At 39.1% G+C, this 72089-nt stretch overlaps 4 protein-coding genes across 6 annotated transcripts; 2 read left to right on the top strand and 2 right to left on the bottom strand.

The window, feature by feature from the left end:
* The first annotated feature begins 11914 nt into the window (after nt 1–11914).
* On the top strand, nt 11915–17202 carry LOC116253417 (uncharacterized acetyltransferase At3g50280-like). Its single transcript, XM_031628219.2, has 2 exons — nt 11915–12369; nt 16178–17202. The coding sequence occupies exons 1-2, from the start codon at nt 11941–11943 to the stop codon at nt 17042–17044; spliced, it is 1296 nt and encodes a 431-aa protein (XP_031484079.1). The 5' UTR covers nt 11915–11940; the 3' UTR covers nt 17045–17202.
* A 10149-nt stretch (nt 17203–27351) lies between these two features.
* On the bottom strand, nt 27352–30115 carry LOC116253717 (putative glucuronosyltransferase PGSIP7). The gene is made up of 4 exons (XM_031628693.2): nt 29504–30115; nt 29157–29415; nt 28831–29032; nt 27352–28420 (listed from the first exon to the last, which is right to left on the bottom strand). The coding sequence occupies exons 1-4, from the start codon at nt 29755–29757 to the stop codon at nt 27720–27722; spliced, it is 1416 nt and encodes a 471-aa protein (XP_031484553.1). The 5' UTR covers nt 29758–30115; the 3' UTR covers nt 27352–27719.
* Nucleotides 30116–34660: 4545 nt separating this feature from the next.
* Nucleotides 34661–44088, bottom strand: LOC116252245 (OVARIAN TUMOR DOMAIN-containing deubiquitinating enzyme 7). Of its 3 annotated transcripts, XR_007573026.1 has the most exons (13): nt 43701–44088; nt 43151–43257; nt 42966–43041; nt 40613–40762; nt 39915–39976; nt 38527–38611; nt 37356–37505; nt 37062–37164; nt 36599–36729; nt 36402–36499; nt 35848–36029; nt 35494–35660; nt 34661–34755 (listed from the first exon to the last, which is right to left on the bottom strand). XR_007573026.1 is itself a non-coding variant. In XM_031626383.2 (11 exons), exons 1-11 carry the CDS (start codon nt 43761–43763, stop codon nt 35900–35902), a joined length of 1155 nt encoding a protein of 384 aa, XP_031482243.1. In that variant the 5' UTR covers nt 43764–44088; the 3' UTR covers nt 35728–35899. The 3 variants fall into 3 exon arrangements, 1 of the variants encoding a protein (XP_031482243.1); XR_004172101.2 differs by having other exon boundaries at nt 34671–35660; XM_031626383.2 differs by lacking the exons at nt 34661–34755; nt 35494–35660 and having other exon boundaries at nt 35728–36029.
* A 14439-nt stretch (nt 44089–58527) lies between these two features.
* Nucleotides 58528–68040, top strand: LOC116252336 (filament-like plant protein 7). Its single transcript, XM_031626513.2, has 6 exons — nt 58528–58752; nt 62945–63057; nt 63646–63787; nt 63971–66488; nt 66611–66668; nt 67168–68040. The coding sequence occupies exons 2-6, from the start codon at nt 62959–62961 to the stop codon at nt 67738–67740; spliced, it is 3390 nt and encodes a 1129-aa protein (XP_031482373.1). The 5' UTR covers nt 58528–58752; nt 62945–62958; the 3' UTR covers nt 67741–68040.
* The last annotated feature ends 4049 nt before the right edge of the window (nt 68041–72089 follow it).

Raw genomic sequence — 72089 nt, 5'->3', positions numbered from 1 at the left:
TTTTATGGCAAATAAAAAGGGCCATTGTCGGCTGCTAGCCACATTTACTTCAGATGTTAGTGTCGACAGTATATGGCAATTATAATTATTATAAAAAAAAGTTTACAGCATGAAAAGTGACAATTTTCCCTGGCACTAGAGAATTTTTTCTCATCAAATGTAAGGGATGGCACCTTTACAGAGCCAAGGTCCGCAGGCAAACAGCCGTTAGAATCTTTTAGATTCAATCTCATTACATTGAAATTTGAAGCACGTCTAGGCCCATTCAATGGATAGACGGTTCTAGATTATAGTTGGGAATTTCATGCAAGAGCTTCTCATACAAGTCTGCAATAGGCAACTTGTTAATAAGATGAACAATAGTTTTAAAAGCATCAAACCAAAACTTTTGTGGCATATTGGCATGAATAATCATGGTGAGTCACACTTTTACCAGATGTCTATGCTTCCTTTTTACTATCTCGTTCTGCTGGAATGTGTAAGGGCATGTTATCCATCAATGAATACCTTGATTTTCAAGAATTGTGCTAAATTTTTTGCCAATGAATTCTCCTTCTTCATCTGAATGGAAAATTTTCTTTTTTTGTTTCAAGTTGACGCTCTACTATGCTTAAAAAGGTTTTAAAACATGGAAGCATATCATTTTTCTTTGACAAGAAAAAGATCCATGAGAAGCAAGAGTAGTCGTCAACCATTAAGAAATAATACATGTACCCTTTTCGTGAAACACATGGTGTTGGCCCCCAAAGATCAACATGTAACACTTCAAGAGGTTTGGTTGTATGAAACTCAGCTTTAGGGAAAGGAATTTTATGCATTTTTCCAAGCACACATGAAGAACAAAAATCTAATTTATGTCTTTCATCAGCAGAAATTAAACCAGCAACTTTCAACGAGTTTAACAACTGAAAGTGAGCATGTCCTAGACGCGAATGCCATAACTAAAAATCTGAGTAAGAATTTTGAGAAACCAAAGAAGTATTAGCATCCTTTAATTGATCGTCATCTCTAATACTGATAGGGTTGGTAGTAGAGTCCTTCATTTCTCTCGTCCATCTGTAGAGTCCTCCTTTCTCAAGCGGCCCTGTGTGAAGAATCTTGCACATCTGCATATTCTTAACAATAAAACCATTAGAGGAAAATTTAATAGAGCATTGATTGTCTTTGGTAAACCTTGCTACTGACATAAGATGCTTTAGGAGCATGCAACACATTTTTCAAAACAAAGGATGTCGTTTTGCTAGGTAGGTACACGTTTCCTATATTTTTAGTTTGCATCTTACTACCATTGCCAACTATAATAGAATTAGAACCATGATAGGGAACTCTACCTTGCATATCTTGTTCTGAATTTGTCACATGGTGGGAGGCACCTGTGTCTAGATACCAAGCTGAGTCTTGAGTATTGCTGACATTTTCTCAGCTACTAGATGCATTATGGGATTTTCCCATGTTGAGTGTCATGGGCATAAATGCTTTTGGAATATCATAACATTGTGAGGTGTATGATTTTTTCTGCCACAATATTGACAAGTTACTCCTTGACTAGACTTGTTAGTATTATTATTTTATCCATAGTTACCTCTTCCTCCATTACGGCCTCTATCCCTACCACCATTGTAGATGCCATGCCCACGCGTTCCATAGATCTTATCAGTTTTCTCTTGCGAGATTACAGTTTTGCTCCCCCACCACTATTTATCTATATAAAGGACAAATTATTAAGACGGCCACTGCTACATTTTTTTTTCACAATATTATGTTTTGCAAGTAACATTCTACTTTCCTCTTATCTAAGCTTTTACATGTCTTAAAACGTTGAATTGTCTTCTCTACGCACTTCTCTTTAGAAACTGAACGCTAGTTGACGATGAAATACTGCAATGTTCCTTTTACAGTGGCATTTTAAGTGTCTCATATTTGCTTCTATTATTTGAGGTATACTCATCCTGAGTGTGCTGAATCTGATGGAGCTGCTTATAATTGCCGGTGTGGACATGGGCCTTCAATACATGTTGGTAATTTTTTATTAAATGGATCCAGATAAAACTGGAGTGCTCATATTCTGTGATCTGTAACTCATTGCCTGAAGTCTTTTTTCATGAGACGTCAAGGAGGCAATTGTACAGGTTCTTGAATGTTCGTTGCTGATGTTGTTTGCATTTGTTGCTTAGTAAGTGGACAAAGTTGGTTGCAACTAACTCGTTTCTTGTGAAGTCAGCCTTTTGTTCTGTCTTTTTCCAGCAATTTCATCCCAGTTCAAATTCAGATGCCTTTCTGATCATGCTCTTCTGACTCCTGGGGTCTTCCTTTTCATATCTGCTACAGGTCGTGAGAAGATGTAAAAACTCTCGTTTGTGTTCTGTATCAAGTGAACTAGTTTGCACAGTTCCACAGCTAGAAATTCCAAGAACAATGTGATTCTGACGTTTCCTGGAGCAGGTAGTTTCAAGTTTCTGATTGGCACGGGAAGGAATTTATCTAGTTTGTTTCAAATGGCAACTTCTTTTGGCAATATTGTGCGCTTGACATGCGATGCAACTAAATGGCATCATTCTGAAGCATAATAAGCAAGCATCCAAGCCATCAGCAGATTAATGTTTCTGTGGCTGCTGCCTTGGCGTTTGCAGCTATACTTTAATACTTGGAGGAGCAAGTCCCAATTTCAGCGATCTGTACGTTGAGCTTTCTCATGGCGTGGTCCTTGCAGGGTCACTGTCAGATCTTGCAGTTTAGACCATTCAGTAAAAGGAAAAAAATGGAAAAGAGCAGAGAATGGCTTACATGATGGGGATCGTGGATGCGGCAATGCTTCTCATAAATAGTTCGTAATATGTAATCTTGAAATGTTGCATTTAGTGAACCCTGAGTAATGGAATTAGGGTTGGGCATCGGGCCGGCCGGGCCCGGCCCGACCTGATAAAAATATAAAATCGAAGTCTGGTATTGGAAATGGGCCAGGCCGGGCCCATGCATTATCGGGCCTCGGGCTTTGATTTATGCCCAAGGCCCAGCCCGGCCCAATTATTAACGGGTCGGGCCACACCTGTTCCCTCTCTCCCCCAACTTTCTAGCTTTACCCTGCTGCCGTGAAGGGCCTCTGAGCAAGCGGGTGCCCCTTTCTGTGGATCATGTGCGAGCAGAATTAGCTGGCGAAGGAGGATTTCGGTGGCAAGGGGCTGGTGGTGCCCTGGTGCGGGCAGATGAATGAACTCTCTCATCCCTCCGTTGGCGGCTTCTTCACCCACTGGGGCTAAAACTTCACCACCGAGGGCATATCTGCTGACGTGCCCTTCCTTTCCCCATTGCGGTAGACCAAAGTTGCAACAGCAAGATGATATGAAGATGGTGGGGAGGGAGAAAATAGCGGCGATGGTGAGGAAGGTGATGGATTTGGAAAGGAAGAACAACAAGGAAATGAGGAGGAGAGGCAGAGAGTTCAAAGGCAGCGGGAAGTAGTCGTGAATGAAGAACAACGAAAAAGCTTAACATAAGTTTATTTTTGAAAAAAAAAATTGTCGGGCTTCCCGGGCCCCCAACGATCACAGTCATGGGTTTGAGCCCGACCTGTTAGTTATCGGGCCGGGCCAGGCCCGATAATGTAAGCCTGATAAGCAAATTTTCAAGGACCGAACCCGAGTCATGCTGGGTACCGGGTACCCGGCGGTGGCCAGCCCGGTGCCTAGGCTTAAATGAAACTGTCAGTGTCATCAACAATGGTCTAGGCTTTGTTGATTCAACTAATATGGGGAATGGTAATAGGTTTAAGATAGACCGAGTAGTGAGATTAAAAATTTAACAGACTTAGAGTCTCTACAAGAGGTTGGAGGTGCACAGCAGGCAGCATCCGTAGACATGTAGTTGGGTGCTTTTGAGGATTGTCAAACTCTGCTGCTGCTTTCTAAAGATAGTATTCGAAGCCAGATGAGAGTTGTCTTTTTGTCCTGGACGCTTGAAGAAAAAGAGATTGAATTTCTTGATTGCTAATATCAGAAAGGACATTTTCGAGGGGAGATGGCAAATGCCAAATGGCATTACATTTTGCCATCAAACCTTGAGTAATGCAAGCAGGGAGGAACAAACGCAGACTAGGTGTAATTTTTTCGGCAGGATTTTTTGCATCTGTATGATAGTTGGCATGCAGTTGCTAGCTGTTGGCTCCCATTCTGTCACCAATGCTGTTTGGATTTGTAAACTCTGGCTGCGGCTCTGTTCAATGCCATACAAAGCAATAAAAAAAGTGGGGAATTTGATTAGATGATTAGATGAACAAGGGTGTCATCCATTGGAGTTGGAGGATATGACGGGTTTATCAACAGCATTTACCTCCCAAAAGCATTATACAATAATTTGGATTCAATAAATTAACTGCAGCCATGTTGGGAGAAGCGTTTCAGTTTCAGGCAGTTCCGTTGGAACCGATGAATAACTTGATGCCTTGGTATAGCCCTGCATTGGTATAGCCCAAAATGTCATGCTTTCTAGTACGTTATGAGCCTGAAAAATCGATGATCCGAAAGATAAGTACTTTGTAACGTTAACAACTTTACAGCAACATTTCCTTCTTTCAAACAATGGCACCAACCATGTTACAGATGAACTCAATACTTAAGTATTTGATCCGTTGTTGCAAGTGTTTTGTCCCTTGACTAATTAAGCGTCCGAGACGTGAAAAGAGACACTTTAATGAGAAAGAACTAACACGTAGAACGGATGACTGACCAGAAGAGAGAAGAAGCTCAAGGAGCGGAGTCTCTGTTACACCAGAACCTTTGCTTTTCAGATTAAAAAATGAGGGGACTTCCTCTTAGTAAGCAACGAGAATGACTATGAACTTCTGTAGCAGGAAGTCTAATAAAAGAAGTTGGCTGGTGTAACGGGAACTCTTATAAAAGATGTAGTTAATATTCTAGAAAATTAAGAAAGATGGTTTCTAAGTTCATGTTGGCTTGCTGTTTCATCCATTAGAACTCATCTGTCAAAATAACGCCGAATGTGGACGACTGTATCTCCGTAATGATGAGAAGAGATAAACCTGTTGAACCTTTTCTGCTTCTACGGGTATGAGAAATATCTCTCTGTTCTCTACTGAATTCCAGTTGCAATTTGAGATGCAGAAAACAACATGATATTTACTTTCTTCAATTACTTTTTGGTGGGTCATTTGAAACTCCAGGAACAATATTATTTATAGGAATGAGGCTCAGTTCAGTGCATGGCATCTTCTATTTTGTATAATGTCTGGCTAATTTCTCCTAACCTATGGGGAAATGATAGTATCTTCAACTTCTTACAATAATTAAAACTGACTTTTAAATGTGATTTCTTTTTCAGGTTCAAGTTTTTGTTGGACTTAGGTTAATGTTATTTTCATTTCTCTCTCAATTACCTTATTTCTCTCTAATTACCTTATTTCTCTCTATAAGTGATAGATCCATATCTCCTCGTGGTTTTGCTTATCCCAACGGAGAAATGAATGCGGTTACGGCAATGGCATGTCTATACTTTTCTCATAATGACTAATCAATATGAAACCTAAGTTTACTTAGGAAATCCTGAAAACACCAAGATTTATCCCCAAAAGAATGTTGTACTGTATCTCATAAACAAAAGAAAACCATAAAAATTATTACCAACATAATTTCCCTTTTTTTCAAAATATGACACGTTATCCCAGCAAAATTGCTGTTTTCCTTATAGGGAAAGGTTGCGGTGGAGCTCAACCTTTGGATCCATGGATGCACTTCTTTAGCATTTAATTCGCCTAAGAACCGTAAAAGAAGGAGACCGACCCTCAAAGCAAGCAACTATATAATTTGGCCCGTCCATAAGGTGCGGAGATTAAGGGTGCCGGTGTCTCCATGATTATGTAAGAATTTGTTCATGTCTCAGAGGCTTGAAATCGTCGTTGGAATCAGAGAGACAACCTGCTTCCTCCAAATGAACAAAAACAGCCAGCACGTCATATCTCTCATCAATTGATCAATATATAATTGCTTTTCACAGAGGCAACCAAACACCCCGTGGGTCGACAACTGTTTTCTTTCTTAAACTTGAAGGAAAACTCAGTCCTCAACCCTTACAAAGTTGGTTAAAAGTTTTTTCAATCTTTCCCAGTTTCGAATTCAAACTGCAACCGATGCTCGAGCTTTCTTAAGGAATCATTTCCAAAAGAATTCGACTATTACTGCCCATCTGATAACTGTAGCTCTCCCCACTATAAGAAACCGGCCCTTGCGTTTGTTCAGGCTTCGCACTTGGACATATATAGAGAAAAGGCCTCTTATAGTTTTGGATCAATGTAGTGGAAAACGGTATGGCAGCATATCGGCTGATACATACCTGCCCATATCGCAACACTTCGCCCATAACGTTCTTATTTTTTTTTTTTGTAAAATTTGAAGAATAGTTTATAGGTTGTATTTGATAGATCCGAAGATTGGAGGCCTACAAAAAGAATAGTTAATTCTTTTTTAATGGTTCAGTGATCATTGGGATGCCAACAGTTTGTATCTTGCAATCCCAGACCAGAATCGCATCGGAAGCCATCTCGATTTGCATCTGACTATGCTGTAGTACTTCAACAAGCGTATGTTTCCTTACCTACTTTCTCTTTACAATAGAAACCTTTTACTAAGATTTTATTGTTCACTTTTTGGCAGATAATCGGTGTTTCGTTACGCCTTTCAGGGGGAAAGAAGGGAAAAGCTCCGCTGTCGATGGCATAATGCTGCCTTCCTTAAAGGCCTCCATAAGGGAGACGAAGTGGGTGTTAACATCGGGAACCTTTTAAATCACTTGGTCTGGAACTTTTAGATCACTTGGGCGGAAACGCCTGCGATCGTTTCGTTAAACTGAACAGACAAAACGACGTTTCTTCCTTTTTTAACAGGCAATCTTTTGCCACACACGCTCAGTGAAGTACTCTTAACCCTATTGATCAACTCGAACTTTTTGTGTCTAATTATAAGGTTTTAAGCCATTAACTTCTAACCAAGTGGACGACGATGTTATCTGAGAGCGAAACGGACGTCCATGCAGATTCCAAAGCACAGGACCATTCTGCCAATGAACAGCTTTTTTATCTTGTTGATGAGATCGCATAAGATGAGGGAATCAGGATAATGCATGTGAGCAGTTAGATGTATGTGCCACAAGCAGATGTATTCTTTTTATGTTTCCCCTGCATATTTGCCATGATCAAAAGATCAGCTCCACTTTTTATATATTGGTATCCCTTATTCTACTAGGGTCCAAGATTTTTTGAGTTGGTGCTCCTCCACAAAAAAACTTTTTTGGGCAGTTATGGCTATATGAGCAATCAAATGTCTTAGGGATGTTAATATATCCGACTTGAATTGGATATCCGTTCGATTGAAGGGTTCCAAAAAAATTGGATACGAAGAAAAATTTACATCCAATTAAGAAATCGATTTGGATTTAGATTTAAGAAATGTCATCCAATCGGATTTGGATTCGAATTGGGATGTACATAAATATTTGATCGGATCTAGATCAGATTCAGTTTTAAATAAATATCTTATATCCAACGCTTTTACAGTTTTGAAAATCGGCAAGAAAATTCAGATTCAAATATAAATGTAAACAATCGGACTCAAATCTGTTTTGGATTGTAAAATTGGATTTCGAATTCAGATATAATTTTCCTTCATTCTTATTCCAATCCAAATTCTAATTCAAATATATGAATATCCAAAAAATCAAATATAGTCAAGAGTATGTCTGATTTGAATCCAATCCATTGACATCATGAACAAATTACATTAAGGTATGCTTGATGGCTTTTAATCACAAACCTAAAGCTAATGTGAATTCTACACTTTGTGAGACCCACTATTTAAAACATACAATAAACTTTGATGGTATGGATTTCAACGGAACCCAAGAAAAACTCATATCTGAAAGGAGGGTGGAGAGTGGCCAGCTCTTAGATGCTCAATAATTGCAAATGGTATTAGTGAAATCTTCGATCACCTCATATCCCAATATAAGGTAACAAACATAGGCTTATTGATTTTAATTTCTTAGGACCCACATCCTACCAATGTAGTTAAACCCATGGATCAGACTATTTTGGTAGAGTGAGTAGGAGAAGTATTTTCATGTGAAGCTTTCACCCTTCCTTCCTTCCATCCCTCTAAGGAGCCTATTTAGATTTTGACTTACAAAGATATGCATTTTTAATGACATCTAACAAGGAGCAGCGTATAATATCATGCTTCACATGGCCAGATGGCGGCCACAGAGGCCGTCTGTGTTGGGCACAACCCCTAGAGTTAAGCGTACTTCACATGGCCCGCCCGACGGTGATGATGGGATCCATTTGAAGAAGATCCATCCAACGCATCCCGAGACAGATGACCATTGTTTCCAATTGACAGCTTGCTTTTGTTTCCGCATGAGACTCAAACCCACGGCGTCCACTCAAAGAAACCCACCAGCGAAGTGTTGCGAGGGTCAACGTGAGCATTCACAACCTCTTCAGATTTGATATATGCCTTCGTGATTTCCTCGTTAATGATTGCATGCACTGTAGCTGGTGCATGCATATCATATTTTATCTTTCAATTATGGATCCAACTAAAAATTAAAAAAATAGTAAAAAATTAAACACTAGTCTATCAATAACACTTTACAAATTTAGTCTATATTAAAATTGTGAGAGATCTTCGATGGCTTATAAAAGAAACTCATTAATAAGATGATTGTCTTGTTCTAACCTTTTTGGAGTTTGAGCTGAAACTGCTATGGGGTGAGTTGGGGATCCGCCAAACTAGAGGCCTGAGCTCAGGAATGGGTCGCGTTGTTATACTAACATGGTTCAGGAACCTGCGTTCACGAAAGAAATGATGTTAAATATTATTCAAAGGAAAGACAAGTTTCAGGAAAGACCCACGACTGCTCTTTATAGTTTTTATATAGCAGTGAAAGCTACTGAGCCAATTCGTGCCGATCTAGAATATTGTTGCAAACAACTAAAGCAAGAACCAGTTGGACATCGCCTGTGCTGCTGCCTTGACTACTGATTTCTTTTAATTACCGATCAATGGCTTCTTTTTCTCCTTAAGTTGTTTGTGGTAATTTATTAAGTACCATTGATGGTTGTATTTTAAGTTAGCTTGATCATCACCAATATTACTCCTTACATCAGTATTTTCTATTTTCAGATGAGATTAAGCTAATCCTACCTCCCAAGTTGTCTTTCGGTGCCTGGAAGTAGGCCCTCCGCTATGCACTATTTGTATGTCAGTACACCTTTTTTGCAGTACAAAAGGTTGACACACGACTATTGATGGCAAAACTGATGGTCTTAATAACGCAGGAAACAGTTAACCATTAATTTTGTCAGCACTATCGATCAATGGTTTCTGCATCTTCACTTTACTAATAGGCTTTCTTTTCACTTTGAATTAATCTCGAGCATTGAGCAAGGTACTCGATAGGTAGCTAGTATCCAGCCCAACTCGGTCTCAACAATTAGGCACCGGGTCAGCCCTGATGGCTTATCGGCGGGTTGGCCCCGATGACTTATCATGAATTTCACAATATGATTAAAAATCAGTTTGTTGCAAATTTAAAGACCTTTCAGACTAACGTGGGTGGATAATTTAACAGCTCATGAGTGGAGAATTTAACCGCTCATGCTTCATTGACTAACATTTCTTAATTTTCTTTAGAACTTGGTTTTCTTCTAAATGCTCTCTTCCTCAAGCAAGGTCTTACAAGGGGGAAATTTTCCACTAAGCATGCATGTAATAATAGAATGTTAGCTGCTTTTTAATGTGAACAGGATAGAAGGATCAATTATGATAAATTTGTTGCTATGATGAGGAAAGGAAACTCATAAGCAGACCCAAGGAAGCACGGGGAGTCATTTTTTGAAACCTCATTTGTATGTTTGTGCTTCTTGTTCAACACATGTATCCCAAGCAGGCTTCTTGAAAGCAGGGAGATCAATCATGTTGTAAGGAAATCCGTGATCATTCGGGTCTGGATTAAAGAACAGTCTACGGGGCTTTCTTGCAAAAGGCATGTGGAGGGGTGAATCTCGAGGAAATAGCAAAGCAGCACAGAACATATATATAGTCATCATCGTAATGTGACAAACTCCAAGGGGAGAAGCTGATACATATCTTCATGGATTTGATATATAGTTGTTCTTGATTTATTTAAATGGGGTCTTCTTGAACGTTACATAAATTATAAGTAAATTCTAACTGTGACTAGATAATTCATTGTGAAAACTTTAATGATTGATTTATCACATTAAGCAGTTTGTGCTATAACATATAATAGAATGTCATATTTCACCTTCACAGTTTTCTTTCGGTTTTATGTTGCAGGTTCCTGTTCAAGAAGTAGATGAGGCTATTTTATATATATATATATATATATATATATATATATATATATATATATATATATATTAAAGAGAAGAAGGAAAGGATATTTCATGTCTAATTATTGAATTTCGATGAAGGGGATGGGGAATCTGCTCCCAGAAGCACGCCCTGTGTATCTATTGCGATTGCAATGGTTTTGCCTCAGGATAATTAATTTATTATTGACAACCGAACTCTGATCTGTCTTTCTTTCCTTTTCAACATCTTGTTCTCAAACAGTTCTTTTCTTTCCTTTCTAACATCTTGTCATCAAACAGTTCTTTCATTATGGTTTCCAGTTCACTGGTTGCTTCTTATGTTCCCATTACAGCTCAAATCCATGGCGGTCCACTCACGTGCTGCTACTGCGAGAGGGGTAAGATACAATAAAGAAATCGACGGACTGAGGGAGAACACCGAGACCGATCGCTCAGAAGGATTCGGTGCCCGCTTTAAATTTAAATAGATTTTTACTTATATTACTTGATGATTGATCTGATGGCCTCAGCAAAGCAGGAAAGAGTGAACAATCAATTTTGCCAGTACTGTCAGTCGATGCTATCTCAATCTTTTTTTTATTTTATTGATTTTAATTTAAAATCAATTTAAAATAACTTTAATTAATTTTTAAATTCATTAAATCATAAACAAAGCACAACTTGGCATTGGGCCCGTCTGAAATGGCCTAAAGCTTCACAAAATTGAGATTGGGCTGGCCCAAAAGTTCTTGCCGGTAGCCCCTTCGTTGAACCGAACTTTATACCCACGGGTATTTGATTTGATGCCCATCCATATTTAAAATTTTAAAATTTTATATTTTAATATCTCAAAAATCCTTAACAACACACTAAAAAATTTTAAAGGTGCCATTGATCACACATGAAAAGTTTTTAAAAATATCATTGGAACACATGAAAAATTTATAAAAAAGTCATTAGCAGTGCACCAAATAAGTGTTAGTGTCATATGCCAAGAAATAAATAAATAATATATATATATATATATATGTGCTCATCAATCGACTAAAAAAGACAAAAGAAAAGCCAAAACCGCTAAGGAACACTTATAAGTCACTAGTAGCTGCCGTCCCTTTTGACTGTTAGCTCATCAAAATATAATTTGGGGTATTTGAGATTTTTAAAATAAAACTTTTGACAGATTGTTGTAGCCAATGTATGTATCTCCAGCCACCGAGGAATTGCTTAGGAGATGAATTTGAAAAGACCCTCCATCTTCGTTTTGGTCCTGAGCATGGCAAGTCCGATTTCTCAAATTAAAATATGCTTAAGGAATCATGGGACTGAGAAGTGAAGGAAAATATACATTGGCTAAAACAACCCGTCAAAAGTTTTGTTTTAAAAATCCAAATACTTGAAATTGTATTTTGATGCGCTAACAGTCAGTGATAGCCGCTTTGGCTTTTCTTTTGTCTTTTTTGGTTGATGAATATATATATATATATATAGAAAGAGAGAGAGAGAGAGAGAGAGAGAGAGAGAGAGATACTTGAAGCTTTGTTGATGAGTGGAGGAACACGATGTCGAGCCCTAAAGTCTCTGTGCTTTCAACTTCTCCCGTTCGTCTTCCCCAACCTTTGGAAAGATCCCCATGCCACTTGACAGTCGTGGGCTTCGTCTTGCTCTCTGATGCCTACATGCACAATGGCCTTCTCTACTCCAAACCAGCCATACCATTCGACGATGTCGTCCAACAGCTGCGAGTCTCCCTCTCAAATTGCCTCCTCCACTTCTACCCCTTGGCCGGCCGCCTCGCCACCGACCCAGAAACCACCGTCTTTGTCGACTGCAACAACGATGGAGCTCAGTTGGTGGTTGCAGCTTGCCATGACATCAGTGTTTCGGATTTAATCTGCGCAGGAGATGTTCCGGCCATTGTGAAATCTTTCTTCCCACTGATTGGTGCGGTCAACCACGACGGTCATTCCTTGCCACTCTTTGCTGTACAGGTACGCTTGTATCATATATATTAGAAAGTAGCAACAGGAACATCATGAAAGCAATACCAAATTTGTAGTATATACGATAAGCGTTTAAGCAAAAGAATATGTAGCGCTTTTAGCAATGTTGAATGATTTGTTCTGTCCGCCAAAGAAAATTGGGAATGAAAGTCGCCCTTTCTAGCATCTACACTTGCAGTTTGAGATCTCACATAATCCCCTTCATTTAGATTTGTTTTGGCTCGACTAAGGAAAGATAGATCTGGATTGCTCATCTCCAAATTTTCCTTGTCGTGGAATAGCCCCAGTCAGATCTTCGTTCTTTTGCAAGCCATCATAGGAATGTGCAACTACTCGACCTAGCTCAGGCTAGGCTCGAACTCACTTTTATAAGCTCAACTCTAGCTCGACTCGTTTATTAAACATGTCAAGTTCGAGGACGAGTTGAAACTCGAGTAATAAACTAATCGAGTTCAAGTTACACAAGCTTGACTCGTTCAAACTCGAGTCGGCTTGTTTGTTTTCCATTTTTCTAGCTATATCTTTCATTCTCTTTCTCTTTATTTTTCATTTCTCCCCTCCCCCTACCCCACCCTCTCTCTCTCTCTCTCTCTCTCTCTCTCTCTCTCATTTACTTCATTTTTTTCTTCTTCTTTCCACCTCTTTTTATCGGGCTGCAACCGCAAGTCGCAAACCAGGTAATAGGTTTTTTGTTTGAACACTAGGTTATACGAATAAGTGTATAATTTATTTTTTATATGAGCAATGAAATTTAGGTAGAGATTCTTCACACATTGCTTTCTGGTGAACAATTTATATTTTAGATAGGAACAGTGGAATAATACTTTAGTTGGTTTTTCAAGAAGATGAAAATCATTATTCACTTACTAGCTTAAATAAGATGGGCTCAAGTTCACACTTGGTTAACCGAGTCAAGCTCTAGCTTGCCTCATAAAGCTCAGCACGAGTTCGAGTCAAGCAATATGTGAGTCAGTCGGGTTCGAGCTGTCTCAACTCAGGCTAAACTCACTTGTTGAACATTCGAGGTTGTTTGATTGCTGTCCACTGGGACAGGACGGACAGGACGTCCTGTCCATTACACTACTGTCCTGTCCTCATGAATAATGGTGTTCCTTGTCCACCGTTTGATGATTTTAGGAACAGAACACAATGTTCATTTTGTCCAGCGTTTGTTTTGCATACGTCTGTTCTATTTGTCCTGTCTGACGTTTGTTTTAAGAGAAATTTTCTCGTGAAGCGCTTTGGGTTTAAAAGTGGTGTCAATGGTTCCGATGCAATATGACATTATATTTAAACCCGAATTCAAGTAAACAAATTTGATAATATATCTCCAATTACGACCAAATAATCACTACACTCCACAAATTTTATAATCATTATAAAAAATGAAATTTCGTCTATGATATGTGATTGGGACAAATAGAGACAAGAGTAGGCAACATTACAATTTCCTTTTTTTTTTTGTTCTTAAGTTCTTCAATAAAGCACCGCAGAAAAGGCTCCGCCTTCATGATGACAAATGGTAAGCAACCAAGGCTGTCTGTTTCTTCTCTCGCTCTCTCTTGTTATTGGGCATTGTGTATAAGCGATAGGTTACGCATTCTTCTCTAACAGCTAAGATCACAAACTCACGTAGTACTTGAAATGTAGACATTCATCAAACTCAGATGAACTGCGTGACTCCGACAATTGTGTGCATTAAACTTGTAGTATATGATGTCTCAATCATGTGGCAATGTTGTCAAAGCTTATTGGTTTTTAAATGTTTCTGCCGCCATGTCTAAATTTCAATGTTACTGTAACTTCGGAGCACATAAAACACAGTTGTACATATGGAATGCGAGTCAGGTTGGGCCCAAGATAGACCCAGACTGGTTTCAAATTTTGACGAGAAAGAGAGAGAGAGAGTTCTTCAAATGGCCTAGAGGCTAGAGACAATACAGATGATCCATGTTCCTATCTCACCTGATATTGATAACGTGGAGGTTTTCATATGGGCTTCAAATTTTGATAGTCCACATTTGTCATAACTTTCAACGCTCCTAACACATAAGATTCTTTTTTTCTGTTTTTGTGTTTGGAGATCCTAGTATCGGTTCCCAAGTTCTGCAGGTGAAGAAGCTACACGAACAGTTGTGAAGCCATTCACATTGCTCCTGTGGGCCGCATGTTATAACCATATTCACAAATTCTTTATGACTTTTCCATTCTCTCTAAACTAAATTCATGTGCACATTTAGATTGATTGATCTTAATGAAGAGAAAATACCTGAAAATTAGTTTCAGAATAACATGATTAACATAAGATCCCATTCATTTGTTTGTGCCCATGCCATACTTACAAACTCAAGGCTACTCTGACCTCAAAGCGACTTCAAGAGCAAATGCCATTCATTCATTTGTTTGGCATTTCTCTCTCAAACATTTTGCCAAACGTTTGGCATGCAAGATCGTTCTAGGCATATAGAACATAAAATTGGGTAATACTGTGTCAAGCCTGTCGATATCTCGTTCATGAAAGGAGTTTTGGTTGGTCCAACTATCATATCACCTGCATTCAAATTTGGGGTAGCATCAGTGTCAAACAATATGACTAGCATTTCGAGTTTAAATGCATTACTTCCAAAATGGAAAGGGGAAAAGCTCAGGAGCATACCTGTAGACTGTAGTTACTCTCTTCTTCCGTCCACTTGTAGTTACTGCCCCTTGGCCAGGCACGGGACCATGTTATTTGGCAGACCATTTACAATTTTTTCATTTCCATAATATCAGTAAGATATCAGTCTGATGGATTGCAAGTGTGTGGGAATCTTCAAGAACAGAAAAAAAGATGGAAGGGCACACACTGCGACGGTGAGGAGGATCTGCCGGTGAAGATGCAATAGATTTTCAGGATGAGAAAGAGAAAGGGCGAGGGGGCGGAGACGGAGGAGAAGGATAGAAAGAGAAAGGGCTAGGGCAGCGACCGGGTGGAGACGAAGAGAAGGGGCAGCTCGGGGCGGAGACAGAGAAGAAGGGGCAGAGACGGGGGCGGAGATGGAGAAGGGGAAGCTGGGGAGGAGACGGACAGAAGAGAATGAGCAGGTCGGGCGGAGACGAAGGAGAAGGAGAGAGGGAAAGAAAGAGAAAGGGCGAGGCAAGAGGAGCTCGGGGTCGGGGAGTCTGCGTTCCTCGATGTGTTGTTCCGTGGTAAACGACGGAACGCGTAGGAACGTCTCTCCTATTTATACCCTTTGTTCTCTGTCCGTTCTGTCTTTACTGTTCTCTGTCCGATGTTTGTGTCAATTTTGTCAAAACAGAACGTGTCTGTTCTGTTCCGCCGTGTTCCAACACAATCAAACGACCTCTAAATGTACACAGTGACCATCACAGCTCTGTCAACTCTTCTTCTAATCAAATACCCTTTAATCATATATACAATGTGCTCAAGTATTAGCTTGCAATTACTGGATACCCGCTAATGCACATCCCATAAATTTCTGGGTGAATGGAGAGACTCACTGCCCAGTAAAAGTGCTGAACTCTTACCCAAACCCTTACCTTCTTAGGGTTGTACATCGTTGATTGTATTTTTTTTTATAGTATAAGAAGTTAACACATTTGACACTCAGAATAGTTATCTAATCCATCCCTACCCTAAGTCATTGTGCCAACCCTCTCCAAAGACCATTTCTGATGATTTTCGTATTATCCTTTTTTTTATGGAAAATAAAGCTCTCACAATTTTTTTTTTCTACATGAACAAAGGCTTCATATTCTTTATCGCTCAAAGACTTTTGCTCTTTAAAATATTCAGGTTACAGAGTTAGCCGACGGTGTATTCATTGCTTGTTCATGCAACCACAGCGTCGGAGACGGCCAGTCATTTTGGCACTTCATGAACAGCTGGTCGGAACTCAGCAGAGGAAACCAACAGATATCGCGCAAGCCGGTCATGATCCACGCCTCTGAACCCATCCATTACATCCCCACAAAAGAAGAAGTGACCAGCATCGAGTGGCTTGCTGGTGTAAGAGAGCACATTTTCCATTTCAGCAGGAAAGCAGTGGTTAGCCTGAAAGCCAAAGCCAACCAACAAGGGGAGATGGAGAAGGGAGAAATCTCTTCCCTGCAGGCATTGACAGCACTAATTTGGCGAGCCATAACAAGAGCCAGGGCATTGGAAGCAGAGCAGACTACCAATTGTTGGTTGGCCGTAGAGGACAGGCGTAGATGCAACCCACCAATGCCGGAGGAATACTTTGGTACTTGCATTGGTCTTGCTTGTGCGACATCTACTGCTGGCGAGCTACTGGGCCAAGAACTGGGCTTGGCCGCCCGGGCCATACACGAGAAAATCGCGAATTATATTGTTGACGCTAAAGAGGAGAAGCTGAAGGGATTGTTAAGGGAGCGCCGCCCCAGGAATCCGGCGGCCTTCTTTGGGCGGGGCGGTATATTGGTTGCAGGCTCACCAAGGTTTGATATTTACGGAAATGATTTTGGGTGGGGGAGGCCGATGAGTTCATTCAACGAGCCTGCGGCGACGATTGACGGGAAGGTGGTGGCTTCACAAGGCAGAGAGGGAATTGGGAGCGTCGATCTGGAGGTTTGCCTACCGCTTCAAACCATGAGAAACTTGCTGTTGGATGAGGAGCTGAGGGAGGCCTTAGCTTCAAACTAGCAACACTATGAGGATCTAGATAAACAGTATTATGCTTTATGAGGCACAACTGTTCTGCATATGCTAGAATGTTAGCTTTTCAATTCGCCAACTTTTTCTCCAATCTCTTAAGAAATCTTAACAAATTATTGTAGCACTCTCGAAGTTTAGTCAAGTATCAAAATGAATGGATCTACAAAAAGGAGACTATTAATGAAATGATTATCGTGATTCCTAACTTTTTTAGAGTTGAAACCGAAACTGGTAGGAGGCGGGTTGGGATTGTTGAACCAATGGCTCGAACCCATGAGTGGATCGAGTTGTTATAATTGTTGCGATGATCTTCTTGGAGTCTTCCATTTATTAGCGGGACACACGGTTCATCAGACTATCTACCACACTCCATTTTATAATATTAGGAATACTTGGATGCTTTCAGTAAGTCTACATTGATCGGGAACAACATAGATTTGTCTTCGTTTATTTTCAGGCTAACAGACTTGCGGGAGGCCCTGCTGAATAGTACCCATCTCATTTGCAAAACAAACAGGGACAATTTTAGGGGGAGAGCAACGCTATCTCTTAACTTGTGCAGTAAAGGCTCCAAGTCATGAAAGCAAATTCCATGACAACCTGTCCTAAGCTTTCCAAAGGTTCATCTTACTTTAAACACGCTGCTTCCTTATCCAATGAAAATAACAAATTCATAATGTCATTAGTCAGGGCTATTTGGTCATGGATCACCCGGTTCTTAACAAAGTCTCCTTGATTTTTACTTATAATACATTTGGAGAATGTTCTGCATTCTGGTTGCCATGACTTGGGAAACAATTTTGTATAAGCTAATATACAAAGCAATGGGTCTAAAGTCTTCAATCTTGACTGCACTTCTCTTTTTCGGGATAAGCATGAGATTGGTATGATTAATGCTTCACAATATTTTACCCGTTCTAAAGAAGTCAATAACTGCTTAAAAATATTTGTTCCTTCCACTTCCCAAAGCTTCTGGTAGAATTAATTCAGGTACCCGTCTGGGCCGGCTGCACTGTCACAGTTCATACTCATCACTGCATTTTTAACTTCCTCCTGAGTGACTGGCACAAGAAGAAGAAAGTTCTTTTCCGACACAATCTCTCCCTCACTAATCTCTTGCGGAATGTCTCCTAGAGCATCCGCTTCATTAACAAAATCCGCATAAAACCTTGTTGCTACCTCAATAATCTTCCCTTCATCCACTATTTCTCTGCGCATAATAATCATTGACTCCACTTTGTTTCTATTTGTTCTTCTTTTCGCCACTGCCTGATAGAAAGCCATATTCCTATCACCATCCTTAAGCCATTTATCCTTCGCCTTGTCTTTCCACATGGACTCCTTCATCCATAAAGCTCTCTCCAATTTTCTCCTGACCACAATTTCCATCTCCGCTGCCATTTCATCTCCTTGCTCTGCCTGGAGTTGAATACTAGATAGCCCCCTTGAGCAGCCGACTAATATTAACATCAAGTTTACCAAATTCTCTTTTGTTCCACTGCTTAAGCTTCTTAGCGACTCTTTCCAAAGTAGAGAGAACCTATAATTCTTATCGCATCATTTAACTTGTTGATATAGAACATATCAGTAATCCACCAACGAGTATAGGACCATTGTATAGAGGTTGCCTTGGGAGGATTCTAGAGACAACCCACTCTAGAAGCATCCAAATTAGCATATGTGCAGGCTCCCTCACATTCCAGAAGACTACTTTCATTTTTGAGAGGAAGAGTTCCCCCTCTTTCCCTCACATTCATCCTCCTCCATAGCCGGATGGTGGTCGTTCTCCTTGCCTTGAATTTCCAACAATTCTACTCCAAATTGGTTACCTTTGCACTATCCTTTCTTCCTACTGACCAATGTCCACCCTTCTGTCAGTAGTGACTACTGTTGGATTTCTTCGAGGGGATTTCTATTCTGTGTCTGGTACTCTTTACTCACCCAAGCCCCTCCTTTTTGACCCCTGCCCTCCCTCTTCCGACCTTGAGATTTGCGTTGTTTGCCCATTTCCTTTGAACACATCTTTTCTTTAGACTCTCACTCAGATTGTTTGACGAAAAAGCAAAACCAGGAGCTTTATCTGAGCCTTCAAAAACATGCATGTTCGACAGGGAAGCAAAGGGGTTATCAAAAAGTTCAATGGCAATTTATGTTCCATGTTAAAATAGTTCCTAGAATGCAGACATTACAAACAAGACAATTGAAATTGAGTGGGATTGATATTTCCTCTTGCTCTTGCAATTAGCCAGAGAAAAACTCGTCATGAAATTAAAACACATCCCTCATGGAAAATCTTGATTGCGCTTGCGTAGATCAAGTGGCAAACATTGATTGCAATTGCGGGAGGCAACACTCTCCGTTTGGAGGATGTACAATTTTCTGCAACAGCACTCGATGAGTGTTCGACCAAACTATGTAACAAAGACCAAAAGAAGAAAATTGCAACTTTGAATACGATCAAACCTAGACTGCCAAGAGCACGATAAGAACCAAGTAATGATCTCCGGAGAGTCCCTTCAGGCTTCATCTTCATGTTCTTTATAACAGTAGTTTTTGCATCACCAAATAGTGCAGTTCAACCAAGTAAATAGATCTTGAATCCATTGTGTTGAATCTTAGAAGAAATTTCAAAATGTTTACCAACCAAATTAATTAATAACTTTCACCAACCATGCCAACATGACTGCATGCCACTAAAATACCAATAAAGGAGATGTAAATGTAGAGAGAAAGCTTGCATTATACAAAAGGTGACATGCCATCACCAAGGTACCAAAGAGGTTTGGCAATAGTAACAAAGGGGTTACTATCCCATGAACATATCCTAAAAATAAATGGGAGATCCATAGAACACTCTTAAACAGTGTTTCTTGAATCTGACCTAATCTTTGGGGCAGATTCATGGGATAGTAACAATTTGTTACTATTTGTTACTATTGCGGAACAGGCTCACAAGGAAAAAAAACCTAAGAAAATATGTACAAGAGAGACAGAAAGTGCGAGGCAGCCAACTTTAGAGAGAGTCACTGGCATTCAATTTGAATGGCTCAATTTAGGCATCCCTCGGCAACATATAGTAAAAGAAGGTGAAAGGAGTAGGAAATATCTCTAAATGATCAGTTGTTGCGCTCCTCCCATATCTGCTACCAGCTACTGTTAAACTAAAAGTGCCATGTGAAGAGCTAAATTCTAGACATAGAAGAAAAGAGAGAGAGAAAAACGCATGTGGCAGGGGGAAATGAGGTCGGCTGAGGAGGAAGAGAGAGCAAGCCTAGTGGTGGCAAGGAGGCAACAAATTAAAAAAGGTGACAAAAGTCTAGTTCAGTCCAAATTAATAAATTTTCTATCACTAACTAGTCTAATTATTTTAGTTAAATTAATCAATATTGTTTCTATTATGCAGATCTGCTCTCACATTCGCCGAAAATACAGGATTTTTGTAGTGAATTTTCCAATCGTTCCAAGTTACGGGATGAAGCACAATTACAGATATCAGACATAAATAGGAGAGATGTTCGCACGTACAAACCTTAAGGTGGCCTGGTTCTGATAACCCTAATTAAAAACAACAAACATTCACACACACACACACACACTCTCTCTCTCTCTCTCCACCTCTCTCGATCCCTCTCTCTTTATTTATAATTGTCTATTCTTTCTCAGATCATGAAGTGACCGGTAGTTTTTTGTCTGTCGTCAATTTTGGTTGTTCAAACATTTTTTTTTTTTGGGGTACTGCAGGAAGTCATGATCTGTTCTGTTTGTTCATTGCGCTAATTTGTTTTTATGTTTTGGTACCCATTTCTTCTTGGAATTTGATTAAATCCGTTGTTTATCTTTTCCCTTAGATGCCATCTTCTCTCTCCCCCGTCTTATTATTACTGTTATGCGTACAGGGGACATCTGAGCGTTTCATATTTGATGTTTCCACAAGGAATTACTCTTGGCTATATTCTTTGGGTGCTCTGATTCTTGTAGTTTTCTTCTTGGGAGAAATGATTCGTAGGTCCGTCAATTAACTGCCAATTTTCGAAGACTGATTGTTTGGCCTTGGTCAAATGGAATCTTCATAGTTTCCATTATAAAGATTTCCTCAAGCTGCGTCGATTTTTGTGCACGAGAGATTGAGCATTGAAAGTCTGTAGTTTTCTCTTGCGAGATTACAGTTTTGCTCCCCCACCGCTATTTGTCTATGTAAAGGACAAATTATTAAGATGGCCAGTGCTGCATTTTTTTTTTTCTCAATATTATGTTTTGCAAGTGACATTCTACTTCCCTCTTGTCTAAGCTTTTACATGTCTTAAAACGTCGAATTGTCTTCTCTACGCACTTCTCTTTAGAAACTGAACGCTAGTTGACGAGGAAATACTGCAATGTTCCTTTTACAGTGGCATTTTAAGTGTCTCATATTTGCTTTTATTATTTGAGGTATACTCATCCTGAGTGTGCTGAATCTGATGGAGCTGCTTCTAATTGCCGGTGTGGACATGGGCCTTCAATACATGTTGGTAATTTTCTATTATATGGATCCAGCCATCCAGGTAAAACTGTAGTGCTCATATTTTGTGATCTGTAACTCATTGCCTGAAGTCCTTTTTCATGAGACGTCAAGGAGGCAAGTTTGCACATTTCCTCTGTACAGGTTCTTGAAAGATCGTTACTGATGTTGTTTGCATTTGTTGCTTAGTAAGTGGACAACGTTGATTGCAACTAACTCGTTTCTTGTGAAGTCAGCTTTTTGTTGTCTTTTACCAGTAAATTCATCCCAGTGCAAATTCAGATGCCTTTCTGATCCTGCTCTTCTGACTCCTGTGGTCTTCCTTTTCATATCTGCTACAGATCGTGAGAAGATGTAAAAACTCCCGTTTGTGTTCCTTTTCATATCTGCTACAAATTCCAAGAACAATGTGATTCCTACGTTTCCTGGAGCACGTAGTTTCTAGTTTCTGATTGGCACGGGATGGAATTTATCTAGTTTGTTTCAAATGGCAACTTCTTTTGGCAACATTATGCGCTTGACGTGCGATGCAACTAAATGGCATCATTCTGAAGCAGAATAAGCAAGCATCCAAGCCATCAGCAGATAAATGTTTCTGCTTGGCTGTTTCCTTGGCGTTTGCAGCTATACTTTAATGGAGGAGCAAGTCCCAATTTCGGCGATCTGTACATTGAGCTTTCTCATGGCGTTGTCCTTGCAGGCCACTGTCAGATCTTGCAGTTTAGGCCATTCAGTGAAAGGAAAAAAATCGAAAAGAGCAAAGAATGGCTTACGTGATGAGGATCGTGGGGGGGTGGATGCAGCAATGGCTTCTCATAAATAGTTCGTACTATGTAATCTTGAAATGTTGCATTTGGTGGATCCTGAGTAATGGAATTGTTAGTGTCATCAACAATGGTCTAGGCTTTGTTGATTCAACTAATATGAGAAATTGTTACAGGTTTAAGATGGACCGAGTAGTGAGATTAAAAATTTAACAGGCTTGGAGTCTCTACAAGAGTTTGGAGGTGCACAGCAGGCTGCATCCGTAGAGATGTAGTTGGTGCTTTTGAGGATTGTCAAACTCTGCTGCTGCTTTCTAAAGATAGTATTCGAAGCCAGATGAGAGTTGTCTTTTTATCCTGGATGCTTGAAGAAAAAGAGACTGAATTTCTTGATTGCTAATATCAGAAAGGAAATTTTCGAGGGGAGATCGCAAATGGCATTACATTTTGCCATCAAACCTTGAGTAATGCAAGCAGGGAGGAACAAACGATTGGTAGACTAGGTGCAATTTTTTCGGCGGGATTTTTTTGCATCTGTATGATAGTTGGCATGCAGTTGCTAGCTGTTGGCTTTCATTCTGTCACTAATGCTGTTTGGATTTGTAAACTCTGGCTGCGGCTCTGTGCGATGCAATACAGAGCAACATAAAAAGTGGGGAATTTGATTAGAGGAACGAGGGTGTCATCCATTGGAGTTGGAGAATATGACGAGTTCATCAACAGCATTTACCTCCCAAAAGCATTATACAATAATTTGGATTCAATAAATTAACTGCAGCCATGTTGGGAGAAGCGTTTCAGTTTCAAGCAGTTCCGTTGGAACCGATGAATAACTTGATGCCTTGGTATAGCACTGCCTTGGTGTAGGCCTAAATGTTATGCTTTATAGTACCTTAAGAGCATAAAAATTCGTTAATGCGATAGATAACTTATAACGTTAACAACTTTAGAGCAACATTTCCTTCTTTCAAACAATGGCACCAACGATGTAACAGATGGACTCAATACTTAAGTATTTGATCCGTTGTTGCAAGTGTTTTGTCCCTTGACTAATTAAACGTCCGAGACGTGAAAAGAGACACTTTAATGAGAAAGAACCAACACGTAGAATGGATGACTGACCAGAAGAGAGAAGATGCTCAAGGAGCGGCGTCTCTGTTACACCTGACCTTTGCTTTTCAGATTAAAAAATGGGAGGACTTCCTGTTAGTAAGCAACGAGAATGACTGTGGACTTCCGTAGCAGGAAGTTTAATAAAAGAAGTTGGCTTGTGTAGCCGGAACTCTTATAAAAGATGTAGTTAATATTCTATAAAATTAAGAAAGATGGTTTCTAAGTTCATGTTGGCTTGCTGTTTCATCCATTAGAACTCATCTGTCAAAATAACGCCGAATGTGGACGACTGTATCTCCGTAATGATGAGAAGAGATAAACCTGTTGAACCTTTTCTGCTTCTACGGGTATGAGAAATTTCTCCCTGTTCTCTACTGAATTCCAGTTGCAATTTGAGATGGAGAAAACAACATGATATTTACTTTCTTCAATTACCTCATTTCTCACTCATAGTGATAGATCTATCTCTACTCGTGGTTTTGCTTATCTCAACGGAGAAATGAATGCAATTACGGCAATGGCATGTCTATACTTTTCTCATTATGACTAATCAATATGAAACCTAAGTTTACTTAGGAAATCCTGAACATATCAAGATTTATCCCCAAAAGAATGTTGTACTGTATCTCATAGACAAAAGAAAACCATTAAAATTATTACCAACATAATTTCCCTTTTTTTCAAAATAAGACGCGCTATCCCAGCAAAATTGCAAGGTTGCGGTGGAGCTCAACCTTTGGATCCATGGATCCACTTCTTTAGCATTTAATTGGCCTAAGATCCGTAAAAGAGGGAGACCGACCCTCAAAGCAAGCAACTACATAATTTGGCCTGTCGATAAGGTGCGGAGATTCAGGGTGCAGGTGTCTCCATGATCATGTAAGAATTGGTCATGTCATAGAGGCTTGAAATCTTAGTTGGAATCAGAGAGACAACCTGCTTCCTCCAAATGAACAAAAACAGCAAGCACGTCATATCTCTCATCAATTGATCAATATATAATTGCAATTTTACAGTGGCAATCAAACGCCCCGTGGGTCGACAGCTGTTTTCTTTCTTAAACTTAAAGGAAAACTCAGTCCTCAACCCTTACAAAAGTAGTTAAAAAGTTTTTTCAATCTTTCCCAGTTTCAAACTCAAACTGCACCCGATGCTCGAGCTTGCTTTAAGGAATAATATTCAAAAGAATTCGACTATTACTGCCCACCTGATACCTATAGCTCTCCCCGACTATTTCAAACTCAAACTGCACCCGATGCTCGAGCTGAGTGTTAACATCAGGAACCTTTTAGATCACTTGGGCGGAAACGCCTTTGATCGTTTCGTTAAACTGAATAGACAAAACGACGTTTCTTCCTTTTTTAACAAGCAATCTTTTGCCACACACGCTTAGTGAAGTACTCTTAATCCTATTGATCAACTCAAACTTTTGTGTCTAATTATAAGGTTTTAAGCCATTAACTTCTAACCAAGTGGACGACGATGTTATCTGAGAGCGAAACGGATGTCCATGCTGATTTCAAAGCACAGGACCATTCTGCCAACGAACAGCTTTTTTATCTTGTTGATGAGATCGCATAAGATGAGGCAGTCAGGATAATGCATGTGAGCAGCTAGATGGATGTGCCACAAGCAGATGTATTCTTTTTATGTTTCCCCTACAAATTTGCCATGATCAAAAGATCAGCGCCACTTTTTATGTATTGGTATCCCTTTGTTCTACTAGGGTCCAAGATTTTTTGAATTGGTGCTCCTCGACCAAAAACTTTTTTGGGCAGCTATGGTTATTCGAGCAATCAAATGTCCCGGACAGCTGATCAGAGATGTCAATATATTCGACTTGGCTTGGATATCCGATTGATTGAAGAGTGATATGAAAAAAAAAATTACAACCAATTAAGAAATCAAATTGGATTCAAATTTAAGAAATGACATCCAATCGAATTTGGATTGGAATTGGGATGTACATAAATATTTGATCAGATTCAGTTTTAAATAAAAATCATTTATCCAATGCTCTGACAATTTTGAAAAGTGGCAAGATTCGGGTCAAAATTCAAATTCAAATATAAATGTAAACAATCATACTCAGATCTGTTTTTGGATTGTAAAATTGGATTTCAAATTCAGATATGATTTTTCTTCATTCTTATTTGAATCCAAATTTTAATTCGAATATATGAATATCCAAAAAAATAGATATAGTTATGAGTATGTCCGATTTTAATCTGATCCATTGACGCCATGAACAGACTATGCTTGATGGCTTTGAATCTCAAACCTAAAGCTAATGTGAATTCTACACGACAATAAATTTTGATGGTATGGATTTCAACGGAACCCAGAAAAACCTCATATCAGAGGGGAGGGCAGTGGCCTACTTTTAGATGCTCAATAATTGCACAGTGATATCTTGGATCACCTCATATCCGGACATAAAAAGGTAACAAACATAGGCTTATTGATTTTAATCTCTTAGGCACTGCACCGTGTCAATGTGGGTAAACCCAGGGATCAGCTTATTTGGACTTTGTAGAGTGAGTATGAGATGTATTTCATCCTACCAACCCCTACCACCCAACAAAAGAACTGAAGCCTTCACCCTTTCCTCCATCCCTTAAGGAGCCTATTTGAACTTTGACGTACAAAGATATGCATTTTTAATGACATCTAACAAGGAGCAGCGTATAATAGAATACTTCGCATGTCAACGTATAATAGCATACTTCACATGGCCTGATGACGGTGGGGACGGAGGCAGCCTGTGTTGGGCATGACTCCTAGAGTTAAGCATACTTCACATGGCCTGCCCGATGATGATGATCAGGGGGGAGGGAAGGGGGGGTTCGCCTAGACCGTATGGCTTCACCCTGGCAAATGAAAAAAAAATATTTTACATTAAAAAAATATAATTTTTTAAGTGCGCAATATATTTTTAGAGTTGAATTCAATTTGGCCCTATCTAAATCTAGAGGTTGAACTGTCGGCCCACCCTAAGAAAAATCCTGGTTCCGCCCCTGATGATGATGGGATCCATTTGGAAAATATCCATCCAACGCATCCCGAGATACATAACCAGAAACGTTTCCAACTCAGAAAGAATTCAAAGCATTTGATGGCCCCCACACGCTTGTTCATTCACTTCTCTAGCCTGCTGTTTTCTGGGTTTAGACTTTTCAGGGCGATCACGAGTCTACCTTGGGCAGGGAAGATGCGAATGCATTGGATAGATTCCCCAAATACTTAGAGAATCATATTCGCACTTTGTTGTTTTCTGCTTTATATGTTCCATGGTAGCTAAGAATTGTCTTGGATTAGGGGTGCAAATGTGTTGGATTCAGATGGGCTCAATACATAGAGAATCAGATTCATGTTAAACTAGGTAAAAGAGAAAAAAAAAGACCGGAGTTGAAGCTGATCCGTTTGCACCTATCCTGGGATTTCGGTTTACCGGTAGAGCTAGGATTTCAACTGAATTTAGCTTAACAACTGGTGTTTATTTGATGATCATTAGTTAAAAAAGGGTCCACATCAAGAAATTCAGAAAGAAAAGTGAAAGATTTTTTAAATCAAAAGAAAATCTTTAGTCATTGCTAAGGTCATGCCGTTTGCAAAGTAAACAAATGCGATATATTATATACTAAAAGCATGCATATTAATTCCATAATTTTACGATAGTCGTAGACAGTGAGGTCACGAACATGTCAGATTAGGGACAGCCGATTACTTGGGGAGTTGGCTTTACTATCAAACCCAAAACAGTTACAAAATGCAAAAACTGTCATCTCAGATCCATTATTCCATCCTCAATCCCACGCATTTACATCACCAATCAAATTCCGGTTCCCAGAAGGGCTTTGCCTTTGGAGGTATTTACACACTTGCAGCAGCACCCCTGAAGTTCAAAGAAAAAGAAAAACTGTACCGAAATGAAGACATCTTTGTCATTAAAATTATAGGTAACAGGGTTCATTTTTCAACATGTGAAGATGGTATACATGAGTAAATCCGCAGGGGAAGGTAATGCTAATATCGTATGATCAAATACTAGCATCAGCTAACCCTTGAAACAAAGTATCATTTGATGTCAGTAAAGGATGGTCTGGCCCTTGCCATTCAAAATGGGTCATAGTGCCCGCCTTATCTCTTTCTCTGTTTCTTTCTTTGAAGAATTGCAGAAGCAATGGATTGTTTCTAGTCTTTGATCTCCAAAAGTGAAGAAGGAAAAGAAAGACTCATCTTCAACCCCTACACCAACCTTAGTCTCGTACATGGTTTAACAAACTATTTAATAGACCTTCATGAACTGGGGCAATGGCAGCTCCCCTGGTCTGCTGGCAAAGATGGCCTCCCTGTTAAATGATACTTGAATGCTGTTCATCATTCTGGAAACAGAACTCCATGCAAAAGGAGCAGACAAGAATGAGTAGGCCCAAATAGCCAGAGCCCTAACAACACCATCATTGTATGCAGGGAATGCCATCACAAACAAGGCACCAGCTATCCCAATTGATGGTGTGAGTGCAGGAAGCAATGGCAGGAAGAAAGCATTGGCCACCACCACCATGAATGCAGATGACCCGGCCAAGTACAGGGTCCAACCAAGCAAAGGATGCACTGTCCTGGGTATCACAAAGAATGGAATGGTGATGCTAGCTAGGATCAGAAAGAAGAGGAAGCATTTCATTATGAAAGGGTACAGTGAAGATGCGAATGCCGTTGCAGCGGTCTTGTCTGAGGTGCGGCGAATGCAGATGCGAGACAGGCAGAGGCGGACGGTAGCCAAGAGGATGAGGAAGACTGCAGTGTGGGAGATGAGGTGAGGTAAGTCATCAGCGTAGCCCAGCACGGCCCGGCGCCGCTCGTGCCAAGTTAATCCCAGGGGAAGAACAGGCCAGGACCACCAGTACCATGGCTTGAACCAGGGTGCACTGGGGAACGTGATCACACTATTCGGGCCACATGGTATGTTCCATTTTAGCTTCAAATCTGCCAGTAAAGAGGAGATCATACTGTAAGCAAAAAACTCTGATAGAAGCACAAGTTCCAAAAGAAAAAAAAACTCTATCGTGGTAATTGAAGTTGCAGCGCCACAGAGAAATGGCTACACAAAACAGACATTTTTCCAGTCCTAGCATGCATATTTTACCAATTGTACAAATAAAAACAACAACAACGAAATTTTGCTTGGAAACTCAATTTTTAGCAATTGAGGAACAAAAAACGAGGAAAAGGAAATTAGAGACCTTCTTTTCCTCAGATCTACGTAGATCAAAACTAGCAAACCCGAAATAAGCGATCAGGAGAATACGTTTACAATTTCTCAATTTTAAAAGAAGATGAAAAAGCTAATGAAAAATAAAGAAGAAAGGAAGGTTGATCATTGACCGAGATCTCACAATAGTAGGACGCATCCATCTGGTATCCAAGAGGCAATCGGAAGTATCCATCCTGTCTTGTACCATTACGCCCAGGCTTGAACATAGGTTTCTCAAGAAGTTCATGAAAGTAACCTACTAAGAACCCCTGGTCAGCCCCATCAGGATTCTCTCTCCCATCCTTAAGCTGTTTCAGCATCCCGTTGAACGCCTCTTCCGAAGGCTGCCAACAATAAAACCCACATCTCAAAGCCCTTAAATCTCCAAATTCCTCAGCAGAAAAAGCCGGAAAAAAAGACAACACCCATTCAACAAAAATTGATAGAAAACAAGAGAAAATCACCAACCTGCAAAACAAAGAGGCCAGTGTGAAAAATACAGGGATTGATGAACACGGCGCAGAATTGCCCACACTGGAAGAGCTCATCAGTTTTGTCCAAAAACAGATTGTCAGAATCCAGCATCACAACCCGGTCATACTCAACCAAACTCCAAGCATAGAGCTTGTTCAGAGTGAGCATAAATCGCTTGTCGAAATTAGCTTGATTCCTGTAAGGATTCTCGACGTTTTCCACGCTCACCACCCTCGCGCCATCCTCATTCTCCCTGCATTTCCAACCAAAACTCAGATCTCGTCTCAGCCACAAGAGAATGAGAAGAAAAGAGGAAAGGGGAGGCGGGGGTTGAAGCTTACATGGCGGAGACCCATTTCTGAGGCACGTCCTTAGAGGCGATGACCACGAGATCGGCATCGACTTTCAGGCGGGCGAGGGAGCGGAGCAGGACGCGCAGAGCGATGTAAAACTCGTAGTCCCTCGGAGTGCCCATGTACATCATGGTGGCGTAGGCGTTCTTGTGCTTCTCCAGAGCCGAAGCAGCGAACTCCGGCAGGCCGATGGCCAGTCCGACAAGGACTAGCCATGGGAGAAGGGCAGCCGGATTCCGCATACTGTTGGTTGGCCGGGGGACGAATCACACGAGAGCAAAGGAAGGGACTCCAGTGCTGCCCATCAGCAGGCGTTAGCCAGAAACGAGGCTGGAGCTGGAGGGAGAACGCGAAGAAAGGGGGAAAATCCGATGGACAGCGAGGGAAGGGGGAGAGCATTTAACGGTAGAAAGGAAAGGAAAAGCATTGGACAAAAGCATTAAAAAAGGAAAAGAGAAGAAACCGTGGAAACTTTTTCGAACATCAGCAGCTCTATTACGAGAGACTCGAGAGGACTGTGCTCTGCAAGGATCGGCGCTGCCGAGAGGTCCAAGCGTTCCCGCTCTACGTGAGTCAGTAGGAATCTGAAACCAACTACAGGCGACTTCGGCATAAAAGCTAAGAAAGTACGGAGTTTTTCAAATCATGGAGCACAAAAAATCTGAGTTCTGTTAACCGCGTTGTCATGGTGGATGAGATGTGGCTATTACCAAAGTTGACTAATGTGATATTATTCAGTCGAACTCCATCTCCAACTTATTTGTTTTAAATTGCATAAAGATGCGAGACATGTTCAAAATTTTTCATACAATCATATCCTGATATTTGATCGAGGTTGTATTCGACAAGAAAACTTTTCATTGAATTTGAATCTGATTATTAAATAGATTCAAGAATTCACATTCACCTAGTTGTCGAACGAATAACATATGCTAACTATTTGACATCTCAATCGATCGATTGATCCATCGAAGCTTCACTGTTTCTTTTCAACTCCGCGCAATATGATGATGTGCAATGCGACGATGATCTTATTTTATTTGGAGAAGTATATGTCAAGCAAGTGTGAATGATGCTTAGATGGCTTCAAGGCTTTTATTTTTATAAATGAGGGCAAGAGCTCACTGTTTTAGGCTCATTGTGAGGAGTGGGTAGAGCCAGAAATTGTTTTTTTTTTTTTTTTTTTTTTGTAGGGTTTTAACCATATAGTTAATAAATTTTCAATAGATGCTGGGGCAATGACTAGGGTCTCGTGGGGCTGTTCTTTACAACAAGACATTGATCCACATAAATTCAACCATTAATTTAAGCTTTAGAGAATGGGCTAATGTCCCATGAAGCCCCCTCATATCTATGCTCCTACTTATTTTGCAAATCCACAAACATGATCAGCATCCTCTGTTATTTTCGAATGGTGTGGCAGTAGTGGTGGAGATACATGTGAGCATCAAAAGTTTCATTCAAAAAATGAAAATTGAACCTATATCAAACCTGTGCTGGTGATTCTAATGACATTTAATCAAAATATCTTAGCTCCGACACTGTAGCGATGATGTTGCAGCTACTTACCTTGGTCTGCATTTTTCTCTTACATGCAGTATATATATACTGCTAATTAATAAGATCGTGAACTGTTGTTACATCATGAATCATTGACTGTTTGATTTTAGTGGCAGATACATTTTTAATTGATAATAAGGAAGGGTGCAACTGGGGGTGAGACTTGTCTTCATCTGTCGCGTTGTATGACTCGTATAGAAAAAAGAGAAGGTGCTGGCTTTCTTTATGTTTTTGCTTAGGAGCAACTTGTGCCGGTCTCTCCTTTTTAAAACAACTGTGGATCGACTTTCACAACTAAAGAAAGCCCAACTGGGTGGATTCCCAACCCCATCGCCCACAAGTTTGCCCATTCGAGCGACCAACAGGGCATGGTTAGTCGGCCGTAAGACTTGATCGGACTTGCTATGAACAGTCAGTTAGCTTGCAAAACTCCGGCGAACCCCTCCACTGCTATGAACTTTTATTATGGATCGTGGACATTTTTGTAATCGTTCATTACAATGAATAGTGCGTGAACTCTACGTTGAAGTCGAACTCTACATTTTTTTGTATCTCGGCGAATTTTTAAAAAAAATAAAATATTTAATAAATCCTAAAATTTATGAAAAAATAAAAATTAATAAAAAATATGGAAGACAGGAAAAACACATATAATACCCATTTTGTGTTTTTTTAAGGTGTTTTTTCACGTTTTATAAGTGTTCTTTTTTAATAAAACACATTTTCTGTGACCACACCTCGATCATGGGCTCATGACTTCTGAAAAAGTTAGCTTGGACAAACATTTATTATTCATGAAGAACTTAGTTTAAAAAAAAAATGTCATCGTCCTACTTTGAGAAAAATGCACCAGGGAGTGCAATTTATTTCGCGCCTCACCCAGTCTTCGTGTGATGTATGCACGCTCAGTATTAGAAAAATCGATTCCCATACTGGATTAAAAGAAAAGCTAATTTCATAAAAGGGGCACTTGATGGTTTGGAATTTTGTCTCAATAATGAAAATTTCAAAAGCATAATTCCTCTTCAAACAAGACTAGAATCAAAATTCTAGGTTTCAATTTCCTAACTCCGGAAACAAAAATACTCTGTTTGTTTAATAATTCTAATTTCTTAAAAAAATGAGCATTTTGATTTTTTTTTATTTTAAAATTCTATGATTCACGATATATCAAACACCCCATTCAGCTAAATCAGTTGTGATTTGGTCATAAATATAATAACATATATTAAGTAAAAGTACAAAGTCTAAAAATGTTTTGGGTACACGACATTCTTAAATTTGGCTACCAAATTCATTGGTTGGGTTTGAATTGGCCAATTCAGACTGATTCTAACAATAATGTGCATGGCAATTTAAATTATGCTTACTTATACGTGTAGATATATAAGTCAAACTAATTTTGAACTTCTCGCCTTCCAACAAACACCAATTTCCACCATCGAGTGGCGGTGATACATAGGGGCTGGTGTTGACTACTGTAGCGCTAGCTCATCAAAAATTTCTATAAAAAGATTTAGAGTTATATAAAAAATTAGAGTGCCCCTCAGCCGAAAAATCATACGGCCACCAACCAAACATAGCATGAAAAATCTGGGTCTTGTGACACTTTTTTTTTTCCTTTTTTTTTTTTTGATGCATGCCATTGTTCATTTTAGGCCTCTAAGTGAACCCACTGTGTGCAGATCCGGATCGAATTCAAACCTCAACTTTAAAATACCAACCTCAAATCGGAATCCATATGAAAGCTTAGAAGTATAGCACCCACCAGAATCTAAGTAGCGATCTACTGTCTACAACACATTCTATCTCGCTCGCCCCTTACCTGTTGATGCATGCATGTACCAAAATGGCGACTTCGTCTCTAACCTGCTTCGATTGGCGACGATGCTTGACAGCTTGTTGATGTTTGTCCACCCAAATTTTGAAACTGCGTTTTCATTAAGGATCACAGCGGGTCGGATTCAAGTTAAATGTACTCTTTATCACAACTTAGTTATCGGATGTTCACATATTTGAAATTGGAATATGAATGAATAAAAATATATGTCATATATCAATCTGATTCTTAAATTTGTAATCCCAATCCAATCCAGGATAACTTATTTTACAATCAAAATCCTGCTTGTGAATACAGAATTGCCATCTGAATTCGAATTTAACATGACTGACAACTGAATCCCAACAGTATTATGATATGTTAAAAACCGACTTATGGAATGTATAGGCCTCGGATGTAGGATATGCATTTAAAACTAAGTCGAATTTCAAATCCATTCAAATTTTTGTTTAAACCAAATCCAAATCCAAATACGTCCGAGTGTCATTTCTTAAATCCAAATCACATCTGATTTCTTATTCAAATGTTTAAATTTTTTTTCATATCTAACATTTTTCAAGCAGTTTGGTCGGATATCCTATATCCAAATCTAATCCACTGTGTCTCAACCCAGTCATGAAATTGACAAGGTCTCACAAACTCGATGGTTAGGACTCAAACTCGATCTGGGAAAAAAAAAATATTAGAAAAAGAAAAGTGTAGGATTTTTCGTTTTCATTTTGTGGGCAGGCAGGTGTGAGGAAGACACCCATTAGATCGTGCCGGCGCACATACTAAGTTATCAAACTCTTGACCATTTTAATTTAATTAAGGTTATAAAGCCCATGGTCCTTAGGGAAGTGGAGCCCTTTGTTGCCCTCAAGTGAGCAAGTTTGTAACAGAAGTTAAAGCCTAACAGGGGATATTCAATAGAAATGAAAAGAAAGTACCATTTAGAAAGTCAGCAACTTCAACCAACATTCAGAACCCTTGAGGGTCATTTGGTATTAATAACAATTTGTTAGTCTTATAAAGCTATACTGAAGAATGGAGCAAATTCATTAAATGTTGTTACGTAGTGTTTTCATGAATCAGCCCCAATTTTTCTTCAATATTTTGAGATAAATTTATGGAACCGTAACAACTTATTACTACTACTACTGTTGCCAAACATCTCATTAGGGACTGTTTGGGATTAACAACATTATGCTACCGTCTCATACATCTAACCCAAAAATTAGTAAGATTCATTATGTAACATAAATCTGCCCCACTTTTTGGAGCAAATGCATGAAACAGAACAGTAACGCATTTTTACTGTCCCATAAACTTGCCTTTCATAGAACACCATGACAAGTCAATGTGTTACCGTTAGCTAAACTGCCCTCAGTTTATGAACATCGTGGTCCAAAAAATGTGGTTGATAAATTTGTTTTGATAATAGGAACAAAACATATTTGTTTGCGGCAATCCCAGTTGCAATTGTAAATAGGTTTATCTGGTAGGAGGGTCTTGACAATTTTTAAATGCGGAGCAGGTTATATCTTGGGAGGCAGTGGTGGGCTCTTTAAATAAAGTCTTTGTGGGATGCATACTACAAGAAAATGCTACATGTGATTAGTAAGTCCAAAATTGCATTTGGTTGTAAGAAACTACGTGTCAAATGCTACATATTAGAAGTCCAATATATATATATATATATATATATATATATATATTGTCAACAACTTGATGGTCTAAGTTTTGCAAATAGATGCAGGCCTGTCTTCACAATTAGAATTCTAATGTTGGCTTGGTGTGGAAACGTCCGCTAGCTGTAGGAGTTTGGCATTTTGTTAAGCAATTCCGCAGAAACCGAATCCTGCGGCAACAGGCAACAAAATGAGCTGGTTTTCTGGCAGAAGGATGAATTGCCGCGTTCAGTGAATGAAGAGGCCGTGTTTGGATATGGGCGGTAACAGATTGACTCTTGAACTGCTTTTCTCTGCCGGGAGTTGGAACTGAACACCGGGTGCTGTGAACATGGCATGGCATTTTCTTCCTGCCATTCGTTCGTCCTGTTCACGGATGGGGGGCTGGGAGAAGGAAGAGGAACGAAGGGTAAGTGTGCGTGGCTCTGTTTTCTGCAAGTTTGGCTGAAGATTTTCAAAGGGAAGGGCGACACGAGGCTGTTGCATGTCCAGACTGTTAAAAGGAAAGGGAAAAGAAGGAAGGTGGCAGTCCAGTCCAAATCTCACTTGAGCGAGAGCTGAAGCCTCCCCCTTTCCTCGGTCTTTACGCTGCAATGAGGTCTGGAGTGAAGACAGTATGCTTTCAACTTGACACAATATCCTCTCCCATTGTTACAGGAGCAGAATACACACGGGAATCAAGATATTTTTGTTTGAGAGAGAGAGAGAGATCGTGTTTGATGCAAAACAGAAATACATGTCCAAGAATTTTTGTTTCCTCGTTCTACCTTGCAAATTCCTCTGATATTTTCCAAAAGTAATTCTCAATGGGGGTGCCCCTAAAATTTAAGTCTCAGTCATAGCTGGTGAGGTCAAATCGGCGACACTGTGTTTCAAAACGGCAAACGCAAGAAGAGATCGACGCTTACCTCATTCAAGCAGAAGAATCAGGTCCCATCGAACTCCAAACCCTCATTGAAAAAGGAACAGGAATCTCTCCCTTAAAGCAATGTACTTCGCCAATGTCAAGCACAAACCGCTATTGGACCTCCCTCAAACCCTCCATGAGAATATCAATACCAAAATAATTAAGATCCTGGAAATGCCCGTAAACAGGGATCCAAAAGTAATTAAGATTAAACTGAAGCACAGATACACACGGATAGATTAAAAATTTGACTTTATATATTACCCAAAACCAGGGGAAAATTCAATAAATTGAGGAGATTGCTACAAAATAATCAGAGCAGCAAAGGTGCAGAAAGAATAAAGAATAGAGCAACCTTCTGCATTATGATTTCCTTAAATGCTTGGACAAGCAAAAAAGGAACTTGATCAGATGCAAAGTGCTCCAAGATCAAGCTGTCCTGGATCAGAACCAGGCAAAGGAACATCAGACTCAAGTTCTGCCTTTGCATGCCGGACCTGCTCTTTCCTCATCCGATTTGTGACAACCTTTTGGTTCCTGGTGCAGTTTAATAAGGAAAGTGCTAAGTACTAACTCTCTAAATTCATGACATTGAATTGCAGAAACAAAATTACCAGATGTGATCACCACAATTTACAGTAGATTGACTCTAAACAAATAAATAAAAATAGACACCCACGGTTTCCATGCATAATGGTACACCTATCTTATAATCAACATGCACGCCGCAACACATCATGGGAAACATGTCAGTAAAACAAGAGGAAATGTTTGAGCCAGATGTGCATGGAAAACCCACAAGCTTATTGACAAACACATCAAGTCCTGGATCAGCCAAAACAGATAAGATACAAAGAACGTACTACACCAGCAAATGAGACAATGATAACTAGTTCAGTAGGCACATACATATCAATTCTTGTAGACAATCTTCCTGCTGCAGCCCCACAACAAGCCTTGTACTTCTTCCTAGAACCACAAGGACAAACCTTGTTTCTTGGGATTTTCTGCATCCAATAGTTGAAACTTGAAAGGAATACAAGAATAACGGCACAGCATAGCTCAAAGATACAGAAAAAGAAAACATTGGAAAACCAAAAAATGACCTTTTCCTTGTCTGGGGCATTATCATTTAATCTTTCATCTTTCCTTGGTGTACTATCAGCCAGACTGCCACTCCCACAGCCAGCATCTTGATCAATTTCTTGAGATTGCTCAGAGGTGACATGAGAATTATCTGGACAAAGAAAAATTACATACCTCAGAAAGTTATTAGAAGAAAATGTGAAAAAAAAAAAATCCTTAATGCAACAAATCACAAGAAACATTATTCAGAACAGCACAATTAACTACTGCAGGAGTTTCTGATGTCCAAGCAGCCAAAAAATAGCACATATCCTCAGCGGTGCATATACAATTGAATTCTTCCACCACATATCCTTAGCGGTGCATATACAATTTGGCGCATTACCAACACATACAGGACGTTTGTACGGACACAGATTTCATGGTATTTCTCATCCTGCAAACCTTACACTAGAAGTGACTAAAGCACATGGGAAGACATACTTTCACAATTTCTAGCATCAGTTTGAGTTCCAGCTTCTTCAATGCTCTCTGCTATCAGAAATTCAATAGCTGCATCAACATCTCCATTCACTTCTTGTAAGATCTGCATTGGGCCACCAAGTATCTCAATTCGAGTCAGCCACTGTTGGCTTGTTCCTCATTAATGTAATCAGATCAGTGCATTGAATGTCAACATGCAGAAACATTTTTGAGATGATAAACCAAGCCTTGAGGAAAAGAATAATGTTTTCATGATCTATGGCAACTGGCCACCAATTAGAAAAAAATGTGTACCTGTTCCACTTTTTTGGTATCTCCACACCCGCTACCACTCATAACAATTTTGACACATGATGGATCAACAGTTGTTCGTGTGCTATTTGCAGCTTTAGTATTCTTCGTTGAAACTTTGGTTTGATTAGACACTGAAAGAACAGTGTCAGCCTAGAAAGAGATGGTAATTACAACACAGAGCTTGAAGGCATGAAGCATCACAAAATTACCCATAACCTATGTAATGGGTTTGCACCAAGTAAAGAGTATATGGCTGCCGAAAGGGATCCACCAATCCAGCAACAGGCACAGGCTTAGACATAAACAAAGAAGGGTCTGATGCAAACAATGCAACGAAGTCCATTTTATCCCAAAAGAAGACTTGGTCATAGCCAGTGGTGGAGCGATACACGTCTGGCTGAGAGGCACTGATACTTCAAATTTTAAACCTTTAAGAGGCAACTATATGTAAACAAGTAAATGGTTATGAGCCATTAATATATAAATAAGTGCTCTGTGTGGGACTGTGGGCAACTGCCCACTAACATGCCCCTGCTACTGGTCATAACCAAGTGATTTTGTCCAGAACTGATTATAAAACAGGATGTTTATCTTAAATAATTCAAAGATTGTTTAGTATTCTAGAATGTTTCTGTTGCATGCTAATTCACTTTTACAGTTTCTGAAACATGCTTCCTGCAGTTATGAAATGCAAAGAATGGTCTGTCTACAAGCAATTTAATGCACCTTACTGTGCTGTTTTGTTGATTAATAAATTTTAATTAAAAAATTAAAAATAGGAATTTTTACAGTTTATGAATGTGTTGACTACTCATTGATGATTATTTCTTTTATTTCACATGTGCAGAGAGAGAGAGAGAGAGAGAGAGAGAGAGAGAGCACTACAGCCACTTATTCAATGACGGGAAGGTAGCAGGGATGGTTTAAAAGGGAGTTGGCACAAAAGGCACAGTTCTCTTTCTCTCTCACCCAATATTTTATGTGTGTGTGTGTGTGTGTGTGTACAGCTTTGTCTCTCTACAACTGATTTGGTTTTTACTAAATGCCCAGCACCACGCCTGCAGACATGGTACAAACCATTACATCACACAGCAAACACAGATAACTGAAGACAGTTATGAACCTCAATTATGATTGCAACAAAAACAGATGACTGTAGACAGTTATGAACCTCAATTATGATTGGTTTAGCTGGCCCATCACAAGGATCTTCTTTTAGCCGAATGCTATTATAATGCTCCCCATCATGATAGGACCTATGATGATATGAAAAGCACGTTAACCTAAAAAAGAATAAACAAATGATTCATGAAGCCCACTGCTGGCTGGAAAACATTCAATGCAGAAAATTGAGCTAACCAAAGATCATCTGAAAATAAAAATGATATGAAAACAAAAATGTAGTATCTGAATTACGTTCCAAACAAATAGAACTACACCAAAACATGAATCTCCAAGTCTTTATACCCTACAGTTTTCTGTTGAAGTAAACACATGACCTAGATAAGGATGTCAATCATTTATCCAAAGGTAGAAGTTCTCAAAAGTCTGCAGGGATACTTCTTATGAAGTATATAAGAGCATAATACCTACCAGACATGTTTTACCATGGGGAGATATTCAGAAGATATGGCTTGTCAATGCACATTAAAAAGCTCCCAGGACCCAAAAAGTATGACAAATACTAGTGTGAGACAATAATACAGTACAAACCATGTTTAGTTAGGCTTGGAACAATTGCAGATTGGAAACAGCTTAACTTCTTCACATATACAAGCAAAAGAATGTTGTGATCAAGTGAAACAAATGAGTTAACATAAGGCCATATTACCATTAAGCTTTTAATAACCTGCCTGCATGAGCTCTTTGAGTTGATCACCAAACACTCAATAACTACAGATAACAAGCATACAAAGATAACAAAAAGAAGAAACAACATAAACACCATATAAGATAATTAATCCATCACAGCCTAATACTATGAGTCATTGCAGATTTGATTACCAAAACACCTAATGACTACAGAGCACCCAACAAACAAGTAGACAAAAATGAAGCAGCTGACTAGATGGTTCATCTAGGTATGTCCTATCATCAGTCACTTCCTTCTCTACAGATGTCCAATGTCAACAACACTCACAAACCTTACAATAGCATGCACAATGTTGTCCCGTCAGTTCTTTTTTTCAATATATTATGTTCATACTTGTTTCTGAAACATCCACAGATAAGCAGTTATCTTTAACAAAGGGCCCATATCAGCAATCCTCTCAGATCTTTTTGTGTTAGCATAAGCTTACGGAATGAATACAGTTTGTTCAAGATCAAAGCTATTTCAATTCTTAAAACTCGACAATATCTTCATGGAGTCAAGTGCATATTGACTGATTATTAAGGCCAAAATTCAGTGAGATAGAGGCCTACACGGACATATAGAGTTTAAAGAGGAGAACTATCAAAGCTTTAACCAGCCATTGTTATTCCGACCCAGAAATTAAAGCAATTCAGAATGACAATTACAGGTAAAAAGAGCAATGCCCTCAAGTATTAGTTACTTACAGGTGAATCATACGATTTCCATGACATGGAAAATTCTTTATATACCAGCGTGGTGACATACTCTGCATTGTGAAAGAATACAAATAAATAAGCTTCTAATTCTTGTCACTAGAACTTATCCAGATCTACAAATCTAGTTAAATTGTATCATACTAAGCCAAAAGTTACCATGGTAATGCTGCTCAATACGTAACAAAATATATTTACAAATCAACTCTATCTGTGGAACATGGGAGTCCTAGCAGCTTGATTGGGTACAGACTTTTGCATGATATCACCAAATAACCAAGTCCAGTTCTATAATTGCAACTAAATCAAACTTGACAAGTATCAGGTATTTGTCTTATATATAAGGTGACCACAACAAACTGTTGCAGTGAAAGCGAAGTTAGCAGGAATTACTTTTGGCATGATCCATATATAAACAACAGTACAATAACACAACTCCTTTAACTAGCCATATGCAATAAGCAATGAGCCTAGAAAAGCAAATCTCAACAAACCATTAGTAGACTTAAGCTGAATAACTAGCACTAATTTTAAACCTCTAACCTACATCACACAGGTGCAGTGTGCTTATACATACATACATACATATAGATAGATAGATAGATATCTTCTGAAGTTGCAACTTTTCATCCTGTGCTTATATCAACAAAACATTATTCAACAAAAGTTGAAACAAAAAAAACACTCACATGGTGGATACATATGTTGCTATGACAAACAAGGGAAGCAGCTTGGATTTCCATGTGACCTGCCCATGTACCATCGTTTCCCATAGATTGACAATATTCATCAAATGGCACATCATCCTCAATGAAAGGCTCAAATTCCTCACGGTGCTTCTGTCAAGTAATAAACCTGCCATTAGATGTACTAAGATAAGAACTATTTATTTATTTATTCAATGATCCCTATTGCAGAAACTGTTTGTGAAGGCCTAATCATTGATAACAACCAAAAAATATGCACCAAAAATTTGGCCATTGTTGTTTAATGATCAAATATGAAATTCCCACATGCAAAGAAGAAAACAAAGCAGTTGCAGTGTCCCTGTTGGAGATAGAGATAATGAACACAGAAAAATGAAAAAAGACTGACAGAATCAACTACTAATTAAATAAGAAAAGACAATAAAAAAAGGAAGAAGAAGTGATAAACTGTTATTAAGATAAAAAATGTAACCAAAATTACATTCTCTAGAGAACTTATCCTAAGCAAGGAATAAGGAAACTACACCAACTACAACACGCTGAGTGTTTCTGTCAGCGAGAACTACAAAATGCTTCTTCCCCTACATACCTTCCCAATATCATGACACAAGGGAGAGACAAGATGAAATCCAGAGGGTCCGAATTTTTCATCATGGCATCCTAACCAGACTTTGTCCCTGCAGTGACCATGCTTGGGTAACAACCAAATAGTCTCCATAGAGCTGCACACCCTCCCGTCCATCACATGCCGAGAGCACAATTAAGAGCAAAAGGGTCCAGGACTTCTCCTCCTTCCTCTCTGTCTTGCAGTGGAGGTCAGGAGCTCTCTCTCTCTCTCTCTCTCTCTCTTTCTCTCTCTCTCTCTGAAACTGTGGAAGCAAATCAACCACCACCATCTGCCTACAATCATAGTTCTGGTCTGCAGGATGATGTGGGGGAGGAGGACTCATTGGTGAAAAATGGTCCCTGAGGATCTTCAGGTTCTGTGCCATTGAAAGCACAGCAGGCACTTCTTGTTATTGTCTTTCCTTGCAGTTTTCTTGGCCTTCTCAGTTTTATTATCGGTTCATGGTCTAACGGGTTACTGACAAAGTTTCTTCAACAATCATATGATTTGGTGCAAGTGTGTCTGTCTTTTAGACTTATAGGCTTTTACATTGTTGCTCTAGGAAGATGGTTGGAGATGGTCACAGAACATTGAGCAAGCTATGGCTGAATGGTCAAAACGATTGGAGTTTGGTGGACAGCAGTCAGCAGGAGAGGAGATATAAGGAAAGACAGTTCTAAATTGCTGGAGACAAACTTCTCAAGATTTTTCTGTCCTTTTCCATTTTGAGCTTCTTGAAGAACCATAGTTAGTAGAAATTTTAATATGCAAACGAAGGGCATTTCTCTTTTATGTCTATAAACAATTCCTTGATCATAATGAACAGTAGAACAAAGTAATTTTTTTCACTTCATTTAGTTATTTTCTTTGCAAGCTGGGTGGTTGGTTTTGTGAATGCGTTGCATAGTTGAATTATGTTATTGTTACATGGCCTGGAATGCTTCTCCAATAAAAGCTGCATATGGATCAATCCACAGTGTTTGGCTTCCAACATATGGATGTATCAACTCTGCAGCTTCTTATGTGCTCAGTTGCTGCTCTCGAGAGATTCCTTCTAATGTCCAGGAGTTGTTAGATAAAATGGCTGAGAGAGGGATCACTGCTGGAGAGCTCTTGCATCGAAACATTTTCAGAGTTTCTTGGCTTATAAATTTCAATTTGCATTCTTAAAAGATATATAAATAAAAAACATGTGAATATAGTGAGATTCAACATTTCGCATGCTTAAAATAATTTCAAACGTTTGATTCAAATAATTGATTTTCAACCCTTTGATTCAAAATTTCAAACACTACCTTATGGTTGAATGTCACCTAGTTCATCCTCATTTCAGTTTGCACGACACTAGCTTTATCACACATTCCCATGCTATAACCATGTTAAAGCCAAAAAAAGATTTTCAGAGTGGAATCTCTAGAGTTTTGTAATGCTAAATATATTTCATGTGTACGTGTCACTCTCTGTGTCCACACCAAGTAATCATAAGCAAGCTTTCATTCGGAGACCATAAAAGTCAATAAACTTATTTTGTTGCTAGGATTCCCAATACAAACTTAGAAACCATGCTGCATGTCAGAGAACCATATTGTCTCTTTACAGAAAGAACAACTCCAAGATGGATCACAAATGCATTGCAAAGCCAGACTACGAATTTACATGGAACAGTTAGTTCTTCTACGGGACCGCATATATATTCCAGCCGAGAAGCAAGATTTACACAACCCATACCATGATATACTCGACCACCATATGCCGGTATTTTGCATGTTCTTCCTCATTGCCTTCCAACTGATCCGCAATACCACTGCAGATAACGAAAGATAGAGAAATAAACAAAGGGCGCCCACATTACGTGCTATAAGCAATTTTCTAACAGAAACGGTGGAAAAAGAAAAAAAAAATGAGATCCTAACCGAAAGAAGCAGTTCCCATCCGCAACTAATGGAACTATTTTTAAGCCAAGCGCGTCTAACTGACTGCTGAACTGAGCATTGTTATCTGCCTTCCCATTCTTCTTTCCCTGCACAAAAGAGGAAGTGAATACATCAGAAATTGGAAACTGCACTAATCATCCCAAATTCAAAAATAATTTACAAGGAACTAAAGAAGTTTTCTGACATCACGAAGTCAGCAGAGTTATTCAAGCCCTGATTTTCTTAATGGAAAAAAAAAACGTCTCTATTAAATACAGCCGTCCATTTGGGTGCTATTAACACTTTAACATAATCTGCCTACCAAGAAAACAAACTCAAATCAGAAACTGAAAATCTGTAAAAACCAGTTCCACCAAGAACTAAGGTATTATTTAAACACGAAATTTGTCCGAGACCAATTGGAGAACCCAATTCATCAAGACATTTGAACATACTAATTTATCGAAAAAAAATGACAACTTAGACTATGTAAGAAAATAACTCGCGCGCGCAAGAGAGAGAGAGAGAGAGAGAGAGAGAGAGAGAGCACCGATGGTGGAGGTTGCTTCTTGAGCTTGGGTTTTGTGTGCTTCTTCGTTTTCGGCTGAACCATTTTCGAAGCCTATCCACCAACTTTGCTGCCGCCAATGATTATCAAGGGACGGACAGTCCATGCAGTCAGAGAAAAGCGCGAGGAAGAAGAGGAGAACAACTTACAGAACGAGGGAGGGTGAGAGAGAGAGGAGAAAGTTAGGTTTAAGCATGGTTTCTTCTCCGCGCGATACACGCACACAATTGCAGCGCTGCTCTTGCTCCTAACTCCACTCTGGCTCACGGGAGATGGGTAGCGGTTTCTTTCCTCGGGGGCAGGGATTGTTTGGATAGTCGGTGGTAGGATTCTCTTTCCGAGGAAAATTTAGGAGACATTATTTTCATCCTATTCGATGCGCGCAGCGCACAACACAGTAACTTGTAAAGAGGGTTCGGATTCGGATGATTTACATAGAGGAGCTTCACAATTCCAATTCGGTGCAATTTAAAAATCATATCCTGACCATTTACCGATTTGCATTCCTTTTTACGTAAAGATTTAAACGGATCAAATACATCAAAAATGGTCCATACAAGATCATGAATTTCAATCCCCAGAAATGGAGCCTTAGGGGGAGGATTTGATTACCCCTGATCTTAGGTCTGATTTAAGAATGGCCTCAACTTATATCCATGGTTATGAGAAGTTGTAGATTTGAGAAAGTGGATTTAAGATTCTCATTATGCCTCAAATCCATGAATTTCAAGTCAAAGAGGAGGGGTCGGACTTAGATTCATAGGTTACAACACGTAAAATTTACAAATGCATGTTATATTCCTTGCAACTTTCAGACATAAGATTTCAAAATCCATATTAGAATTCAAGAATTTAAAATCTAGAATCTAAGATCGTCATTTGGCTTTAAGTTCCACATAATCGAATTCACCAGCTACACTTGCAGAACTCATGAGGATTCTCTTTTTAAGGGAAGACATGAAAATGCCAAGTTTCTTAGTTGGAATTTGGGTTCCTCTAATCTTAAACTTACTAATTGATCGCCATTGTGACACAAAATGCACATTATAATAACAAATTATCCATTAAAATTCTTAGGTTTGACCTATAATCACTATTTACACCAAGAAAAGGTCTGATCTAAAATCATGTGAGAAAAGGTGTGATCTTAATTTTATGGATTTTCAAATCACAAGTTCCTATCGTATAATAGTTCTTCAAGTAATACTTAAAAATGACCTATTGATCAACAGACTAACACTCACAAGATAAAACTGGTAATTCGAACACACACACATATATTTACTTACAATGTTTTTATAGTGACAGGCTCACACTTTCGAAAGAATATATATTCATGCTCTATATACAGATGAAACATGACCTTGAATTTTCATTGTTGTCCCCTAAAGTATATGACATATATATATATATACATATGTGTCAATTTTGAACTCAAAGAAATTACAGTATTAGTTATAATGTTTTTTATGTTAATGTAAACCTAACAAAATTTTGGGTCTAAAGTAAAATGTAAGTTCCTGTCTACCTCCATGTTAATTAACTTCCATCGATGTTACTAAAGACTCACCACATGAAAAGGTAATTGATCTTGTTGGTAAGGATGCCTTCTCCCAAGAGACAGTATCCGTATCTGCGACGATCGGAGACTCATCTTGCAATTTTGTCTCTGAATCTTGATCCTTCTCGACTCAATTTGTACATCTGCTATTGTTTTAACACCTAGTAAAAGATAAACCGAATCACGCTTAATCAGGTTCACCTTATAAACCATCCCCTTCGACCTAATGAGATCTTTCAATTAGACATTGGCTTGTGTGGGCTTCCTACTAAATCGAAACAGTATTGATCATATTAAGGGTGTTTCCTTTGGCTATTCATGGTGTAAAAGAGAGATGAAGATTACAGATCTCAAGGGTGAAAATGCAACAAGATCGACCTGTCCTCTTGTTATTGTGGTCACAAGATTTGTAACTCATGATATGTTCAAGCTCGCCATCTGCAGGAGTTTTTGGTACTTAAGATTCAGAGGTTTTCAACCCTATTGTTTTTATGGATTTTCTCTGCAGATGCACTTGTTTTTACCAAAGTTTTCCAGAGCATAATTTAATGGAATTCCAAAGAAACTGAAAACTGAAAGCTTACTGTGACTGGTTCACTAGTGTATATATATATATATATATGTGTGTGGGATTGAGGCCTAAGGATATTTCCAGCATCAAAGGTTATTCTCTTATTTGCCGTCAGTATCATGGAGTCATTTATTCAGAGTCCAGAGATCTTCATTTCTTCCAGGGAGTTCTTAGCACTCAAAATATAATTCCAAGGTCTGAAACATATAGTTCCTTATGTTGATGATGTTCTCTTCTTGGACACAGTCTCAACTGAATATCTTTTCTTTGGCACCAATTGCAATTTAATATGAATCTAAACGCTCGGAAATGAAGATCAACTGTTGCTACTATAATTTGTCTTCCGCAGCTGGTTTGCATGATCTTCACTTTGTTAACATGATAAAATGGGATCTGAGTACTGTTTGAAGGGCTGGTAAGAAATTAAAAGCGAATCCTGAAAGAATGTTCCTCGTAATGACCTCTGAATACAAACACTAGCATGAGCTCCTGATGATGAACCAACTCTTGCAATTATTGACCTCTGAATACAAACACGCCGGCCGCTGACTTGTTTTCGGAAAAGGATGCTTCTTTAAAATATCATTGACAAAGTTTAAAAACCAATACTGCATATATGGCACAAGATGGATGTACAAGACATATATATATAAAAAAAACTGTAAAATGTGCACCACATATAATCCACGTTATTTATTTGCAAAATGTGTCACATTTCCTGAACCTTATCTTATCTTTTCTTATCTGCAATATTATAAAAATAGAAAGGAGAGTCGAAATTTGGTTTTATATGGTTGTTTGATAGTTACGTTTTGCTTAGAGAACCATGAACTGATCCAGAATTTTACAAGTCTATATATGTATATATATATATAGAGAGAGAGAGAGAGAGAATTGAAATCAACCGTCGATCTTTGTGGCTGAATGGTTATTTTTTTTAATTTGTATTGCTAAAAATTGTTGCAGAAGATGTATTTGTTACTAAAAACCATGGTCAAGCAACTGGCCATTGCAAATGTACCTTTTACAACGGTTCTTTAAAGATATTAAATAAAAAAATACCATCAAAGTGTGCATATTCAAATGTGTGCACATGTATCTATATATTTGTGTACATTTATCAATAACTTATTTAGCCTTAGTTAAACATCTTAAACTCCTCCCTCTCTCTCTCTCTGTGTGTGCACAAGCACGAAGTGATGGCTAGAGCAACCAGTCGGGTTGGGTGGCATGTTGTAGCAACGTCCTCAGTTCCAATCCTGAAATGTGTAATCTTGATTTATTTGAAGAATGTTGGTCTTGAAATTATGTGTGTCATTGTGGAGACCAAATAGAACGGTTCTTGTCCTCCCCCACCCGTTATTTTTCCTCTCTCTCTCGTCTGCCTCTGTATTCATCTTATGCGAGAGTAGAAAAAGCCAAATGCAAAATCTCACCACCATTTGTTCAGCTTTGGTCCAGAGAGAAGCCAGACATCCGCTACTTAGTTGCACACATGGGCTCCAAAAAGTATACACGTTCTGAAAAATAGAAGCAAACAAAACACTTAGGGGTTGTTTGGATGGCACTCTCAAAAACTTTGTTTTCCTTAAAACCTGGATTTGTTAAAACTTGGTTTTTAAATGAGTTTTTAAAACCTGGTTTGCAATTGGATGACAAAAATGAGTTTTTAAGGAGTTAGCCAGCTACGGTTCCGCTTACCTGACTTGAAATCTTGGACTTGAAGGAGGTCGTGTGTGTATGTATATATATATATAATCCGACAGGTAACTCCCTAACCCTAGCCTACCAACAAAAGAATTAAAAAAATAAATGCCACCAACTCGTATTTGTTAAGGAAATACTTATTTTAGACAAGCACAGTAGAGAAATGAATAATAAAATCAGTACTGAGACGTCAATTTCATTCCCTTGAGAAAACTGCATTGCACCTCATAATTTTAATTATTGATGATGAAAGGATTTCTTAGCATGTCAGTAACAGGTCACCTGTCAAAAACCAACCATCAATTTTGAAAACAGATGATCCCCATCAGAAGAACTCCTTGTCGTTTAGATCGGCTGAAAATTCATGTCAATGAATTTTTTTGAGTCTTGGCCCACATTTTTGGTTCTTCGTTGGGGCTCTACTTCTGATGCCTACATATAACAACCGAGCGTCTGGTTAAATCGTTGATCCTAAACAAAGTTAAACGTACAAGCAAGAGAAGTGATGCATCCCAGCCCAGGCTCGACTTTTAGCCATAATGATATTAATTGTTTACCTGCATTTTTCATTACTACCTTGTAGTTAACTTAGTTAGATAGTGTTACCAAGTGTTCCTGCAAGTACACGAGCCTATCTCAGCATAACGGCGGCAGATGGAATAATGTCCACCTAAAAAACTTAAATCGGATTTGGATTTAAGAAAATGAAATTCGATTTGATTTCACATAAATATCGAATTGGATTCCATTTTAGATTTGGATTCATATTTAAGTTGAAATAAGTGTCCTACACTCAAAATCTATTCAAAGTTCTTGATATAACATACTGCTGTTTGGACTGATGCGGGTGTAAAAACAAAGTCCATGACTCAGCGCAGGATTCAGATTGTGAACCTAAACGTCGAATTCAAATCTGGAATGAACTTGTCTTTCTTCATAGGCGGAGCTGTGGAGTCGAGTTCCAAAGGCCTTGTTAAGTCACGTGGAAGTTCCGAAGGCTCCCAAGTCGACGTGCAGCAGGCATGAGAATCCGAATTCGAATATGGATATGTGAACATCCGATAAATTGAATATAGTAAATGGTATATTTGATTCCAATCCAATCCAAACCAATCTTCAGAATAATATGGTTCTATGCATTTGCCGAGTCGAGCCAGGTATTAGGCAGGCCATAGTTAATGCATAGCCTGTTAGCAATTAAGTAGCCGGAACTGGGCTGGGCCAGACTGGGCCGGGCCGAGGTGGTCCCGTCGCTAGCCAGCAGAAGAAAGGCGATAGATGTAGTAGAACCCCTTTTGACCACATTGAGCTTTGTGCATATAAAAGAATTAAACAAAGCAGCTGTTGGGCTTTATACAAAACACTTTCATGGATGTGAATGTGAAGTATAGTAATGAGGGATTTGCAAAAAGGAGAGGAATCAACTCACCACCATGTCAAGAAAGGGAGATCCTCCATATCTTGCTTTTCTTTCTTAATGAAACCTACACTCATTGATGTTCTAAAGCCATTGTGCAATTATCTCATACTTTAGATATGTTATTGGAATTCGAACCTTTGCCACTTTTTGTGTCTAGCCATTTTCTCAAGGTTCCAGATGTCGAAAGGCGAAGGGTCTGTATCAGGTGCAGCGTTTTACCTCACAAGAGCAGGCCCATTGAGTGGTCCTAATCACTACAAAGAAAAAAAAGAAAAAGAAAAAAAAGACCATCAAGGCATGAAACTTTTTCATCAAATTGCTAATCTCAGCCGTGGATTTGTGATTAGGACCACCCTTTTTTTTGTTTATTTTATTAGTCATTAACTTTCTTTATCATTGGCCTCATGGGGTTTGCGCAACTGGATGGACCGGCCAATTCAAATATTAGAGGCACCATACCCAACAAGAAAGTCGAAAACTACAGGGCGAAGAAATGGTCTTCAAAGTTTATAATTCAAACAATCGACAAAAACTCTTAACTTAAATTTGTTTCTCTCAAATAAGGCTGGGCACTGGGCGAGACCATCGTCGGGTATCTGATACCCTATCCGACTAGGGCCCAGGAAAAAGAGACCTGGGACGGGCCAGCTCGAAATTTATTTTTTTTAAAATATATATATATATATTATAATTAATTGTATTTATATATTGTTTTATATTAAATATATATTTTCAAATTTAATCGAGCAAGCTTGGGCTCAGGTTTTCAGAAAACCAGACCCAAGCCCAAGCCCAACTCATTATGGGACCGAGCTGGTGGATGCCCAAGCTTACTCTCAAGTAGAATAAAAAAAAGTAAAAAAATTAAAAACTTTTTGCATCATTCATAACTGAAGCTGTTTTTAAACAAATTGATAATGTTGTAATGATGTTTTATGAAATAGCGCCACCATGCAATACTAGTGACATTTGGTAATAAAATTCAGAGCTTCTACAAATATTAGACGCTATATCTTTCATTGAAATTTTCCTTGGGCATTCTCATGAACACTTAGATTTTAATGACATCTGAACTATTGGGATATGATACGAGGGAACGGACAAAAGGGAAGTGGGAACGAAAAGGAAAAAGATAAATCCTAGACGTGTTTCTCATAAGTGAAAGAAGAGCAGGACCATAAAAAATAAGCCTACGATGCCTTCGCAATATTAAACTATTTGCATTAAATAGACAAAATTAAATATCATTCAGTTGTTGATGCTCAGCAGGGAATAAATAATAAATTAATGAAAACCTGCTGAGATGAATTTTAAAATGATTTCGCTGTTGAATTTCCCATTTAGTTGATCATTGGCCAACAGGAGTGAGTAGTCTCTCATAGAATCTCGGCAGCAATAAACTTACAAGGACATATCGTTTCCGAAGTTTTTAGTCAGAGGCTAGAACGCAAATTGTGAATTTGTTATTATATAGCAAATTTAATTCCTCTGAAAATCCAGGGGGACGGCCCTATGTAAAATGAGGCTTTATATAACCTATGGGTTTTCTCTCTAAGGTCTGCCTTTGTACATACATTTACATAAACAGAACATGCAAGCAACGTCCAACAACATGGCAGATCTAAGTGAACAATGACTCAGGTTATTTAGAGTCACCTAGTAATCTGATAAGAGTTGTTCATATCCGACCCAGTTAGATGGTTGAGCAAAAAAAAAAAAAATTGTTGGCATTTTATGCATGTAGTATTATTTTACACATTTTTCTCTTTGTTTTTGTTCGACCTTGCATCATGTTGGATCAAATAGCCCTGGTTAGATGAATCTGAACTATTTAATATATATATATATATATATATATATATATATATATATATATAACATTTTTTATCACGCATTTTCATGTTTCTTTTATTCTTAGGTTGGCCACATATGCATGTATCAGCTTTGAAGAGTGCATTGAAAGCATCCTTAGTTAGAAATGATAGTTCCTACACATGGACAACCACCTAAGTAGGCTCAAGTTTACCATATGTAGATAGGTATGTGGGGTTTTTTCAAAGGCAATACTTGATTAAGGTTTATAATGACAACGCACCTACTTAAGGTCCATAGGTAGTTTTTGATGCAACATCAATTCTTATGTGCTTTTAAAAAATGTTTGGTAACAGCATTAATGTTGTCTTCCAATGTATTCCACAAGAGAGTGCAGTATTCCACGTTCCAAAAAATGGACACATTCATAGAGTAATTTGGAATAAAATGTTGTTGCTACCAGCCAACATTTTATAGAATAAAGGGAATCAGAATGATGCTTAATTACAAGCTGTAATAACTCGGCCCCTTTTAACACTAGGCTCGGCCTCCTAGTGTTGTGAATCCTAATTTGCCCCATAGCAGTTTTAATTTTAACAAAAAAAAAAAAAGAAAGCTAATACAATCAATCACTTAAGCGACTCTCATTATAAGTTCTTTAAAGATTTGTCACAATTTCTAATACAAAACTAAACTTTAAAGGGGGTGTTATAGTTCACCCCCTTAAAGCACTTTTTTTTTGCACTTGTGGGATCTCTTATCCTATGACTCCGATATTACTATAACAACTTGACCCACTTTCACACAGGACTCGGGTTTAGAGTTTGGTGGACCAGAATGCTTCCTTTAGCATCTTTGACTTCAGTCCCAAAAATGTTAGAAATTAGGACAATCAATTACTTATCGAACAGGCTTTATAAGCTTTTAAAGATTTCTCATGACATTCAATACATAATTAAAGTTTCAATAGGGTATTATAGTCTATATCGTTAAGACACACATCCACTTTTGTAAGATCTTAGATCTAAGCATTGAAGCTGGTTCTGATACTATTGTAACAACTTATCCTACTCTCAGTTTGACAGATCCCAGTCCACCTCATAACAGCTTTTATTTTCTCCCTAAAAAAAATTAAGAACTAAGACAAGCAATCACTTAACAATCTTCAATACATGAATAAACTTTCAATAAACTGTTACACATGCACTAAAATGAAAGTAAATAATAGATTTAGGTGCCTATCTCAAACTACCCATGTACCTCCTCTCCTCACCCGTGAAACAGTACTAATTATAAGGCAAAAAATGATACTTACAGCCCATTAATTCTTGGCATCATCTTTTTTTTTTTTAACTTTTATTTTTTATTTTTAACCATCGATGATGCGTTATTGTTAGTATTTATGATCTTGTTAGACCAAGAGCTTCGGAAAACCACTTCTTCTTGTTATTATTGCTACTGTTCATGTTTTTATTTTTTAGTTTTATAACTACACAATGTATGCACGCCTTGCCATTCGCTAGAATCTCTTACATTTGTGAGTAGAGCATTCTCTGTCATCTCAGAGTTATTGGTTTTGTCACATGAATTCATGGCCGACTGTAGAACTTTTAATTTGCCTGAATGTCGCATCCGGTGTGGGACCGAAACTAGATTCGTCCTGAAGAGGCAAATCCACGGCATTAAACGCCACCATGAGGATCCAGTACTATCTTGGCTCATCTATTAAAAACTCTATATAGGCAGCTCAACATCTGTAAGGCTCTTCCCGTGTGTGTGTGTGTGCACGCATGCACATGACCAAGAGCACAAGAGCCAACATCTTTCGAAATACATCTAAGTTCAAAAGTATATAAACTTGAATATTATACCATGAAGCAGTCTGGTATCTACTATACAGTATGTTTTGTGTTGATTCATTATATTTGACTGTTAGAACAAGCCATAAGCATTAGAATGTCTGTGACATCAGTGCAAACCAAGTCGCATTATGTACAGTCTTCACTGTGCAATTAAACCTCAAAAAGGCATTTATTTGCACTATTCATGATCGGGAAAGACACAGAGGACACGTTTGGTGCTGTGTTCAAGTTCATGAACTCCAAACTCTTTTCCTTTTTAACTGATCCTTGAATTCAGAACTTGCATTATTGAAGGGCCTGATCTGATCAGCATTTATTCCCCTCGTGCAGCGACCATCAGATGCGTTCAATGTCAAACATTGTCCTCGTAGTATTGGACCGTTAGCTCCTCCACCGACAGACGAGACTCCAACCATAGCTGGCCAAGGTGATAAAGTAATATGGTCATTCAAGGAGATCCAAAATTACATGCCAGGCAAAAGGAGTTGATGTTACCACACCCACTTTTCTTTTCCTTTCTTCTTATGACACCAAGAACTACCAAGGTCTTGTATAGTATTGATTTTTAATTTTGTATTGTAAAGTTTTATGTGAACCATTTCCGACCTCACACTCACATGTTTTTTGCGTTTGGTTTTAGCGAAGCTGGTTATATGCACAAGCCTATGCACTTGTATACCGTGTACATGCCTATGTGCATGACATGTATCCGAATGAGCTAATTAAATATAATGGCTTTCACGTACTTCAATGTGCAAAGTTGGCTTGGAACTATGTCTTGATTTAGACATGCATGTTAATTGTATGTGGATCAGTATTAGATCTGACTACATTAATGAAACAACATTATCTTGCTCCACCCAATCAAGAGCGAAGGTATCCGTTGCATTTACAACATTTGTCCTCAATTATCGACCATGCTTTCATTTCATTGGATTAGACTTCACAATGGAGCCGGTTGCCTTTGATTACTTAGCTGATTAAGGTGATTTTTTTGTCATTACGCTAAAAATAGAGGCAAGGTAAGGTTGTTGGTGGCAAGTCAGATCAGGCCGCGTGTACCAATAGAAAAAATCAAACGGCCAGCCAAAGAAGAAGTATGACTATTAATTTTGCTGGGATGTGTAAGGACAAACACACATGGGCTTTCGGCCCGGTATGAAGGACCACTGAAACGATGCGATGTGGTAACAGAAGTGCACGAAAGAGGCATTTGTCCTTCATTTGCAATAAGTGCCGACACATGAACTCGGAAGACTTATGGGTAGTCGTAAGAGGAAAATGTAAAGGGCCTTAAATTTTCAAGTGAGCGAAAGGCTAATCCCACCGTTCGAGCGAAGGACGAAGCCCCCTCATCTTCCTAGGGTCTAAAGCTCTTTTATGATGTCTCGAGAAAGACACAATGCTATGCACTATTTGTATATTGGTGCCCCATTTTGTAGCACAGAAAGTTGACGCCACAGTAGTTCAAAATGGATACTTGCTGCCTACCAACCCTGCCATTGCACCAACCACCTTGGAAATATAAAGGATCTTAAATTGAAAAAGCTCATTAGCAAAAAGGTTACATAGTTGGGGCTTGAACGGTTAAAAATTCGGATATATGTGTAGTTGGTCTTCAGAGATAATTATGCTAAAGTTGTTTTTATTCACTTGAAGAAAGTTGTTCTTCTTCCAACACATACAAATATATATATATATATATATATATATATATATATAAAACTTGAATGGTGACTTTTTGTTTCTTCCAACACACAAATGTGTGTGTGTAGTAGCGTTTTTTAGTTTTTTTATTAATTAAACGTGTCGACATGATAGATTAAAGTTGTACTAATAAATATTTTCTCGACAGTTTGCCAATTTATTAGTTGGATTGAGAGAAACAGGAGTGCGCACTACCGTAAGGTATTACGGCAGAGGACCCCCGTATATTTTTCATATGAGAGAGAGTTGTTAAAGGCATAAGAAGAAGAAGAAGACCCCACGATTGTTTGGTTGGCCGTGCAAGGGCGGACACCCTGTTCTCTTTTAATTTTTCTAGACCCCCAATTTCTTATTGCTATTCTCTTGAATGCGCGGACAAAAAGGACGATTTGTCTCCGCGTTGCTTGTCGCTCGGAGTCGCCGGAAAACTTCCCGGCGGATATCAGGGCACCAGTTCCGGACGGAATGGGCGTCCGAACGTGGCTCCTTCCCCATTCACACGTAGGTCGGTTTGGCGTACGGGACGTCAGTCTGGCCACTGGAGGGCCTGTGGGCTTGTGGCGTCGAGTCAGAGGCCGTACGGGAGGGTCGGCCCCGACTTTCGGGCTGCACCCTTCGGTCCCCGTCCACCGACAGTTCCGCGCTGCATCTTCGACTCGGATCGAGGAGTCTCGAACCGGTATTTAGAGTCATGATGACTCGGATCGGATAGGCTTTTTCTTTTCTTTTTCTTGCAAATACGAACAACAAATCAAAAGTTTAGTTATAAGAATAAAGGGTAAGTACGGCAAAAGGGGAAAGCCGCTTTTTCAAGAGAATGTGTAGAGTCAATAAAAGAACAGACGCCATGGAAAAAGTAATATTCTCAGGGGTAAATTTGTCAAGCATTCCTGGCTTAGGGATTTTTAGCTTTACCACAAGTATTTATGATATTTGCAGAACATCTTAAATATTTGTCAGCATACAAGTTATGAGCTTGGGGGGAATGGCAAAATGGGCTCCATGGCCGACAAGAAGACTCTAGGTGGAAGTCAGGCTTGGTTTCAAGTGGGAGTTTATTGTCAGCAGTGGAGCTAGGAAATTTTTCACTAAAAATTACCCCATATTTTAAAGTTTAGGACTTAAAAGATATCAATATGTGAATAAATGGCCGTATGACATTAATAGAAGCAAACCAATACAAGCCCACACCAACCTCCGCCACTGCTTACTTTGCATATTGATTGCATGATGTTTAATTTGGTACAAAAAGGTCGAGCGCATGTCCGTTGCTTTACTTCTGTCCCAGTTGATTCTGATTCTACATTAGAAATATATTGACTGTTCTCGAATGATAGCAAATAGTTGGACATAAGTACAAACTTCACTTAATTTGGTTCTTAAATGGAAAAAGTTCGAAGCACATTTTGAGTGTATTCTTGTTTCATATGTTTATTTGTATATACAGTCCTTCCATGAATTTCCGCGGTAGCAAGTCTATAATGAGAATGTCAAAAAAAAAAAAAAAAGAAATTCCTCTAGCTAAGCTGATAGTCTCAATATTTTAAAATTTTGTGTCATTCTTTCATCATTCCCACATGTATTTCTTTATTGCTTTTCCTTAGATACCATTTTAACTCTTTAGGGTTCTTTCTTTTCGCTCCAATGTTGACAGTTTGCTTCCACTTTCAAGTTTAATAATCTTACAAGCCTAGACTTTCGAACTCATGAGATAAACAGCAATTATGGTTATGAATAGTATTTTCCCCATATTCCTCGTAAAAGAAGTGATCATGTTGCCTATCTTGGCCTATTTGAGAGCACGAGTCACGGAACAAGATTCGAGGTTAGGTGGGTCAGCCTGTTTTAAGCTGTTCATGCTGATTAAGTAAGCCTAAGAATAGATGCAGTATGAGCCAACCGAGTCCCATATTATATTTCAACCAAAATCCAGGTTTGGCATAGACGGAAAAGTTCCAATTAAATATTCAAGGTGGGGACATTGGTTGGTTCACGTGCCAGCTCTTGTTCTGATCAGATATTATCCATAATGCATCGCCTCCCCAAGGCTTGAATTTCCTACTCCCCGTTTGTTTCAAATCTCAGGTAAGAGGGAGAGAAGACTTCATGAAATGAAATTTGATGCCGAAATGCAGTCGCATGGGAAAGATGGGGGATTCAGCTGGGAAAATCCTTTCTAGTTAACGTCGGATCCATTCATTTGGTGGTGTATCTTGTTTGTTAGGAAAGTAGTTGAAATCAAAATGGCCTATTTTGATAAGAAAGTGTGTGCTCAAACAAACGAGGCCTTAAGAGGCTGTTTGGCTATGAGAATAGTGACAATACGTTTCATGAATCAACAACACCTTATGAATCTGCTTTAATATTTTGAGTAGATTTATGAAACAATTTGTCATACCAAATGACCCCTAAGAACTATGGATGAGGATTTTTGATGCCGATGCAAAGGTCTACCATTGGTGACTGGATTGGAGCGTTATAATAGATTCTTAAAATACTGTAACAAGTGTGTCATGAATATGCTCTTTTTTCAAGAGTGGAATCATATGATAGTAAGAATATATTACTGTTTCTAAAAAGCCTTTGAGAACTACGACATTACATTATTGTTTCATGTATTTGTCCCAAAATGTAGAGTACATTCATAAGACACTTTTCAAAGCGTTCAATGAATCTAACCAATGTTTGGATTAGATATATGAAACAATAACACAATATTATTGTTCCTAAATAGTCTCAAGATACAATAACCTATTTTCAATGCCTTAAGCTGCCGTCTTTGTTGTGTTTCAACTTATGCATTGGTGACCCTCCACCCTAAATTTAAAAAGTTTAAACGCGAAAACCGTATAAAAGATACATCATTTTCAAGCCGAAAAGGATGGTTAATTTTTCTATGATCGAAATTTAAGCTAACATTGGACCCAATTTTAACAAGAACCGACCCTTCGACACGTGCACATTCATGTCTACTCAATTAGAAGCAACATCTTATCCTCAACAAGTCTGATCGGGTTTGACCAGAGCATCCAAAGCGTGGCCGGACCAACTGACCCGCATGGGCACCCACTAATCGGCCACAAAAAAACCCTAACCGAATCGATAGTGCACATCCGAGTCGATCAAAAACACACGTTCCCAATTCGTATCGGAACCAACCCAACCCCAGATTCCGAGTCCCACCTTTGTCTTAGCTTAGCTGGATGAAAGTGAAAAGCAAAAGAAAGTGGGCACTCGATCGATCTTCGAGAACGCCAGGTGGGGCCCCACCTTCTAAGACACATTAATACTCGGTGGGCTCCACCCTCTCGAATCCAAGGTGGATGGCAGACTCTGCCCCCACCCAACTCTCAGCATGTGCGAAATGACCAGAACGCCCTCACCTAATTCCCTCCTTCACCACAAAGGTCATCGTAAGATTTCCAGCTTCGGTGGGCCGTTGTTATAAGAACAGATCGGGCCGCGTTGGTTTAACTTGCTGCACTTCCAAACTTGAGATGTAAAAGAAAGTCCCTTTCAGATGTAAGATAAAAAGATATCACAGTTATAAACACTAAACGAGTTGAGTGGACGCAAGAGCTTATCATGAGGCTCGAACCATTACCTATCTCCACTATAGTTGTAAGATAGCTTGCTTAAAGGGATTTTGCGCATCTAAGCAGACCAGGGGTTGGTAGGTGGCTAATGGTTGGTTCGAGTTTTGCGGGTATCAGCGTAGATTTTTGGCATAAAAAATGATAAGGTCAGGCAAGATAAGCAACTAACTAGCTAAATAAAAGAACTTTACATGTCACTTAAATGTTTTAAGGATTGTGACATATAACTTATTGTATGCAATAATATACATAAATGGTAGGTTAGTGAGTATATGGAATTTATCTTGGTTAACAAACTCACTTTTCATTAAATAGCTTATGAGTAGAGGAGCCGAGAGTTGGGTAGGTGGTTTATTATTATTATTATTTTAGTGGAATGGTAAGTGAGGGTCTTTTAGTACTTTCGTTTTTCACTGCGTTGCGAGGACCTGGCCGACAGGCCGAGTCAAAAGGCTCATCGTTGCCTCGGGCAGGACGCTACCTGTGTGAGGGCATCCACGTAATTTCTCATGATCGGCAAGACCTCCGCCCGTGAATCCGGCACCCCCCACGTATAAAAGCCAAAGGCTTTATCTTCGCTCTGGCCTTCCCCTAACCACGGCCGATACTCCGCCCGTGCCCGGCCGGAACTCGCCGGGATACCAGTGTACGATTTCCAGAAAGCAGAAACCTCCGCCTCCTCGCTCCTCCTCACCGGCCTGCTCTGCCCCCACCCTGGCGAATAGTTTCCCCTCCTTCCTTGTGCAAGCCGGGCGATGGAATTCGGGCACGGTTCCCGAGTCATTCTGCTTTGAGAAGGTAACTGAAGTCGGACCCTTTCAGCCATTGATTTCTGTACTTCGAGTGGGAAGAAAAGAAATTCTTCCCTTCCGAGCTTTCTTCTCATTCCCGAGTGACCACGGACGGAGAAAGAGAGAGAGAGAAGTAAATGCTCTCTCTTGGATCTTCGTTAATTCTTGATATTTATTGAGGTGCCAAAATCGATGCCGGAATGCTATTCAAGATTGCTTGGTGCATGGATAATACGTGCTTTTAGATCATTGATCCTCCTCCTCTCTTTTTTTCTGAGACCTTCTGCACGTGTGGTGAGAACTGAGATGGGATGTGTTTGGACATGGAAGGCCTCTGACGAGTTGCAGTGGAAAGACCAAAACACCCTTGGTTCACTTACGATTTTCTCCGGCTGAAACAGCGGCGAAGTCGGCCGGAGAGTTTACTCATAATAATTTAGGCCGTCACTGCTACCACCGTTTCGTTCTAAATCCAGATGCACCACCTTTTTGAGCCCCAATACCCATCTGAATTTTCCTGCCTAAACGGCGACCGAGTAGCCAACCGAGCCGGAAATGGAAGAGTTATAAAGCTGTAACGGTCGTGTTACTATGACCACCACCACATCCGTAGAGTTTATTCGGAGTCCAGTCATAGCAGTCTTATCAGTACTGCTTCCTAAATCTCTCTTACCAATCAGCGGTTTTACTCTGTTTTTCTTTTTTCCTTCTCCTGTTGAAATTGTTTCGTTGTTCTAAAATCATTTCTGCCATCTTTCTTTCTTTTTTTTTTAAACAAAAAGGAATAGCTGTTTCTGCGATCTTGTTTCGAATTTAGATACTCTGAGCAGATGAAAAAATTCCTCGAGAAAAGAAGATACCAAAATCGGAAGAGAGGCGATTACCATTGACAGCCCTACGCACTAGATTTCGAGACTGACGAAATTCCGCTTTAGAAACAGTTGACTCTGATACAGAAGGTACTCTGATACAGAGGGTGATGGTGGTGGAGGTACGGGTGAGAGTGAGAAAGGCCGTATCAGTCATTCTCTCTCTCTGTGATGCGAGGAAGAGGGTGTCACATCGAGAGTTTCAGACAGCCGGTCATGGTGGACAGTTCCGGGGTTGAAAGGACCCTGACTCGTCTTCTCTGAAATAACCACGGGCCTAGCTATTCATATACAGTTCTTTCTCTACTCCATAGGTCGTACAGCGTTTGTCCCGATTATCTCTATTCCGAAAGGATTTTCTTTATTTTCCGTCGTTAAGACAACCACCAACTGTTGCTAAATATTTTGGAAAACCTTGTTAATAAAAAAAAGGCCAATGAACCTTCCATGACAGTTTTTGGTGATGAAAAATAAATAATAAAAAGTTCATATGGCAAATAGAGGTAGCGGTATATATATATATATATATATATAAATAAAACAAGAGGTAGTGGTAGAATTTAATATATATATATAACTCCAACCACTCAAATACTTTAGTATCTCACACACGCAACTTGTGTATGTGAGGAATATATACGAGCTAAAATCTTTCGGCCACTCGGATACTTTGGCTTACCAGAGCTATATATATATATATATATATATATATATATATATATATATATATATATATATGCAATCGGATCTTGCATTCTTTTTATCTGATCGTATGAATTTGATTATAGTGTTGGTTCATCAGTAAAAAAAAAAAAAGGTAGTCGATTTCACACGTTTTATTGTTTATTTTTCACTAAAATAACGTGCACCAAATGGCCCGATTCAATAGAAAATGGTAAACTTTTTCGCATCAAATTGCTCTTTTTACCTTCGTTTAATGCACCTGCAATGTATGGAGGTGATAAATTATCTAATCTAACTATCAGTACGATATTTACCTGTATAAATGACAAAGAATCTCGATAACCATTACATGCTAAAAAAGTTCGTGCTCCTTTGTGGGTCTTCGTCGCGCTGAATGGTGAGCTAACAGCCCCTTGCTCATACCAGATAGATTGATTTTCCTTTTTTATGATTTTAAATTGTTTTAGGTAAGCTTTAATTTATTTATTGATTCTCCGTATCATCTACCTATATTGGCAGCTTTGGTCCTAAACTTTCTGGCTTGTCTTGGATTGAGTTAAAGCATGTTCCACAAGATGACATTCTTTAATTTGATCTGGTTCCTCTTTTTCATAGGTATAAAAAAGGTGGTTCCCCACTCAACAAAAACTACAGGCATATCTTTCAATTTTTAAATCTTAATATATATATATATATATATATATATATATATATATATATATATATATATAAAGTGGGGTTAGTTGAACTTTTTATCTAATGTGGTTGGTGTGGATGTTAAGGACGGCGGCATATCTGGCATTTTTTTATAGTAAGTAGTAATACACTCTTACCGATTTAGATCATGAGCCAGATATGGTATGCTTGTTTTTGATAAAATACTTGCACTAGATTAACCAAGGATGGTTCCCTGTATTATCAAGGGAAGGAAAAAACCAAGTTGCATGATTTTGAAGCCGAGTGTAAGGATAAACAATGCAAATTTGGAGTGTTTATCTCCGGCATCACGCACTATTTTCTCCATGTTTTATCTTAATTTACATATAAAGCTCCAAGCCTCCAAATACGCGGTTAATTGTCTGATTAAGATGTCTTTAGAATGTGGTAGACGATATGATTACTACTGGCAGCAACGCCTACACAATGAAAAAGACCGAACGATCTGAATCCCAACAGAACGGATGTTTATAAAGTTCAAAGTTGTTTTTTCTGTTTGGAAAAATTTGATTCCAAGTTGATATAGATGATATTAATAGGACATGAACGTGGTATTGAATAGGCAACAGTCTTGGTTGCTGTTGAATATCAGGTAATAGTAACTCAAGCGACTTGCAGATGAAACGCGAGAGTTGGTGTCCTTTCCGTTGTTAGACAAAACGTGACAGTTACTGCGCTTCCAAAGTAGGTAGCTTTGCCCGTATTAGTTGCTGATGGAGCTGGAGGATTGCTCTCTTACATTCTTTGAATGGCTACTCTCTATTCTGTACATTTTTTGGTTTCTTCTACAACTTCGGCGAGACATAGAATCACAAAATGTTGTAGATATCATGTAAAGATCTATACGAATAACATGCCTCGTTCCATAATCATGCTTTACAGTGTCCCAGGCAAGTTCAATGATTTTCTATCCTGATGACCTATTTAATAATTTTTACAAAATTAAAGCTTAACCTGAGTTACTTCACCTGACCATAGTTCTTACGTTGATAAAATAGAGAGTAAGAACTTAAATGTCATGAAACAGGAACTTTCTTTTGAAAACTCCAGCAACTAATGGGCATCTTTTGATTCAGTAGTACAATCTATAGTATCTTTCACCTGCAAGTCTGCCAAGCATCATTTCGTCTGCTGCCATGCTAATGGCCGCTGCGTGTGTCTGTTCTTTTCCTTGTTATGGAAATAGCACTTGAATTCGGTTTCGCCATCTACACCAACTAGACACTGAACTAGTTGTACTCGTATGCAAGGGTAGTTGGTTTCCCTCCTCTGCTGGGATGGGCTTACGACACATTTTTTACTCTGCATCACCTTCACAACATAATGGTGGGGAAAGAGAGTACTAGGGGAATATTTAATGGCGGCATGGTGGTCTTGTTAGGTAACTATATTTTATGGGCGTTTGAGTCTCGAATTGAGGGAGACATTGCAACACATTCTTTATTTATTAAAGGAAAAACCAGTCACCTTAATCGTTCTGCATTCTGATAACCCAGGTCCTAAAATGAATTCTTTTCTCGCTTGGTTTATGTATTAATGGAAACAAAACAAACAGAGGTTTGAAGTTTGTCCTCATATTATGTGGCACCAGAAACGAACTGCTAATACTATTGAATGTTCAGTTGTTCTTTTTTGTGATGAGCACGTGCTGCTCCTTGCTACTTTCATAAATGTTGTGCTCCAGAATACCATACCTTGCAGTGGCTTTTTTTCTCTCCTTTTCTTTGGAAGATGCTCGTTCTTTTTAACGCAGAACTCTGCTTTCCAGTTTCCGCCATCCTGTTTGATGTGCGTTTTCTGCTTCTTACTATTTATTTTTCATAATTTCTGCGAGTCCTAATTTCTTGATGGTCGTTTTGTTTATCCATTCTCTGAGGAATCATCTATCTTCTGCTGAAGTTTGGTCTTTCTTTTGTTTTCATCGAAAAGAACTATTAGCTCCCATGGATCACAAGAGCTGGCTCTGGAGAAGAAAATCCTCTGAGAAGACAATTGTTGTAACCGACAGAGTAAATCTACCAACTAAAGGAAATGAAGAAGAGGTAAATGGTTTCTGCCTTCATTATCATTTTTTCTGCTTTCTGATACATTCCGTGCATTAGGAACTCAGGACTATCCAAGTGGAAGGAAGGGGGAATCAGACATCTTTCTTGTTTCTCTGTTGGTCCAAATTATGTCGATGATGTGTCAGCACTAGCAAGTCTGCCAAGGGCTGCAATCTTGAAACTTTATTATTCTTCAGCCGCTACTCAAACGTTTGATGAGTTACCTCTATCTGATATTGACTTGTGGCGCCGAAATATTTGTAAAGTTACCATTCCTAGCTATAATGTCCTCTAAAACTGTATTCTTGTGGAAATGTCCTCAACTCTGAACCTATGAATCTAGATCGAGCCTATGATCCGATTTTCTGATGTTAACATGGTAAGCAATGCATTCCAAAACCTTGGTGAAGGATAGCTTTCGTTTCCTGCATGGCGCTTCAAGCGCCATGTTTTTGCCCATCCATCGCCTTCCTAAAGCTCTGCATTAATGGGTTCCATTGTTTGTGATGGTTGCTTCAGTATCTACATCCTGATGGTGGAAAATCCTCGTGTGAGTTTCATAACATCATTTTTCATTACTTGCAGGCTTGTGAGACGGACAAAGTAGCAGACTTGGAGAAGACTGTGAAAGATTTGAACGAGAAATTGTTTTCTTCTCTTTCTGAAAATAAAGCTAAAGATGACATTGTCAAGCAGCACGCCAAGGCGGCGAAGGAGGCCATTGCAGGTCAAAATCTGCCTATATCACTCTTTCACTTGTATATGGATGACTGATGAAATTTGTAGTTACTTCTGGTTTATGTCGATGTTGCTTTATTTTCGTGCTGATAGTGCTTGTAGTTCTCACCGGAGAGAAATTGCAGTATGTCTTGATTTAGTTTATCGTTATTCATCATCTTTCTCTTAATAGGATGGGAAAAGGCTGAAGCGGAGGCAGTATCTTTTAAGCAGGGATTGGACAATGCCCTAGAGCAAGCAGCAGAGGCAGATGATAAGATAGCTCACTTAGATGGAGCGCTTAAAGAGTGCATGAGACAGCTACGCCATGTCAGAGAAGAACAGGAGCAGCGGATTCATGATGCCATTATGAAGGTAACGAGAGACCACGAGCGGGAAAAGATAAGGCTAGAAGAAAAGATGGCAGAAGCAAATAGGGAAGCTGTTGAGCTGCATGCAGAGAACAACCGGCTGAATAAGATCATTCAGGTGAAAGAGAAACTAATGGAAGAAATTAAAGAGAGAAGCCTGCAAGCAGAAGCAGATTTCACTGCATTGTCAGTTAGGTTGGATTCAGCTGAAAAATACAATGCTACTCTAAAATATGAACTATGTATGCTGGAGAAGGAACTTGAGATACGGAATGAAGAAAAAGAGTATAATCGTAGAGCTGCTGATGCATCACACAAGCAACAACTAGAGAGCATGAAGAAAATTACTAAGCTGGAAGCAGAATGCCAGAGATTACGTCTTCTGGTGAGAAAGAGGTTGCCGGGCCCTGCTGCTGTTGCTCAGATGAAAAATGAAGTTGAGACACTGGGAAGGGATCCTGATGAACTGAGAAGGAAAAGGTTTAGCCAGGGTCATGGTTCAGCTGCTTCTGGTTTGTCAGCTAGTCAGGAGACCATCAGTAAGAGGTTTGTTTTCCTGACTGAGCGCATGAGTGCAATGGAGGAAGAGAACAAAACTTTGAGGGAGACCTTAGCAAAGACGAATCATGAGCTTGAATCTTCAAGGGCCGTGTGTGCACGCACAATGTCAAAATTAACACAGGTTGAAGCACAGCTTGGCCAGCTATTAAAAGGTCAGGACAACCTGGAACAAGCAAAAACCGTCTGTGTTTCTCTTGCCTCAATATCTGAAGATAGTCGGAATGAGGATGAAAATAGCTGTGCAGAGTCATGGGCTTCTGCTCTGATTTCAGAGCTGGAGCAATTCAAAACTGGGAAGCCAAAGGAATCATGTAAATCTTTTGGAACATCAGAGCTTAGTCTGATGGATGACTTTTTAGAGATGGAACAATTAGCTATAGTATCTGTTGATAAACCTTTGGATACTTCTCATACTCTCAGCAAGGATGAAACTATCGGTGTCAGTACTGCTGCCAAAACAATCATATCTGTGAGTGAAGTAACTGGCAAAGAACTTGTTCCTTTTGGTGAAAAGGATATGGGGACTGATACTGAAAACCCCGAAATTCATTCTAAATGCATCCAGAAGGAAACATCTCCTGGCTGGCTTCTTAGACTCCTACGAGGTGTCCTGCTGGATCATGTCACTGAAGTAAGCATAGATGAAATTTTAGAAGCAATAAGAGTTGCATTGAGTGATTCTCCATACTATTTACCTGCTGATGCCATTGAGCTGACAACTGCCTCAAGCCCTCCCTACAGTACGGACCCTTCATGCATAAAGCCCTGCAACAGTTCTCGCAGTCCTCCACCAATTTCTCCCAGAACGGACTCCTATTCAGAGGATGGTGAGAAGTTGTATCCGAAGGACAAGAAGAAACAACTGTTCTCTTCCAAGCTCAATAAATCAATCGCTAGAATAATACATCTTATTGAGGGAGCTGCTCAAACATCACATGCAGATACGGGGAACCATCAGATTTCATCGGAAAGTCCAAATGCACCTCTACCTTACAGCAATGGAGCTACAGGATATACCATGCGTGTTTTCCAATGGCAGAGTTCTGAACTCAACGTCGTCCTACATGGTTTTGTTGAATCCTGCAATGACCTACTGCAGGAAAAGATTGGACTCGAAAAATTTGCTTCAAAATTGTGCTCAACATTGGATTGGCTTATAAATCATTGCTTTTCACTACAGGATGTCTCCACTATGAAGGATACCATCAAAAAACATTTTGCCTATGATGAATCTCTTAGTGAAACTGAATCAGAGACTGGTGGCCTAGAAACTCCCACATCACTACCAAAATCCACTGAATCTGAGAAACATATAACTGTAGATCAAGCACGGGCCTCAGGTTTATCCGGTTTCCAGGAAAATCATGACAGTTTTTGTCTGAAGCAGGGGATTAAATTGAAAACACGAGAAGAATTTTGTAGTTTTAATGGTGAGACTGAAAGGATGAAAATAGAAAAGAAAGAACTAGAAGATAGACTTCAGTTGGCAAGTGACCTTAATGATTCCTTGAAGCACCAAATTCAACAACTGGATAAAAAAATTTCAAGTTTAGAATTGGAACTTGCAGGAGTGAAAGATGAGAAGAGTTCAATCGAGGATCAACTCAAGAAACATAGGTTGTTGAACGATGATCTTGAGGAAAAGCTTTCTTCTGTCAGAGTTGAGGTCGGAGAATCAAACCAAAAGTTGTCTTCTTTAGAAGTTGAACTTGAAGAGAAAATTAATTGTCTCGAAGCATTAGAAACAACATGTCTAGAACTACAGCTACAGTTGGAAAGGTATGTATGGTTGTATATGTCCATGTTCTTCCATCTTAGTAACTGCCTTACCATATACCCAAGGTTGTTATGTTTTCTGTACATATTGGAAACAACTAATTTCTATTTGTTTAATTTCTCAGTGCTAAAAAGAGAGAAACTAGTCTTGGGGTGGAGGAAGCAGAGAAAAGACTTCGAAATGTAAGTTCCTTAACTAAAATCTCCTGAATTGCCGGCAACCATTGGAAGCCTTGTTTTATTTTTCTCTATCTTTTGCAAGCAATCTACTGGCTAAAGGTCTATTAACTTCTGATGTGCATAGCTAATAAAAATTCTTTCTTTCCTTTAGGGATCTACATTTATATTACAGATTAATATGTGTAGCCCAAATAACGGATTTTTTTATTTCTTGCATCAATCTTTTGCTTTCTTCTCATAAATGTATCTTTGTACTATTCTGCTCTTCATTCAATTTCTAGTGAAGGGACAGGAACGGATTGCAATCTTCTGCATGATTTTGAACAAGATGGAACCAAAACCTTAATCAATTTTTTTGTATACTCCATTTGGCAGGAAAATTGTCTAACAGGGATTTTGAGGGCACATCTTTCCTCTAGGAGCTTGTACCTTGTGTTACATTAGTTTTGAACTTCTAGTATAACTAATCATGTCAGTCTTCATGCTGGTTTGATGGTCTCAGGACTTGGAAATCTCAGCAGCATCAGAAAAGCTAGCAGAGTGTCAAGAGACTATTCTCAACCTTGGAAAACAATTGAAGGCCCTTGCTTCACCAAGGGATGCAGCCCTCTTAGATAAAGTTATCCCTTTCAGCCAACGCCGACCATCCCTACTTGACCAAATGTTAGCAGATGATGAGACAAAATCAGGCTCATGCAGGTCTCCCAAGACCAAAGACATCATCTGCACAACTGTTCCTGATAAGCAGGGAGCTGCTGACCATCAGAAATCTGGTCTTCCTCCTGCCAATAACCCCCAAGCTGGCCTTCTCTACGGGTGGAAAGTTCTCAATTCAGATCCTAACCATCACGGTGCTGAATCAGCTCTTGACAATGCTTATCAGTCTACACCTGTGAAATCTCCTAGAAACTATTTTGGTTCAGTTGAAAAGCAGAGACCAGAAAGCAGAACCTCTGATGCCTCTTTGGCCATTGTTCCAAAGAGACAAGGAGGAGGAAGTAGTGGTGGTTTCATAAAGAGGCTTCTGTTGAGGAAAAGGAGAGCGAGCAGCAAGAAGTCACTTGGCATTATATAGTCTTGCTTTTAAGTAGCAAAAGCAGATGAATTTGAGGCATAAAATAAGTTGGCATAATGAATAGGTGAAGATGTAAATTGTCATCCAACATTCTTTCATGGCTTTTTGGACTGCAAGTAGATAGAAAGGTGGGTTGAAGGTCTTGTCTTGAGCGTGTAGAAGGGTTCTTTTTGTCTCTGGTTTTGGGGATTTTGTTGGAGGATGTTCGTCATCCGTTGCTTGTATATAGGTGTCCATGTAACAGTCTGACGGACCACGTTTTCTCGTAATTTTTAATACAAAACTCCAGTTTGTGGGCAATTCTTCCTTCCCTTGTCTACCTTGTTTTACATTTAGTGACACGCACTAATACAGACTTAGAAGGGCGTGGCTTCTCTTTGGACTCTGTAACAACTGCACGTGTCTTTTTATGAGGCACTCCCTATCTTTTGCTGATTTATTGCAAAGTCCTTCATGGTTGAGAACCATCACTACTCTGTGATCCGCTCTGAGAATTGCCCATAAAATATTACATTATCATAAATTTAGGAGTTTAAGTAAATTATACGTGCATGATGGTATAATGGTTCCAGCCGTGGACAATAAATAACTAAACATGGTTGGTCTAATCCAACCATATTAGTGTGACATCATCTGGTACAGATAGAATTGGCCCTTCCCTCAACCCCTACAATGCATAGGGTCGCCTCAGTTAAATACATAGAATTGGATTAGGAACTAATGGAAGCAAGAAAGCGATGATCAACGGCCACTGGTTATCATGTCAAAAGCTGACTGTTTGATCTCAAACTGATAGCTACCATCCCCTGTTTTAGGAATTTGCTTAGGACGTCACAACCTATAGACTGTTTGGTCAGATTATCAGACTGCTTATAGTAATCTTTTTCTAGTGCTTGTATTATTTTGCTAGCCCACGTGAGAGAGGAAGAGAAAGAGAGAGACAATTAGATGCGGACAACTATAAACTCGTTGGAAGTTTGATTCTGCATACTATAAAGCCAAAATGTCAGAAAGTTCACTCTGTTCGTTCCATTTGCAACCTAGTTTGAATCCTCATGAATTCATAAAAGATGCCTTAAATTGCCTGCAAAAGGACAAGTAGCCGTCAGAAATCAATGAAAACGAAAAAATTGTCATTAAAGCACTCTTAATTTTTCAAGATGAACTGAAATGCATGCTCGTGTTTCGTTTTAATTAACTTGAATATTTTACATGTAATTGCATGGGTTGTGTATGGTAGATATCACACATAATAAATGATCAAATGGATGGGATGTTGTCGATCTTCCAATCCGAGACCAACTTAGGGCATGTAGGTAAAATCTCATGTGGGTAATTAGCTCAGACTTGGATTGACTATTTGGAATTTTAACAATATTATAATAATATTCAGATTAAGTAACTGGTATCCATTAACAGGTTCCTAACCATTTCTTGTTGGATTCAGAACTAAAATATATGTTACGGCCGTGAACTGAATTATACATTAGATCTTTTCTGCATCTGATTTAAATTCTGATCGGATGTTAGTACTTCAGATTGGCATCTGGAGTTGACAGAATCTGGCTGATCCACAATCAATGTGCACCTAAACCAGGCAGGTATGTCCCTTGGCTGCTGCCTCTACTTAGCACTCGTGAGATGATCTTCCAGCTTGAGAGATCCAAGCTGAATCCGAACGGAACGGGCTAGGCCTTAAACTGAGCTCATACCTAAAATACTGGGCCGACGCACTGCAGATGAATTGGCAGAATCAGTTTGAATCAATTGTTTCATTACGTCTTGATCTTTCATTTGATAAACTGGTTAAGATCAATAAAACTTTACAAAATGTTTAGTTAAAAGATTTTAAAAAAGGTCAATACAGATCAACTTGATAAATCAATACAAGCTGATTCAGACTACCGAACGGTAAAAGGGTTCTAAACAATGAAAAACATGGATAAGGATATAAATGAACTCGGTCTTTAATTATTTCCTTCTTCATTCCATCTGCGTGTGCCGGGGAGGTGTGTAAACTAAACTGTAACTGAAACAACCCTGAATTATGAGTTGATGACAATTCAATGAGGAAAGCAAATTTAGAAATTAAGATTGTCAGAATTAGTAGAAGTAATGACCAGAATACTAGTTATTTAAAAGAAGAGCTCCCCTATAAGAACCAAAAAAAGTAGTGAAGAAGTTAAAAGTTCAAAAAAGACATTTCTTTTTCAAAAAATTTCAAAATACCTATACTTATAGAACCCTTGGGCATTACTTATATGGCTGTAGTGGGAGGAGCGGGCGAAAGCAGCTAAAGTCGAAAAAGGTGAGGCAGGGTCCAGATCAATAGAGAGGCTGAAGGCCTGGCTGAGAGTGCTAGAGCGGAGCCGACCAGCGGCGTGAGCAGCAGTTGGGCACGCCGACTACTACTCGACAGACTTATGTCCTTGTTGCCTTGTGAGGTTAACCTCGGTGTAGAATGCCAAGAGCAGCAAGCCGAGGCACTACGCATGACCGAGGAAGGGTGCAAGCCAAAGAAGCGGCCGCAAGGTCGGCCACTAGCACATATGTGCGTAGGGCTAAGTGCACGCGAGTGAGTTGGGCCACACGGCACCTTAACTCCCCGCTTCATTTTTTTGGGTGCATTTTTATTGCACTCTTCCAACATAGACAGTGGGTTTTCTCCTGTTCATCTGAATCTTAATGCAAACATACACGTCTAACTTCTTATGTATCTTTCTCATCATTGATAGCTTGAAAAACTTTTCACGACATCTTAGTTAACATGAAAAAAATCATGTAATCACTTTTCTAAAATACTTTAACCTTCTAACGATCAGTCTTTGAGACCAACCATCATCACCTAAGTAATGCCAACATCTGCATCAACTTTTTCCATCGCAGTGGCAGGCTATGAGAAAGTGCATTTTAACAACATTCACAAGTCGGGAGGAGATGGTAAGAATAAGGATTTGGTGAAGCATCATGCATATCAATCTCAACTATGGTTTAATTTCTGTGTCACTATCGTCGTAAATGTTGGTTAGAGCTCATCTGAGTGGTCATGTCTAGGCAGTCAGGCCCATAACATGGTACAATGTTTGAAAGATTCTTTGAGTTTTAAAAAGAAGGGCAGATCACTACATTTTCAAATGAATGCATACATGGGAAGGCTCGCATGTCGATTTGGCATTTGAATGCTATTAGATTTACTCGTTTGACAGCATATTATCTTATTATATTTAGCCAATTGTTCTTTGCTTCAAACCTCATTGGTGGGATGTCCCAAACTCAGAGTTGACCATTGAACTGCAATTACTTCTGTGAATCTTTTGAGAATATCTAGAAAAGAAGCTACCGAACATAATCACGAAAAAAAATGGCGTACCATGTTTTCCTTGGATAACTCTGTGGGATTAGGAATCCATTAGAAGCAACTTTGAGTAGACTGCGTCAGCTTATTTAATCAGTCATCCTCCTTCTTGTAACTAGGAAAAGCAGAACCCTTCAAGGACCGTACTATTTAACTGCCTGCCTCTGACCGGGGACAATTAAATAACAGTGCTATTCTGATAGATTCTAGTTCTGTCTCCACTCCTTTATTAAGAGAGTCGCTGTATATCTTTTAAATTGAAACGACACGTTCTGGTAGAGACCTGTACCGAATAATTAGTTGATCAGGCCAAGTTCATCTCGAGTTCAATAATGATTCAAATAAAATATGATTCCAATTGTAATAAGTTTGGTAATTCATGGGTTCTCTCAAAGGAATTAGAATAATGAAGCAGGTTGTCGGCTATCAAATGAGCAGCCGTGTTATATATTCTTGAGAGAATTCGGACCTTGGCTTCCGTTTTGATTAGATTCGTAATCGAACAGAAAGTTTCATGGCCACCGGCAAGTGTTTCATCGATCTAAGGGATTGAATATAACTATTATAAGAGATTAAAAAGTTAACTGAGGGAAAATAAAATTGCTCGTAAATGTGGCCATAGTAGGGCTGAGAAAAGATTAAAAAGCTTTCCAACAGTCGAAATAGAAATTTACATGGGCAACCTTCTTTAAAATCTGAAAAATAGGCACACAAGTTATTTTCCAAAAAAAAAAAAATTGCAGTTTTTTCGATAAACTACAATGAAGGGAGGCCAAGGCTGCTTTGTCTGCCCTGATTATTCTTAACCCATGGTCGAAGCCATAAATTTTTCGCTGTGGAAAACTAATTCAGAAACACCTTAGACCTTTCATTACAATGAAATGATTGAGAAGAGTAAGCACATGAATGAAGGAATAAGAAAATATGTAAATGGTTGGAGATAAACTATACATAAAGAAATAAATTTTGTATCACTATATGGGTAATTGCCCAA

The sequence above is a fragment of the Nymphaea colorata genome, chromosome 4 (genome assembly GCF_008831285.2).
Source record: "Nymphaea colorata isolate Beijing-Zhang1983 chromosome 4, ASM883128v2, whole genome shotgun sequence".
NCBI lineage: Eukaryota > Viridiplantae > Streptophyta > Magnoliopsida > Nymphaeales > Nymphaeaceae > Nymphaea > Nymphaea colorata.
This window is presented reverse-complemented; position numbering and strand designations above follow the sequence as displayed.

Coding starts and splice junctions, on each gene's coding strand:
- LOC116253417 (XM_031628219.2), top strand. CDS start 11,941: ATGTCGAGCCCTAAAGTCTCTGTGCTTTCAACTTCTCCCGTTCGTCTT. Junction 12,370..16,177: donor TGCCACTCTTTGCTGTACAG/GTACGCTTGTAT, acceptor TAAAATATTCAG/GTTACAGAGTTAGCCGACGG.
- LOC116252245 (XM_031626383.2), bottom strand. CDS start 43,763: ATGGTTCAGCCGAAAACGAAGAAGCACACAAAACCCAAGCTCAAGAAG. Junction 37,506..38,526: donor CTAAACCAATCATAATTGAG/GTTCATAACTGT, acceptor ATCTCTTTCTAG/GCTGACACTGTTCTTTCAGT. Junction 36,730..37,061: donor TGATGCTAGAAATTGTGAAA/GTATGTCTTCCC, acceptor TTCTTTGTCCAG/ATAATTCTCATGTCACCTCT.
- LOC116253717 (XM_031628693.2), bottom strand. CDS start 29,757: ATGCGGAATCCGGCTGCCCTTCTCCCATGGCTAGTCCTTGTCGGACTG. Junction 29,033..29,156: donor CTGGCCTCTTTGTTTTGCAG/GTTGGTGATTTT, acceptor TATTGTTGGCAG/CCTTCGGAAGAGGCGTTCAA. Junction 28,421..28,830: donor GATGGATGCGTCCTACTATT/GTGAGATCTCGG, acceptor CTTTACTGGCAG/ATTTGAAGCTAAAATGGAAC.
- LOC116252336 (XM_031626513.2), top strand. CDS start 62,959: ATGGATCACAAGAGCTGGCTCTGGAGAAGAAAATCCTCTGAGAAGACA. Junction 63,058..63,645: donor CTAAAGGAAATGAAGAAGAG/GTAAATGGTTTC, acceptor CATTACTTGCAG/GCTTGTGAGACGGACAAAGT. Junction 66,489..66,610: donor CTACAGCTACAGTTGGAAAG/GTATGTATGGTT, acceptor TTAATTTCTCAG/TGCTAAAAAGAGAGAAACTA.